This window comes from Apium graveolens, chromosome 5, assembly GCF_009905375.1.
Source record: "Apium graveolens cultivar Ventura chromosome 5, ASM990537v1, whole genome shotgun sequence".
Lineage (NCBI taxonomy): Eukaryota > Viridiplantae > Streptophyta > Magnoliopsida > Apiales > Apiaceae > Apium > Apium graveolens.
In genome coordinates, this window is record NC_133651.1 from 193,012,488 (window position 1) to 193,084,576 (window position 72,089).

The following is a 72,089-nucleotide window of genomic DNA, read 5'->3' on the forward strand; positions in this document are numbered from 1 at the left end:
TTGGAGCCACATCAAGCTGAATTTGAGAAGGTGCAGTGACTATGTCTTTAACACCAGTTTGCACAGTGTGTGAACCCTGTGCACCCCCAAGGGTTTTTGATTTCTTCTTTCTGGCATAAGTTTGGGGTGAGCTAGTGTCCCTTACCCTTTTGGCCCGTGCTCTGGGCTGAGAGCTTTGTTCAATAGCCACATCCTTTTGGGAGGATGCAGCTAGAAATGAGCTTTTGTCATTTTTAAGCATTGTAGTTTGTTGGGAAACTGCAGTGTGGCTAGGCTGGGCAACACTCACCTCTCCAACCTTATCATTAGGATTTCTTTGATGTTTACCCTGTCCCTCACCTACCTTACCCACCTTCACACTCCCCTACTTAGATTTAGTGGATTTTGTAACTGGCATCTTTTGAGAGATACCAGAGGGGGCTTTCTTTGACTTGGATTTAGAAGTGTTGGATTTGGCAGCTTGGGTAGGCAACTGTTTGGTCATTCATACAGTTGCCATAGTTACACTAGATTGCAAAGAAATTTGTGAGGTTGGAATAGTAGAGACAGATGAACTTACCTCACTTACCTGAGGTGCTTCCATTACAGTTAAATAGAAGAGTGACACCTACTTGTGATGGTTTGCCCTGTTTAAATCTGCAATAATTCTTCTCTCTTGAACCCAACAATCTAATTTGTTGTTTGGGTTCTCAAGCACAATTTCCTCAGAGATGTGGTTAGCTAGCATCATGAAAAATCTAGCATAGTAAACATTTTTACCCCTCTTGTTTAACTCCCCTAATTTAAACCCCAACTCAAACAAAACCAGATCACTAAAATTAAAGAACTTATCTGTAACTAGCATGTAAAGCATGTTAAGCATATAAATATTGACAGAATCAAAATTACTCATTTTACCATAAAAGACCTTGGTAACTACATCACACATGAAACTCCATTCTTTCCTAAGACCCAACCTCCTAATATCACTTAACATAGAACTAGAGAGTGTGTAGTTCATGGAATTAAGCATATTAACAATATCAGTATTTATGTGTGGTGAGGTCACAGTATTATCAGGAATTTTGAAACATGCTTTAATAACATCACTATTATTACAGAATTCCTTACCTTTAATGGTGATTGTGATGGTCTTATCAGTAGAGTTGTATGTAGCAGTCATCCACATTTCTTCAACAACCTCACAGAAGATGGTGGGTGATTCTAGCATTGCATAGCTGAGTTTGCAGTTCTTCACAAAATCCATCATTTTGTGGTAGTCACTTGAATGTTGAATCCCCTTGTTTATTAGAGCTGTGAAGTTGTTCTTTTCATAAATGTATCCAGTTTGTGACATGATCTTGACTACTGGTGTCATTGTTAGAGAGTGGAAATTGCAGAGATAGAGATGATAATTGCTTTTGAGAAAGAGAGAATTTAGAGCAGATAATTTGAGAATGATAAAAAAAAGCAATGGAAATGAAATAAGCTTTTATACTATCTCAAAAATAACTGTCAAAAATAATAAAGTAAAATAAAGTAACCAATGAAAATTGCCCAAAATAGCATTTTAAAAATAAACTGTAAAAATTCCATCAATTATCCGTCGTGTTATGCTTACAAACTGTAAGTATACTCGATGGATAATGTTCAGGAAATTAACGGCTAAGATTAAGACAATTCGACGGATGAGGATAAACAGTTATCCGTCGAGTTATAAAATATTCCAGAAAAATAATTAATTTTTATTTACAAACAGTGTTCCGACGGATGATCAAACTCGATGGATAAAGATCATCCGTCGAGATGTAAATTTTGACTTAGCCAAAATTCCATCTAAGACTTAAAAATTAATTAAATTTTTGGATGCATTACAACTTGCAAATTATCTGAAAAGATTTAAGAATAATTGAGCATACCTAACTCACTTACCAACCTTGAAAAGGTGGATTCATCCAGTGGCTTGGTAAAAATATCTGCAAGCTGCTTCTCACTTGGAACAAAATGTAGTTCCACAGTACCATTCATTACATGTTCCCTTATGAAATGGTACTTGATGTCTATGTGCTTTGTCCTTGAATGTTGTGCTGGATTTTCAGTGATGACAATTGCACTTGTGTTATCACAGAAAATAGGAATCCTCTCAACTTGCAGACCATAGTCTAGCAATTGATTTTTCATCCACAAAATTTGTGCACAGCAATTGCCAGCAGCAATATATTCAGCTTCAGCTGTAGAAGTAGAAACTAAATTTTGCTTTTTACTAAACCAGGACATAAGCTTGTTTCCTAGAAATTGACAGGTTCCTGTTGTACTTTTTCAATCAATTCTACAACCTGCATAATCTGCATTTGAATAACCAGTTAGATTTCCAGAATCTCTAGGTGATAGGGATAAATAAATCCTGATTGTATAATTAAATATTGCATTAATTATACAAGGTATGGGCTGCTGGGCCCAATAAGAAGATGTATGACATTCAGACCAGAAAGGTTAACATGCTGATCAGGCCTGATGGACCAGATCAGGCCTGATGAAATAAAGAAGGCCCAAAAACCCTGATTATTAATTAATTTCGTAATTAATTAATAAGGGAAAAATCAGCTATTGAGAAGAGTCCGGATATGGATATAAATCCTTACAGATTAGCCTCAAGGGGACCTAAAAGGATAAGGAATCAGTTTCCTACTATCTAGGACTCCAAAGTCCATTCTAATTATGAGACTTTCCCACCAAGTCTCCTATACCAAGTCCAATTCAAGGACCCCCAAAATCTATATAAGGGACCTCACCCCACACATCAGAACTACGTTTTTTGGCTTGATTCTCTAATTCACAGAGATACGTAGGCATCTCGTAAAGGCAGAATTAAGCTACGAAACACGAGAGCAGCCATTAAAGGCCTTGAGCTCCTGAATCTTAGTAATAAATACATCAAATAATAACCTTAGTTTTTTATCCATAACATTTGGCGCCGTCTGTGGGAAAGCACAACAACAACCATGGCGAGAACACAGAGAACAATTAGAGCTCTAGAGGAAGGAACACCATCAGAGACAACCCTGGTGATTTCATCAACCGTGGAGATTCCTCCCCATTCAACTTATGCATCTACTCAGGGGGAAGCCCAGATAGGGGCAACTCAACCTCAGCCACAAGCGACAACTCCCTCGACTATTCAAGGTACGAATCCTCAAGTTCAACAAGTACATATACCTGTGAATTCTCGACCCGTCGGGTATGAATATTCAACTATTGTTACTACTAACCCCTCTTATGGGATGCCCCTTCACCCTGAGGTTGGAGGAAGTGGATATGCTGGGCGAAGTGAAGCACGAGGGCAGTCGCCCCCCTATATACGAGGTTTGGCTCCTATCCCCGAGGATCGGGAATTTTCTGGTCCTTACACTGAGAGAGACTCCGAATCTTCGGATGATGAAGTGGCCCCGAGAAGGAGGCATCCTGGCAAAGAACCAATGGCCGATGGAAGGCAACGCCCTCAAAGCACCCCAGGGGTGAATCCCCAAGAAGTGCAGGAAAGGATCAGGGCTCATGAGGCTAAGATCCAAAGGCTGAGGCGTGATTTAGAGGCTCACCAGGCCACCAGATCCCAGATACCTCCTAGGGGGAGAAATCATCCTCCTGTTATAGACCTGGATGGTCCGGTACGAAGAAGGGCTGTCGTCCCAAGAACTGATCCAAGCAATCTCCTTCCCCTTGGAGATCCTGATGATCCAACTCCACCCTTCACAGAAGAGATAATGAATTCCCATATCTCAAGGAAATTCAAGATGCCCACTATCAAAGCCTATGATGGCATGGGAGACCCCGCTAATCATGTTAGGACATTCTCTAATGCACTGTTGTTGCAACCCGTGAATGATGCTATAAAGTGTCGGGCCTTCCCTCAAACCCTGTCGGGTATGGCTCAAAGATGGTACAGTCGCTTGCCCCCAAACTCTATTGGATCATTCAAAGAATTAAGTCAGGCTTTTATTAAGCAATTCATCAGTGGAAGAGTCCATGAGAAAAGTTCAGCATCTCTTATGAGTCTTGTGCAGGGAGCTAAGGAATCCTTGAGAGATTACCTGAATCGTTTCACAAAGGAGGCTTTAAAAGTCCCAGACCTTGATGATAAGGTAGCCATGATAGCACTGCAACAAGGAACTAGGGATGAGTTTTTCAAGATGTCCTTGGCCAAACGTCCCCCTGAAAGCATGTTGCAGCTCCAAGAGAGGGCAGGGAAGTATATCAAGGTTGAAGAAAGTATGAGGAAGACCGTAGTAAGTAATGAGCCCACTGGAGGCAAGAAGCGGAAAACTGATTTAGAATATATTGCAAAGGAAAAATATCCTAGAACCGAATAAAACCCTGATTCAACCCCCAAGAACGGAGGACCTGGGCAAAAGTTCACTGAATACGCTAAGCTGAATGCTCCTAGAAGTCAGATTTTGATGGAGATTGAGAAAGATAGAGATATTCGCTGGCCTAAGCCCTTGAAGGCTGATCCCGCCAAGCTAGATAAGAGCAAGTATTGCAGGTTTCACAAGGATGTTGTCCATGACACCGATGAGTGTAGGCAGTTGAAAGACGAAATTGAGTTTTGATTCGAAAAGGAAGATTGAATAAGTATACTGGAGATGGAGGGGACATAAATAATAATAAAAGGAAGAACTTTGAAGATCGTAGGAGGGACCAAGACGATCAGGGGCGGAATCCCCAACCTAGAGGGCCAATTATAAATGCAATTTTTAGAGGACCGCGACGCCCTCGAGGACCTGTGATAAACACGATCTTTGGAGGTCCAACTGCTGCTGGATTGTCCAAAAATTCCAGAAAGGCATATACTAGGGAAGTTATGCATATTGTTGGAGAAGCCCCGAAGAGGTCCAGGACAGAAGTAACATTGGCTTTTGATGATTCCGACCTAGAGGGTGTGAAGTTCCCTCATGACGACCCGCTGGTTATAACACCGATAATAGGAAATAGCCCGGTTAAGAGGGTCCTTGTGGATAATGGTGCTTCTGTGGATATCTTGCTCCACGACACCTTTCTAAGGATGGGGTATAACGACACCCAGTTGACACCAACCGATATGCCGATATATGGATTTGCTGGAGTAGAATGTCCTGTGGAAGGGATAATCAAATTGCCAACCACCATAGGTACAGAACCAAGGCAAGCAACGCAGATGCTGGATTTCGTGGTGGTAAAGGCTAGTTCAACTTATAATGCTATCATGGGGAGAACAGGGATACATGCCTTCAAGGCAGTCCCCTCTTCCTACCATTCAGTCATGAAGTTTCTCACCCGAAACGGGATTGGAGAAGAGAGAGGAGATCAAAAAATGGCTAGAAGCTGTTATGTGGCCTCTTTGAGAGCAGATGGAATCGGGGGGCAGGTTCTTCCTATTGAAGATATGGATGTCCGAGAAAATGACGAGAATAGAGGAAGGCCAGCAGAAGACTTGGTTTCCGTTCCTTTGGACCCCGAAAATCCTGAGAGGATGACTTTCATTGGAGCCACATTAGAGGAGCCCCTTAGAGGGCAGTTGGTGAAATTTTTGCAAGAAAATAGTGATGTGTGTGCATGGTCAGCAGCTGATATGCCAGGCATAGACCCGGAATTGATTACTCACAGGTTAAACGTGGATCCAAGCCGGAAGACAGTAAAACAAAAGAAAAAAAAATTTGCCCCAGAAAGACAAGAGGCTATAAAACAGGAAGTAGAAAAACTCTTAGAGGCTGGTTTCATTGAGGAGATTCAATTTCCGGAGTTGTTAGCAAACCCTGTAATGGTGAAGAAGGCTAATGGAAAGTGGAGGATGTGTATAGACTTCACTGATCTGAATGATACATGCCCCAAAGACTGTTTTCCGCTGCCAAGAATTGATACTTTGATTGATGCCACTGCTGGACATGAGATGCTGAGTTTCATGGATGGATTTAGCGGATACAACCAGATCAAAATGTATAAGGATGACATTCCAAAGGTATCATTTATCACTGACTTTGGTGTTTATTGTTATCTTGTTATGGCGTTTGGTCTCAAGAATGCAGGAGCCACCTATCAAAGGTTGGTAAATAAAATTTTTAAGGATCTTATTGGTAAGACTATGGAAGTCTATGTTGATGACATGTTAGTCAAAAGTCTATTAAAGACTGATCATATAACCCATTTGAGGGAAGCCTTTGAGGTCCTGAGGTACCACAAGATGATGTTGAATCCTACGAAGTGTGCTTTCGGAGTAGGATCTGGAAAATTCTTGGGATTGATGGTCTCAAAGAGAGGAATTGAGGCTAACCCCGATAAAATAAAGGCAATCCTGGACATGGAACCACCAAAAACTGTCAAGGATGTTCAGAAGCTCACAGGAAGGGTCGCTGCGCTAGGACGATTCATCTCCAAGTCAGGAGACAAGTGCTTGTCATTTTTCAAGTCACTGAAGAACATCAAAGACTTTGTATGGAGTGAGGAAAACCAGAAGGCATTCAAAGAGTTAAAGAAGTATATGGCTCAGGCCCCGTTGTTGGCCAAACCATCTTTGAATGAAGTTTTATTCTTGTACTTGGCTGTTTTAGAGAGCGCCTTGAGGGCGGTGTTGGTTAAGGAGGAGCTAAAAGTTCAGAAACCCGTATATTATGTCAGCAAAATTCTGCATGGTGCTGAATTGAATTATTCAACTATTGAGAAATTTGCTCTAGCCATGGTAATGGCTTCGAGAAAGCTGCGTCCTTACTTTCAGGCTCATCAGATTGAGGTGCTAACGAATCAGCCCCTGAGAAATATCATTCACAGTCCCAAGGCAAGTGGGAGATTGATTAAGTGGGCAATAGAGTTGGGAGAATTCGATCTCAAGTATAAGCCGCGGACGGCAATAAAAGCCCAGGCACTAGCTGACTTCGTGGTGGAGTGTACCATACCCAACCAAGAAGTCGGGGGGCAGGAGGATACTGTGCCACAAGATAAGGGAATCGATAATGGGAACAAAGAGAAGGAAGATAAGGAGAAAGAATATTGGGTTCTCTATTTTGATGGAGCATCAAAAACAAATTCCAGTGGAGCAGGGTTGGTTTTGCAAAGCCCTGATGGGTTCCTAATTGAGTATGCTATGAAGCTAGACTTCCCAACCACAAACAATGAGGCAGAATATGAAGCTCTGATAGCTGGTCTTGGCCTAGCTGGGACACTTAGAGTATAAAACTTAAAGGTCCGTGGAGACTCGAAGCTGATCATATCCCAGGTAAAGGGAGAATTTGAGGCAAGGGATGATACGATGGCCAAGTATGTTCGCCTAGTAAGGGCTGTGATGACTCAATTTAACGAATGCCATGTTGAGCACATTCCAAGGGAGGAAAATGCTAAGGCAGATGCGCTATCAAAGTTTGCTTCATCTGAGATAGAAGAAAGTTCAGGAAGTGTGTACTTCCGTGTTTTGAAGACACGAAGCATAGATGTTAAGCTTGTGGCTCCCATAGGCCTGAGGACGTCATGGATTGATCCCATCAAGGCTCACATTCAAACCGGTTGGCTGCCAAGCGATGCAAGTGAAGCACGGAAGTTAACTGTTCGCGCACTAAGGTACTCTTTGATAGATGGGATTCTTTACAAAAGATCTTCTGTGGTTCCTTACTTGAGGTGTCTCAGGCCCGATGAGGCACGCTTGGCTCTTGAAGAAGTGCATGAAGGTATTTGTGGACAACACTTGGGGGCAGGGCCTTGGCTCATAAGATAACCCGTTTAGGCTTTTATTGGCCAGAAATGATGGCTGATGCCAAAGAATATGTGAAGAAGTGTGATCGCTATCAGAAGCATGCACCAGTTGTTAGACAACCCCCCAAGATGCTGACCTCTATCAACTCGCCTATTCCCTTTGCTATGTGGGGGATGGATATTCTAGGGCCTTTCCCTATGGCCACGGCACAAAGGAAGTTTCTGATTGTAGCCATTGATTATTTTACCAAGTGGATTGAAGCCAAGCCCTTGGCCAAAATCACAACTAAGCAGGTTGCACAATTCCTGTGGGAAAACATTATGTGCCGATATGGAATTCCCCGTATCCTCGTCACTGACAATGGAACACAATTCAATAACGAGGAATTCAAGAAGTATTGTGAAGAAAATGAAATTGAGTTACGGTTCACCTCTGTGGCTCACCCACAAGCCAATGGGCAAGCGGAGGTAGCGAATCGAATAATCCTGGATGGACTAAGGAAGAGGGTCGAGAAATTAAGGAATAACTGGGTGGATGAGATACTTCCAATATTATGGGCCTATAGGACTACCTGTAGAGTCACGACTGGAGCAACTCCCTTCATGTTGGCATATGGGGCAGAAGCAGTTGTTCCCGTGGAGGTATCATATTCTTCTCCAAGGATTCAAGCTTTCAATGCTGGGGAAAATGAGGAAGGACAAAGGTTGGCTTTGGACTTAATTGATGAAGTGTGAGATGAGGCACATGCAAAGATCGTAGAGTATCAGAAAAAAGCTTCGTTTTATTACAACTTAAGGGTTAAAGAAAGATTCTTCAAGCAAGGAGATTTGGTATTAAGGAAAGTGGAAGCTTCTGGTGTAGGACAGAAAGGGAAGCTTGCCCCGAATTGGGAAGGGCCGTACAAAGTCAAGAGCGTTCAAGGTAGAGGAATCTACAAGCTGGAGACAATGGATGGTTTTGAAGTCCCAAGAACTTGGTATGCTCAAAACCTGAAGGTTTACTACGTGTAGGGCAATTGAATACGATTCTCACTTGTCTGGATGACAAGTAGGTTGAAAAGCACCTTGAAGCTTTACTTGCATAGGATTTTATATTCCAGTAGAAAATACATTGTCAGGTTATTATTATTGTTAAGGGTCGAACCCATATTATGTAAGGTTTTGAAAAACCAGACTTCAAATTGAAGAATTTGAAATTATTTCAATCTAAGGATGTTTAAAGTTTAAATGCATATTAAGTATTGTAAAGAAGAAAAAACAAGTAAGGAAAGCAGCATATCAAATAACCCCGAAGGGTAACAAGTTCTGACATAAACAAAGTTTACATATTTTCTAAAAAAAAATATATACAAACTTAGGCCTTGGAAGGCTGAGATTCTTCGGAACCACTATCCGAGGTCTCCTCGGACGTCTCAGTCGTCCCTTCAGAAGTCCCTGCGGAGGATCCATCAGAACTGCCTTTAGATGCTTTGGAGGATGCAGGAGACACTGGATTCTGAGGCGCAGCCCTTGGAGGCTCTTCGCCCTGATCTTCTTCGCAGCAGGCGCAGGATCTTCTTCGGATGAAGCCTCCTCCTCCCCAGAACTGAACTTCAATTCTTTCCTCTTGTGGCCTGGGCTCCCTGAAGGGCCGTCTTTGATCATATCAGCTAGCTTGTTAGTAACACCCCCAAGCTCCAGAACTCGCACAGGGCAAGGGAAGGAGGACTGCTCTAGGACTTCTGGAAATTCATCTTGGATGGCCTCCACAGCAGCATCCCAGCCCTCCTTATAGCTAACTGGGTCTAGGAGGGCATCGTGCTCCACCATCAAGTCCTTGAACTCCTGGGTGTCCATCCAGCCATCAAAGGCTTTATCCTTCTGCGCCTTCAGAATAACATTTTCGGCCCGGGCTGTTTCCAGGTCAGAAGTGGAAGAGGCCAGTTGAGCTTCAAGGGCCTCTATTCTCTGGTTGGCCTCCTCCAACTTCTTGTTAGCATCTTCCAGGCCAACCTTCCAAGCCTTAGCTTGGTGAATTGCCCCTTGGAAATGGGCGTTAGCCTGCAAGAGAAGCAGCAAAAGTATGAGAAAAGAAACATGAAAAGGCAAGTATGAAGGGCATAGGTAAAGGACGTACCGTCGCCAAAGCCTGGGCTCCGAAAAGCTCATTCCCCTCTAAGTCCTGTTGAAGGACAAAATCTTGATAGTCCATCGGGGAGATGGAATGCTTAGACCATTCCTTGGACAGCGCCGTGTTGCCCACGATTGAATCCTTGCCCCGGATCCCCCAAGCAGGTTGAAAATAGGCCCCTGGCCTCTGCTTGGTGCGCAAAACTTGGCTGGGGCCTTCCTCGCTTGGCTCCGTTGCTTGGAGGAGGAACTCAGGGAAGCGGTCACCAAGGCGAGGGTCTTTAAAGACCTTTCCAGCCCTCTTCATCCTGGTTGTCTCCAGGTCCTTAGGCTTGGTAGCCTCCTCAATCTTCTCAGCCACTGCAACAAATGAAGTAAGTTGAAAAATCAATAGAATAGAAAATGAAGGAAGTAAAAAGGAGGTAAGGAAGGGAACTTACTTTTCTTATGGATGGGCGAGAGGCCGCGTTCTACCAGGACCGTCTCCCGGATAAGGTCCCAAGAATGGGAAGTCCCATTGTCTTGCGTAAGGAGGTTGAAAGCTCTAGCCTCCTCCTCAGTCAAAGTTATATCATTTGGGCTCCCATCCACGACCAGCCCAAAGGACGACCGAAACAGGGTGCCCCAATCTCCGCCTTCCCAAACAATGAACAAAAAATCTTTCTTCCACCCCAAGTTGTTGTCGGGGATGGACTTCCCATTCACAATATGGGGAATAGTGGGGCGCTGGTTTAGAGAAACCCAACCCGGACTTTTATCAGGGCTGTTTTTGAACTGGAAAATTTTCCTGAAAACGGCAACGGAAGTAGGGACCTTGTGCTTAGCACATTATGACAGGTAGCACATAATAAGCCTCCAAGAATTGGGGGGAGTTGGCAAGGGCAGAAGCCCATATCAGCCAGTAACAAAGGAATGAAGGGATGAAAAGGGAGTCTGATACCTGCCCTTCGAGTATCCCTATAGACACATAGCGCGTCCTTTTTCCACTGGCAGGCCCTGTCGGCCGGACCTGCAAGAACCGGCTTAAAAGGTTCCTTGATTTTGAAGCAGCTGCTCAACTTTTTCAGCTCCTTGGGATCTCTTAAGGCACTAATATGATCGTGCGCGTCCAGATGCGCATCAGACAGGTACTCGTCCCCTCGAGTATTGATCATGTCGATTAAAGAAGTGTACCTCGATCAGATAGGGAACTCATTGGACTTTCTAGCCACGTTCATCTTGGCCAAGCGAGTCATTTTCTTGTCAGCCATCTGCAAAAAAGGACACATACAGGATATCTTAAAAGGGCACACAATAGAAAAATAGACGCGAAAAGTAAAGGGAGGGATTTTACCTGAAGAAACGCTCCTAAAAAAGGCTTTGAGCTCCGACTTGCTGTTATTGCTCTGAGAATCTTAGTAGGAGGAGAAAGAAGAAAATTTAGAAATGAGAAGGTGAGGAGTATTAGCCTCTCCTCAGTCCTTTATATAAGAGGAAAAGGAAGTTGAAGAGACGAAAGCCCATTAAGGACAAAGGCCCATAGGAAAAAGCCCAGAAAAAGGAATATTCCAGAATATTCCTAGGAATTCTAGAGGATTCTAAACAGGGAATATTAAGCCCAATAAAAGAGGCTTAGTAAGATTTGGAAAAGCCCAATAAAAGAGGCCCAGTAAGATTTGGAAAAGCCCAATAAAAGAGGCCCAGTAAGATTTGGAAAAGCCCAATAAAAGAGGCCCAGTAAGATTTGGAAAAGCCCAATAAAAGAGGCCCAATAAGATTTGGAAAAGCCCAATAAAAGAGGCCCAGTAAGATTTGGAAAAACCCAATAAAAGAGGCCCAGTAAGATTTGGAAAAACCCAATAAAAGAGGCCCAGTAAGATTTGGAAAAGCCCAATAAAAGAGGCCCAGTAAGATTTGGAAAAACTCAATGAGGCCCAATAAAGAAGGCCCGGCCCAAATCCAATTAGGATTTGGAAAATACAATACCTTAAATTAAAGCCAAATGAAGAAGGCTAGTAGAAGACCAGGATTCAGGTCGAAATCCAGGTCGTGAATCCTGCCCGAAAACTTTCGAGCAGGCACCCGAAAATAACGGGTAAAAAAGACCAGGATTCAGGTCCAAATCCAGGTCTTAAATCCTGCCCGAAATTTTTTGACTAGACACACGAAAACAACGGAAATAATAGGACTGAATTGAGGTCGAAACTTCGACCAGGAATGAGGTTGAATAAACCAAGCATCTTTCAAGAATGTGGATTAAAAACCCAGGTCGAAGTTCAACTAGGATCCTGGTCGAATTCCAGGTCATGGATCCTAGTCGAAATCCTTCGACCAGGAAGCAAGAGAATCAAAGAATTTTCGAACAGGATTCAGGTAGAAATTTCGACTAGAATCCTGGTCGAAATCCTAGTCGATAGACTCGAGTCCAGGAATAAAAAAGGGGGTATGTATTCGACCTAGATCAAGGTCGAAAGTTCGACTAGGATCCTGGTCGAATTCCAGGTCGTGGATCCTAGTCGAACACCTTCGACTAGGATTGCAAGGCTGCCCCTTACTTCGACTAGGATCCTGTTCGAAATTTTGACTAGGATCCTGGTCGAAAAAGGGCTGGAAATCTGAAAAATCCCAGAAAATTAGGGAAAAATTCAGAAAATAAGGATAAATCCCAGAAATTAAGGGAAAAATCCAGAAAAATAAGGATAAAACCTAGAAATTAAGGGAAAAATCCAGAAAGTTAGAGAAAAATCCCGGAATAAAGGGAAAAGTTCCTGGAAATTAAGATAATTCCTGAACAAAAGGAACTATCGTTGTAAACGTGTAGGTCGCTCCACACTTTACGCAAAAACGAAACCCTGCAAGGGAATGAACAGACTTAACTTTTGCGAAACCTAATCAATATTTCCCAAAAGTTGGGGGGCAAATGATAGGGATAAATAAATCCTGATTGTATAATTAAATATTGCATTAATTATACAAGGTATGGGCTGCTGGGCCCAATAAGAAGATGTACGACACTCAGACCAGAAAGGTTAACATGCTGATCATGCCTGATGGACCAGATCAGGCCTGATGAAATAAAGAAGGCCCAAAAACCCTGATTATTAATTAATTTCGTAATTAATTAATAAGGGAAAAATCAGCTATTGAGAAGAGTCCCGATAAGGATATAAATCCTTACAAATTAGCCTCAAGGGGACCTAAAAGGATAAGGAATCAGTTTCCTACTATCTAGGACTCCAAAGTCCATTCTAATTATGAGACTTGCCCACCAAGTCTCCTATACCAAGTCCAATTCAAGGACTCCCAACATCTATATAAGGGACCTCACCCTACACATCAGAACTACGTTTTTTGGCTTGATTCTCTAATTCACAGAGATGCGTGGGCATCTCGTAAAGGCAGAATTAAGCTACGAAACACGAGAGCAGCCATTAAAGGCCTTGAGCTCCCGAATCTTAGTAATAAATACAGCAAATAATAACCTTAGTTTTTTATCCATAACACTAGGGTACCAAATGCCAAGTTTTGGTGTTCCCTTGAGATATCTGAAAATTCTCTTAATAGCTACTAAGTGAGATTCTCTAGGATCAGCCTGAAATCTAGCACACAAATATGTAGCAAACATTATATCTGGCCTACTAGCTATTAAGTACATAATTGAGCCAACCATGCCCCTATAACTTGAAATATCCACAGACTTTTCAGTAGTGTTTAATTCAAGCTTAGTTGCAGTGGCCATGGGATTTTTGCAGATGTGCAATCCATTAGATCAAACTTCTTTAAAAGATCAAAAATGTATTTAATTTGACTAATGAATATTCCATCACTAACTTGCTTAACTTGCAAACCAAGAAAGTAAGTTAGTTCTCCCATCATACTCATTTCATACTTACTCTGCATCAATTTGGCAAATTTTTTGCAAAGTTTTTCATCTGTAGAGCCAAAAATAATGTCATATGTTATGACCGGCATTTTGTGTAATATTATTTGCGAACTTTGTATAATATTTGAATCAATTATAAATATACCTATTTGATTATACACTTGTGTGAATGGAGTAGCTGCATTATAAATTGCTTTACTCAGAATATGAATTTTTCAAAGCGATAGTTTTATTAATTGCTCCTATTTTTTATTTATAAAGAATATTCTTTACCATGGAAAATTATCTTTTAAAATTATTTCATTTACAAATTTCAAAAGTGATCTCATAAAATTTCTAAAAATCCAAGTTATTTTATTGTCTAAATTTTATAATTTTTGAACTTTTATTTTATTTTATAAAAATAGATCTTTGAAAATTAGTTGTTAAGTAATTAGAAAATTACATGAATATCCTTGCATACAAATACCCTCCCATTCAACTAAAGGGATAAAAAGACAATTCCATCCCCACTCACTCTCATTCTACTAGCCAATTTACCACTTTGTCCTTGCATGCAAATTTACCTAACTTTAGCTAGAAGGCTACTTTTGTAATTTACTAGATCCACTCACTTTTAGTCAAAACAAAGGCATAAAAACAAACACAAGTATCATAGCACTTCATTTTTTTCACTCCACCATTCCACCCACTCTTTCTTCCTCCCCTCCCTCTCGGCCATCCCATAGCCGAGGCCCCCCATCCCCTTCTTTTCTTCTTTCTTTCACTCAAACATTCATCTTATATTCAAGTAATCTTACTCCCTACATGTTGTTCTTATATATTTCAAAAAGTTAGAGTGAAAAGTTTATGTTTTGATCTTGCATGTTATAGTTTAACTAGAACTCAAAATACAATCTTGATCCTCATGGATTTAAGGTTGTATTGTTGAGGGAACTACAAGGAATGGTGAAATGCCAAGTCAAGAGAGTGAAGCTCTTATTTTTAATGTCCATTTCCCTTCCATTTCATTCGGCCATAACCATAAGGGAGTCGAATGAATGGTTCTTAGTGATGTCTTGTTGCGTTGTTCAATTCTTGTATGTTTTTGTGATAATGGCATGAATTTTGTAGTGAAAAATTGATAAAACCCTTTGCATGCTAAGTGATCATTTAGTTATAGCTTATTCTAGTCTTGCATGTTGATTTTATGATAAAATTATTGTGGAAATTATATGGTTTTGACTTGTAAGATTCGAAGGCATGCATGCATGTAAACAACTCACGATTTTCGGAAGTTTTTGATCATTTGGAATGATAATTGTTAGTAGGCTTTAATTTCAGTTGAGTTAAGATAATGATCTTGATTTGTGATACTTGATATGTGATGTTAATTTGTATATATTTATAAAGAAGATATAACTTGTTGTTTTCAAAAACTTGATGACTTGTAATTAGTGTAGTATGTTAACTTTTGTTTTGCTATGTTGCGCCTTAGGTAAGGATGATCTCCACTAAGTCAATATTGAGTGTAGGAGAGTTAGTTTAGTATATCACCTTGGTTGAGGTTTGGTTTGGGTTTTTGGTTGTTGTTGGTTGGGTTTGTCAAGTAAGAATCTTGGTGAAAGGAGAGTATTAGTTTATGCAGAAAATTAGTTTAGTACCCTGAGGTTTAGAGTGAGATTTGACCTTGTCATTATTGTGCACTTTGAGGCCCAAGTCACCAGAAACTAGCACTAGGAGTATACAATAGGTTTTAAGTGTTTGTTGGAGGTTTGTAAGATGTTTGGTTAGGTGCACAAGTGGAAACACCAAATCTGTCCAGTAGGGGACAATTGCAACTTAGAAATGGGAAGTTTTGACCATGTCATAGGTAGGCCCTCATTAGGCCCTGTTGGGCCTTAGTTAGAGGGAGTGTCAGAGGAGTTTTTACAGCCAAAGTTTATAGGATTTGAGTTAGAATCATGTGTCATAGGTTAGTTCAAATCAGGACCCTTTTCTACCCAGAAAAACAGGGGAAGCGTAGACTTTAAGCTTAGGCCTAGGGAGACCAAGCTAGGCCCTTGAGACACATCAGGTTTGGGAGTTGGCTTATGATTAGGAGAGTCTAGTGCAAAAGTTTTGGAGTTAAACTTGAAGTGTAAGAGTGTCAAATGCACCCAAGAAATCTTAGATATCATTCTGAAATTTACCATAATGAGCACATTCACTTACCACATAGTTTTAGAGCACTTAGGAGTGAAGTTTTGGCTGACCACCATAGTTGCAAGATAGCATAAAGTCAGTAGAGTGAAAGGCCCAAGTTAGGGTCAATAGGAATTGGATGGTTTAGTAAAGGCACATGAAGTTAGGAGGCCAAAATTTGGAGATTTTATCTAGTTTAGCGACCAAGTGACTTAAGTAAGTGGGGCGAGATCATCCAAGCCTAGTGTTGCACTATGGCGTGTGTGATATTATTCTATACCTCAATATGATATGTGATCATATGTGGCTATGTGTACTATTATTATTATAAGGTGATTGCAAATTATGTGTATATAGGCCTTAGTGCCATTGTGTTTGAATTTTTGTTTACAAATAGGCTGAGTTGGTAAGAATATATTATAACGAGGTTATTATTATTTGTGTAGGATCTTGTTACGAGGGTAAACTTGCCATTAAGGTCGAGTAAAGCTTCCAGTTTCTCCTACCTGCCAGTCAAGTCTAGCCTTTCTCAAGGCAAGTGATTCAACCTGCCTTTTTCGTTTACACTGCAAGTGTGTGATAACTAGTTCATATATATGATCCGAGTATTTTAATTCACCTTGATATACATGAACCAAGTGGTTTCGAATCTATATCCGTAGTATATGAAAATGACATGAACCATCAAGTATTTATTTCAAGTAGTTTAACTCTACTTGAAGATTGCTATGCAAGTAAATCAAAAGTCCTATCATGCTAGTGTACCCAAGTAATTGTGATGTTGAACCATGTGCAAGTTATACTCAGTAACCTTATCTTAATACCTAAAAGTTAGTCATTCCTTAACTATTATCCGTGATTGTTTGATAACCCTATCTTTACCCTAAAGCATGACACTCTGTTATACCTTGAGTTAATGCTCACCTTCTCTTTATTTTAATACTTATACCTCATTTGGAACCATTAATGCTTACTTTCTCTATATTTTTAAATACCTATGTCTTACCTGGAAACATTACCTAGAACCTCGTTTGACCTTGTTCCTTCATACTATCTGATAACCTTGCTAAATCTCACTGTCAAAATCCTTGTATATAGAAACCTTGCAATTCCCTTGATGAAGTATAGTCTAGTTGATCATGGTCTTAAGGTCGAGTAAAGCTTCCAGTTGCTCCTACCTGCCAGTCAAGTCCAGCCTTTCTCAAGGCAAGTGATTCAACCTGCCTTTTTCCTTTACACTACAAGTGTGTGATAACTAGTTCATATATATGATGCGAGTATTTTAATTCACCTTGATATACATGAACAAATTGGTTTCGAATCTATATCCGTAGTATATAAAAATGACATGAACCCTCAAGTATTTATTTCAAGTAGTTTAACTCTACTTGAAGATTGTTATGCAAGTAAATCAGAAGTCCTATGATGCTAGTATACCCAAGTAATTGGGATGTTGAACCATGTGCAAGTTATACTTGGTAACCTTATCTTAATACCTAAAATTCAGTCATTCCTTAACGATTATTGTTAGATATATTTGATAATGTCATGGCTAATATGTTTTATGTTTAGATTTCAGATCTTATTTGAACAGAACAAATCAGTACTTAACTGATCAGTACTTATACTGGAAGTCAGAACTTAAGGTACTGGAAGTCAGAACTTAAGGGATATCAGTACTTATGTTATCAGGAGATAGATATCAGAACTTAAGTGCTGAAGGACGATCAGATAAGGACAGTAGCTGATTAAAGTTAAGAAGATCAAGATAAACATAAGAAGAGATATGCATGAAGAAGGAATTCCGTGAAGAATGGAATACTTGGAATAGAAGATATCTGATTGATATATTTTAGGAAGCAGAATTATATTCCATATCAATTAGCGAATATCTTGTAACTGTGTAGTATATAAACACAGAAATAGAGTTTACACTAGAGGTGTTATCATTATCGAGAATATTATTTATTATAACTCTAGAAGCTCTCGTGATATTTTGTTCATCACTGAGAGATAACAGTTCCAGATTGTAACAGAGTTTATTGTTTAAATAAAGTTTGTTTTCTGTTACATAAGTTCTTGAAGTTTGATTTGATTGTAATAAACACTGTATTCACCCCCTCTACAGTGAAAGTGTGACCTAACAAGTGGTATCAGAGCTATCTGTTAACACACATACAGTTAAAGATCCAAACACAATCATGTCTGACACAGAAACTCCAACTAAGCCTACCAAAACTGAGGAATCATCAAAGATATCAACTCAGAGTCAATATGAGACTATCAGAGTTCCCATATTGAGACCATCTGAATATCCCATATGGAAGGTAAGGATGACCATGTTTCTGGAAGCAACAGATCCAGAATACCTTGATAGAATCAGGGAAGGGCCTCACAAACCTACCAAGCTCGCTGTTGTAGTTGCAGGTGAAGCAGCAATTACCGTACCAAAGGAAAAGACTGATTACACTGCTGAAGATATAGCATCTATTGCTAAGGATGCCAAGGTACGTCACTTATTGCATAGTGCCATTGATAATGTAATGTCAAACAGGGTAATCAACTGCAAGACTGCTAAGGAGATATGGGATGCACTGGAGACAAGGTGTCAAGGAACTGAAACAGTTAAGAAGAACAGGAAGACAATACTCACTCAAGAGTATGAACACTTTGACTCTAGGACTAATGAGTCATTGACTGATGTATATGATAGATTTGTCAAACTCTTGAATGACTTGTCATTAGTAAATAAGGAGTATGATCTTGAAGATACAAACCTCAAATTCCTGTTAGCTCTTCCTGAATGTTGGGATTTGAAGGCAACAACAATAAGAGACAACTACAATCTTGATGAAACAACTCTTGATGAAATCTATGGAATGCTCAAGACCCATGAACTTGAGATGGAACAAAGAAGCAAGAGAAAAGGAGGAAAGTCAAGGACAGTTGCTCTCAAGGTTGAAGAGGAATCCCCCAAACCACCTTCCTCAAAGAAAGATAAGGGTAAAGCTCTTATCATAAAATCTGATACTGAGTCATCAAGTTCTGAGAGTGATGATGACTCAGATTCTGAAAGCTTGCCTGAAACTGATGCTGATGAGGAGATGATGAAGCTGTGTGCTCTTATGGTGAAAGGAATCACAAAGATTGCATACAGGAAGTTCAGGAAGGGAAAGATGTTTTCCAGGAAAGGCATAAGTTCTGATAAGAAGAATTTCAGAAGATCTGAAGGAAAAGGAGGAAAGTCTGACAGAGGAGATTACGCTAATGTTAAATGTTATAATTGTGGTGAGAAAGGCCACATATCTCCTGATTGCAAGAAGACCAAGAATGACAAAGGCAAAGCTCTTGTCACAAAGCAGAAAAGCTGGACAGACACCTCAGACTCTGAAAGTGAGGAGAACTATGCATTGATGGCAAATGCTGATAAATCAAGTTCTGAGAGCAGTTCTGAAGCTGCTGAAACAAAGGTACCTCAGACTACTTATGCTTTTCATACTGATGATATTGATGAGTTGAGAAGATATCTTAAAACCATGTTTGTTAGTTATAGAGATCAAACTTTAACATGTGAAAGATTAACTTCTGAAAATCTTGCTTTTAAGAAAAGAAATGATTTCTTAGAAAAAGAGTTAGTCATGTTTAATCAAACTCAGCAGGATAGAGATAATGCTTTTTATATTAGGGATGAAGTGCTAAAAATGAATGAATCTCTAAAAACTGAGTTAGAAAAGGAGAGAGAGATTATCAGAACTTGGACTAACTCTGGCAAAACAACTCAAAATTTGCTAAGCAGTGGAAACTGGAAATAGGGTTTAGGCTATGGAGTAAATGAAAAAGGAACTGTAGAAATTAAGCCTGTTGATAAGCAAAAGCCGAAGTTAAAACCTGTTAAGTTTGTAACTGAAAAATCCGAAAATGAGAAATCAGAAGTTAAAAAGGAATTAGCTTCTGACAAACTAAAACAGGAAAAGACAGCTGAAGTTAACATAGGCTTAATGACGAAGAAGCAGCTTAAGCATAAGCTGAAAGATGTTAAGGATGCAAACAAGGTAAAATCACCTAGGAAAAACAGGAATGGAAAGGAAGGTGTGAATAAAAGCAATAACTATAAATCTGTTCCTGATGCTCCTAGGAAAGCATGTCATAACTGTGGAAGTTCTAACCATCTGGCTTCTTTTTGCAGGAAGAATAAGAATATTAACTCCTTATCTACAAAGTCAGGAGTTAAGAGTCAGTCTGTTAGATACAAACCACAAAATCCTTGTTTTCATTGTGGTAGTTTATGGCATTCCATTTATACTTGTAAGGAATATCATAGTTTGTACTATGATTATTATCAAATAAAACCTTCTTTAAAGAAAGTTTCTGTTGTTCCTTCTAGTATAAGGTCTGATAAGAAAACTGTTAACATAAAATCTGATGTTAAATCCGCTGCAAATGTTAACAAACCTAAAAAGGCCAAAGGATCCAAGCAAGTCTGGGTCCTTAAAACTAATAATTAGTGGTCTTTTTGATTGCAGGGCAACAGGAAAAATATTCTAGTTCTGGACAGTGGATGTTCAGGACATATGACTGGAAATAAGGCCCTGCTATCAGACTTTGTGGAGAAAGCTGGCCCAAGTGTTTCTTATGGAGATGGCAACATTGGAAAAACTTTGGGATATGGCAATATCAATCTTGGGAATGTCATTATTAAAGATGTAGCTCTGGTCTCAGGACTTAAACACAACTTACTGAGTATAAGTCAAATCTGTGATAGAGGTTATCATGTTGATTTCTTTGCAGAACATTGTGAAATAGTTAGTAAATCTAAAGGAAAAATTGTTCTGAAGGGATTCAGGCGTGGTAACATTTATGAAGCTAAGCTTTCAACAAGTTCTGATGGTTCTGCAATCTGTTTAGTGAGTAGAGCCTCAACTGAAGAAAGCTGGAATTGGCACAAGAAACTCTCTCATTTAAACTTCAACAAGATAAATGAACTGATCAAGAAAGATCTTGTGAGAGGACTGCCAAAATCAGTGTTTGTTCCTGATGGTCTTTGTGACTCATGTCAGAAGGCTAAACAAAGAAAATCTTCGTTCAAGAGCAAGACTGAATCATCAATTCTTGAGCCTTACTATCTACTTCATGTTGATCTATTTGGTCCAGTGAATGTCATGTCTATTGCAAAGAAGAAATATGCGTTGGTCATAGTAGATGAGTTCACCAGATACACATGGGTGTATTTCTTGCACACAAAAAGTGAAACTGCATCTATCCTGATTGATCATGTCAAACATCTGGATAAATTGATCAAAGATTCTGTGAAAATTTTGAGGAGTGATAATGGCACTGAATTCAAGAATTTGATAATGGAAGAGTTCTGCAAAAATCATGGAATAAAGCAGGAATTTTCTGCTCCTGGAACTCCACAGCAAAATGGAGTTGTTGAAAGGAAGAATAGAACTCTAATTGAAGCTGCACGAACAATGCTTGAAGAAGCAAAGCTTCCAACCTATTTCTGGGCTGAAGCTGTGCAGACTGCTTATTTTACTCAAAATGCAACACTCATTAACAAGCATGGAAAAACACCATATGAGATGGTGAAGAACAAGAAGCCAAATCTCAAATACTTTCATGTATTTGGATGTAAGTGTTTTGTTCTCAAGACTCATCCTGAACAGCTATCCAAGTTTGATCTAAAAGCTGATGAGGGAATCTTTGTAGGATATCCACTTTCTACAAAAGCCTTCAGAGTCTATAATTTGAGAACAAAAGTGGTCATGGAATCTATCAATGTCTCTTTTGATGACAAGAAGATCACTGGACTTGAAGATTGCATTGATCATAATAAGCTGAGATTTGAAAATGAAGATTCATATTCTGATACCTCAAGTCCTGACAGTCTAAGTCCTGATACTGTAAATTCTGATGGATTAAACTCTGATGTTATTGAAACTGTGGTGACTACGTCAAAGGAAGATGCACCATTGCAGGGGGAGCATACTCAAGATTTTATCACATCTCAAGAAGCATCAGAACATACATCTGGCTCGTCAAATTCTGATTCGTCAAGTTCTGATAAGCCAAGTACTGACAGTGCTGAAAATCTAAATACTGAAGGATCCAACACAGAGAGCATAGTTTCAGGGGGAGCATCAGAAAATGAAATCGAAGACAGCATGAATTATGGGGGAGCATCCAGTTCTAGAGAAAATCTTCCATCTGCAAGGAAGTGGACAAAATCACATACACCTGATTTAATAATTGGAAATCCTGAGGCAGGTGTCAGAACTAGAACAGGTACTTCGAATGAATGTCTTTACAATTCTTTTCTCTCTCAGTCTGAGCCAAAGAAAGTGGAAGAAGCTCTTCAAGATGCTGATTGGGTGCAAGCAATGCAGGAAGAGTTGAATGAATTTGAAAGAAACAAAGTCTGGACCTTAGTGCCAAGACCCAAGAATAGATCGGTTGTTGGTACAAAGTGGGTATTCAGAAACAAAACTGACAGTGATGGCATAATTGTAAGGAACAAGGCAAGGCTGGTTACAAAAGGATATTCTCAACAGGAGGGAATTGACTATGATGAAACATTTGCTCCAGTTGCTAGGTTAGAAGCCATAAGGATATTCATGGCTTATGCTGCTCACAAAAAGTTTACTGTCTTTCAAATGGATGTGAAAAGTGCTTTTCTCAATGGAGAATTGGAAGAGGAAGTATATGTTGAACAACCTCCAGGCTTTGTAGATTCCAAACATCCAGATTATGTCTACAGGCTTGATAAAGCACTTTATGGACTTAAGCAAGCTCCTAGAGCATGGTATGAGACTTTAGCTCAGTTTCTTCTGGAAAGTGGATTCAACAGAGGAACTATTGACAAAACATTGTTCTATCTCAACCATGGCAAGGACTTACTTTTGATCCAGATTTATGCTGATGATATCATTTTTGGGTTTCCAAATGCCAAACTTTGCAAAAAGTTTGCCAATCTAATGCAGTCAAGATATCAGATGAGTATGATGGGAGAACTTAGTTATTTTCTGGGCCTTCAAGTCAAGCAGAGTGAAGAAGGAACTTTTATTTGTCAATCTAAGTACACCAGAAACTTGCTGAAAAAATTTAGAATGCAAGACTGTTCAAGTGCATCCACTCCCATGGCCACTGCAACAAAACTGGATAAGGATACTGGTAATTCAGTAGATATTACTGATTACAGAGGTATGATTGGCTCACTTCTCTATCTAACTGCTAGTAGACCAGATATCATGTTTGCTACCTGTCTTTGTGCAAGATTTCAAGCAGATCCAAGAGAACCTCACTTAACAGCTGTAAAAAGAATCTTTAAGTATCTTAAAGGAACAGCTGATCTAGGATTATGGTATCCTAGAGAATCAGATTTTAAATTAATAGGTTACTCAGATGCAGATTTTGCAGGTTGCAAAATTGACAGGAAAAGCACAAGTGGAAGCTGCCAATTTCTTGGAGGCAGATTGGTTTCTTGGTATAGCAAGAAACAAAAGTCAATTTCCACATCAACTGCAGAAGCAGAGTATATTGCTGCAGGAAGCTGCTGTGCACAGATTCTCTGGATGAAGAATCAGTTACTGGATTATGGGTTAACATATTTCAAAATCCCTATTTACTGTGATAATCAAAGTGCTATTGCTATGACAGGTAATCCAGTTCAACACTCTATGACAAAGCACATCAGCATCAGGTACCATTTCATCAGGGAACATGTGGATGAAGGTACAGTGGAATTGCATTTTGTTCCCACAGATCAACAAGTAGCAGATATCTTCACAAAACCACTGTGTGAAGCTACCTTTTCAAAATTGGTAAATGAACTTGGAATGATTTCAGGTTCTTTCTCTAAATCTGCTTAAACTTGTTCTATGTTATCAGACTTTATGATCAGTATTTACAGAATTAATCTCTTTGTATATTCTGTGCATTAATTGATAAATGTCTTCAAGTACTGACTGTTGTCTGATATATGTGTCTAAACTCTGATAAGTGATATGTCTGTTTCAGTAACTCTTCTATCCTATGAGGATAACTGTGCTAGATACTGACCTACTAGTCTTCAATAAACAAATGATCCCATGAAAGAAGTAGTTATTTCTGTGGAAATCTTATGACACAAGCAAATTCTGATAACTGAGCTTAGTTAAGTTTACTTTGTATATCTTATTACTAAGTCACAAATTAGAATAATGCTACTCATCTGTTTAAGTTCTGATTCTAGTAAAACTGCTGAATGTACTAAGTGCTGATAAACCTCACTTATCAAAAGAAGAAGAACAAAAATCAAAGAATAATATCAGGTACTCCTTTGAGATCTAGAGTAAAAATGTGAAAGGGACGACCCAAGTGCATTGCTGGTATTAAGTAAATATGCATTAGAAAAGCAAAATATTTTCTTGGTGACTTTTCACATTCTATGATTACTGGAGAAATACTCTGATAATAGCATAAATTCTAATAAACAGTCGTGACTCACTTACACTGAGAAGCCTCTGTAAAATAGAATTTCAAAAGATGCATAAAATTAGCACAAAAACAGTAGAGGTGAACTCATGCATGAACTCATTTATCAGTAGGTTTCAGGATAATGACAGATCTTTAGCAAAATTTTAATTATGACTTACTTCTAAGATGTACTGAAGTAGATCAGACTTTACTCTTTGTCTGTTATTTAGCTTAATGCACACACACATCACTCCATATGAATGATGAAATTTCTGTGGTGGTCTATGTTATTTTAGATAAACAGTCATTGTGTCACTTCTGCACAAATTCTGAGGACAAGTTCTAGTTACACGTTCTGATGATTAATTTCTGACGTTCATAACTAAGAACTTGTATGAGTATTTACTAAGATAGATATTCCTTGTTCGAGTTAAGACATTATGTTCTGATGACTGTTAAGTTCTGATATAGGTCTAAGTTCTGATTTTTCAGTCTAACCCTTTACTTGACTTATCTGTAAATAAAATTTGGTAACAGTCTCAGATTAATTTCGAAATGTTGAAGTGGAAGATTAATAGTCTATGGTTAAAACATAATGGCACTCGTTCTTCAACAGTTCACTCTTGTTCCATGTGCACATTCCTTTTCCAATGACTGTTATTCTTTTTCAAAGTCTAGGGAGACGAGGTAGATTTAATTCTACCTGTCTGCATTCAATATCTTCGCGTCTCCTGGCATTCTCTTGCCTATATCATCAGCCACTTCACTTTAGCCCTTTCATCAATTTTTCTCACAATCTTAACTTCATATTCTTTTTCAAAACCATCATGGTTCGATACAACATGTTTTTGAATTACCAAAATTTTCATATGGAGCTAAGCTGCGCCGACTGGCAGCAGGAGTGGCATGTAACTGCCATTCCTGAAGAGATATGGGGCTCTGTCCCACAGGCGGTGCTGAACCAACTTCTGTTCTTCGAGATGGACTACCAGCTTCATCTTGATCGATTGGAGGCGGAACGGCGGGAAGCTATCCGTCAGCAAGAGCGAATCATTCGACTCGCCATCTTGTTTGTCGAAGATAGGAAGAGGAAGATGACTTAATCTCGTCTTCTTCCTGTTCTTCTTCATCCTCAGCTTTGTCAGGCTTCTTAGCTAGGACTAAAGCTGTTGACGTTAGGATTAGAAGCTTAGGGAAAATCTTGTATTGATGTAATTTCTATTTCATTTATGTATTGACTTGATATATTAATGAAAACTGTTTTTACTTCAAGATTTTGTCTCTGAGTTATTTTATCTTGTGTTGTTAAATCCTGCTTGATATTCTGATGACCATTTAAATTTTGTCTTAAGTTCTGATTTAAGTTCTGATTCTTTGTCAGCACTTATTCATCGAAATTATCTCGGTCATTTTTAACATGATTCATTTTCAGAATATTAATGTTGCAGTGCAAAATAACCAATCAGTGATAACGGGTTAAAATTTGAATTGTTTCCCTTGATAAATGGAACAGTTTTTCCTTGAAACTCGGCAAATGGGTAAGTATTGATTACTGTTTTCTCGAGCCCAGTAACTATCCGTTATTACTGCATGTCTGACAGGTGTCCAACGGTAATATTTCTTTTGTATAAGTACAGCAGAGAGAAGATTTCTTTAATCTTTTTAATTTCTTCATCTTCTATCTCTCTTCTTACTTTTACTCTCCTTCACTTTACTATTTCCGTTGTTTTCATACAGATATTATCTCAAACACCTAACAGGCATACTTGAATTTCAATATTTTTCACATGGCACCAAAGGATTTAATCATTGATGGAGCAAAGTTTGTTCCAAACAACTATGCTGCAATTCTTGATCATGCTGACGCTCCATCTGAATTGCATTTTGTGCAAGATCTTCTTGCACATAGTGAGGTTGGGTACGCCTTAACTCAGCCTGAATTATTTTCAAGTCAACAAGTTCTGCGGTTCTGGAGGACTGAAATTTTTGATGATGGTGGTAAACGAGGAACTCCCAGTATTATCTTCCAAGTGGGTGATTCTTCCTATGTAGTCACTCCTGGTACAGTACGAAGAGCATTACATCTTCCAGAAGATTGTACCTTCTCTATACCAGAGGAATCAGAACTTCGGGGGTTAATGACTGATTTGGGATATGAACAGAGTCTGACGAAACTTGGACAGTTGAAACGGGCTCATATCAGAAGAGAATGGAGTTTCTTCTTCGATTGCATCACCAAGGCTTTTGGGAACAAATGTTCTAATTATGATGCTATCCCAATTCTGAGTCAGCACATCGGGTATGCTATTATCCATCAAACTCATTTTGATTTTGCAACTGGAATAATTGGTTTTATTGGGGATAGGATGACAGAGGATCGAGATGTTGTTTATTTTGCTAGATTCTGTCAACTTATTTATACGTATTGTACTGCTGAACCCCAGTTAGTCAGCACTCAAACCCCACCTTTTAAGGTTGCAAAAAGGTACTTTAACGACCTGATAAATGCTGACACAAAGAAATCAATGGTGAGACAATTACAGATTCCTCAGTCTGTGAAACAGATTCTGGTAAATGCTGATCCAGCTACTTACAAATCTGTTTACTCAAATGTTCAACCAACTCACCATAACCAAAATCCATCAACCTCAGTCCCTACCTCTCATTCTACTCAACCTACCCTCAGAACTTATCTCAAATCATATCTCTCCACTTCACAGACTGCTCAACCTTCTTCTTCAGCACCTACTGTGAAGCCTACATCCTCTAAGCCAAAGAGAACAAAGACTGTTTCTCAAACATCTCAGAAGAAGAGGAGGATTACTTTGAGAGATGAAATAGATTCTGAAGATCAGGTTCCTTCTTCAGAACCTATGATTTATGAAGCTGAGAAGGCAACTTCTCAGAAGGATTCTGCAATTGGGGGTTCTAGGCTTCTCAAGAGGCTTAGACGTATGACTGTTCCTGCAACTCCCAAGGAATCCAAATCAACAAGGAAGTACAAGAAACAGAGGGCACAGAGGCCAGTTTCAGATGATGAGGAGGAAGCAGCTAAGGAAGGGGATCAGGAATCTCTGATCTCACAAGACAAGGAATTTGCTCCAGTCACTTCTTCTCCATCAACTCCATTTAAGAAACCTGTATCTGACAAGGCTAATTTACCTTCTTTATCTCTTGTTGATCCAGGCACAAGTGCTGAAATTGATATTCAGAACTTGGTTGTGCCTGAAATACTTTTCTTAGAAGCTCCAACAGCAAATAATCCTTCCACAACACCTGTTACTGATGCTGTTCAAACTCCTGAGTTATCACTAACACCTTCTCTGCATCAAGATGATGATCAGATTTTAGGTGAGCATCAGGATATGGCTGTTGATCAGAACTTAGTATCAGATCAGCAATTAGAGGATGTTGAAGCCTCCATTGCTACTCATACAGTTGTCTTATCAGAAGATACTGATTCTTTAAGTTCTGATGCTGCAAATGTTGGAGATACTGGTGAAGCTGCTACAACTGTAGATGCTGATGCAGCAGGTCCTTCAGGACATACTCCTCCACTGACTCTTCCTAAGTCTGAACTGCTAAAGGAGTTTGTTATCAGGGATGCACCAGTACCTTGGAGTGAAACTCCTGCAGGACAGGAGTGGACTAAGGAATGGAACTCAGTTTCATGTGTTCCAAATGCTTTACATCTTGCTGAGCACTTGACTAAAGCTGATGAAATGTTAAATTCTGATGATTTTAAAACCCAGCTTAGAGTCACTGCATTGAGTACTAAACATCTACAAGGTCTTCATTCCAACACTCATGCAGAGCTACACAAGATTCAGGAGAACTTTATTAAACAGGAACAAGTTTGGAAACTTGATAAGAAAAAGTTCTTCCAACCTACCATTGACAGGGTTGCTTATATTGAGAAAACTCAAGAGAAGCAACAAGCTCAGATTGATCAAATTCTGACAAATCAAGCTTCTCAGCAATCGCAACTTACTGAAATCCAGACCTCAGTGGAACTACTTATCTCTCTTTTATTACCTGCTGATGCCAAAAAGGGGGAGAAGGTAATTAAGTCCAAATGCAAAACCAACAAGTCACTGCAAGGACAGGATGATGGAAAAGATGACCAAGGAAACTCTGGAATGGGTGGTGGTCATAGTCAAGGTAGAAGATTTACATCAAGACAAGCTAGTCACAGAACAAGTTCTGATACTGGGAAAAGAATAAGTTCTGCTGCTGGTAAAAGGATAAGTTCTGATGAACTTCTAGATCTTGATGAGGAAATGTCAAGACAGTTATTTCTTCAAGAAAATCCAGGGATGGACTTGGAAAGTTTAAAGGAAGAAGAAGCCAGACTTAAATCAGAGAAAGTCACATCTAAATCTGAAGCTTCTGGTAAAAAGTTACTTCCAAAACCTAAAGGCATTGTGATCAAAGAGAGGATACATACTGAAGAAACTTTGGCTAGATCACAACCACAGATAGATCCAAGATCCAAGGGTAAAGAAAAGGTTGGTGAACCTATCAAGCCTTATGTACCTCCTGAGGAAGAAGAAATTACTGATGGAAAACATAATCTTGCTCTGACTTCAAGAAAAATTCTTAAAACAACCTCTGACATGGCTCAAGTTGTTCAGAGTCAAGAAATTGTAAGTTCTGATATTCAGAAGAAGCAAGTAACCTCTGACAGTGCTCAAGTTAACTTGATATCAGAAGATAAATCTAAAACACTCCTACCAGGATTCACTAAAGCAAAACAGACTCAATCTTTGAAGACTACTTTAAGTGGTTTTGAAGCAAGAGTAGTTACTGGAAAGGAAGCTAGAGATAAAACTGGATTGGGAAGTGCTGATGAAAGAAGAGTACACAACACTACTGATGATCCAACTTCCTTGAGTGAACCAGGTATTGGAGCAACTCCTGAGAGATTGAATCAACTAGAATCTGTACAGATGGTTTACCATACCTACTTGAAAGAATACATCATGTTGTATTTCATGACAGATGGTAGGGTTTATCATATAAGACAAAATGCCATTCCATTGAAGTATTTTGAAGAATTGGAGCATGTATTATTCTTACTTCAAGTGGATGACAGAATAACAGAGACTGCTGCAAACTACTTAAAGGAACAGATTCAGAGACAAAAAAGACTTTATTCTGTTAAGTCTGACAGCAGATATGTTCCAAAGTACAGAAATCACAATGGTGATATTGTTGATATGAAGCCTAATACTGCACAGATCAGAACATATCTTGGTATTAAGGGGCTTGAATTCAATCTAGAGTCTAACAAAGCTTATGTCATAAGACTAGATCGGGAGTTGAGAAAAGCAAAGATTAATGATCTCAGAGCTGCAATATTTCAAACTGGTGAAGATACTGCAGAGCTTAAAGATGTCAAACGGAGAATGATTGATGAACTCAGATATGCTGAGAAATGTTTGTTGAAGAATTATCTCAGAACAACTTCTGACATCAGAGAGATCGGAAAATGATGAAGCCAAGTCGAAGATCTACAACTGCTTAAATTCTGATATTTATACAGGTTGAAGTTGTTATCAGAAGTTGAATTGGTAAAAACTTTAAGGACTGTAAGTTGTAGTTATCTTGTCTATTTCTCATGCATTTGTACTTAATGTTTTTGACATCATCAAATATCTGTTAAACTTGTATATTTTGTTAATTTACAAGTTGGGGGAGATTGTTAGATATATTTGATAATGTCATGGCTAATATGTTTTATGTTTAGATTTCAGATCTTATTTGAACAGAACAAATCAGTACTTAACTGATCAGTACTTATACTGGAAGTCAGAACTTAAGGTACTGGAAGTCAGAACTTAAGGGATATCAGTACTTATGTTATCAGGAGATAGATATCAGAACTTAAGTGCTGAAGGACGATCAGATAAGGACAGTAGCTGATTAAAGTTAAGAAGATCAAGATAAACATAAGAAGAGATATGCATGAAGAAGGAATTCCGTGAAGAATGGAATACTTGGAATAGAAGATATCTGATTGATATATTTTAGGAAGCAGAATTATATTCCATATCAATTAGCGAATATCTTGTAACTGTGTAGTATATAAACACAGAAATAGAGTTTACACTAGAGGTGTTATCATTATCGAGAATATTATTTATTATAACTCTAGAAGCTCTCGTGATATTTTGTTCATCACTGAGAGATAACAGTTCCAGATTGTAACAGAGTTTATTGTTTAAATAAAGTTTGTTTTCTGTTACATAAGTTCTTGAAGTTTGATTTGATTGTAATAAACACTGTATTCACCCCCTCTACAGTGAAAGTGTGACCTAACAATTATCCTTGATTGTTTGATAACCCTATCTTTACCCTAAAACACGACACTCTATTATACCTTGAGTTAATGCTCACCTTCTCTATATTTTAATACCTATACCTCATTTGGAACCATTAATGCTTACATTCTCTATATTTTTAAATACCGATGTCTTACCTGGAAACATTACCTAGAACCTCGTCTGACCTTGTTCCTTCATACTATCCGATAACCTTGCTAAATCTCACTATCAAAATCCTTGTATATAGAAACCTTGTAATTCCCTTGATAAAGTATAGTCTAGTTGATCATGGCCTTGAAATTTAGTGGACCTTTTCCCTGTGCTTCAAAGTTGATCTAGAACCCTTGATAAAGATGCTCACTGTTTAAGAAATTAAAAGTCACCTGGCCACTTTTTAATAAAATAAAAAGTTAAAATTTGGATTTCCAGTCCCAAAGGGGAACAAATATTTTCTTTAAATAGTGGATCTGGACTGAGACGCAAGTCCTTTCTGCTCTTAATATGTAGGCTTAAAAGTTGCCTAGGGATCCCATTAATGTTCTAGAACCCAGCGAGGTTCGGGATTACTTCGCGGCTGATCAGCGGCTGTAATCCGTAGTGTCATAAAATGGTTTTTGATAAAGAAATGGTTTGAATGGTTTTGTTACAAATAAAAGATGCCATCACTCAAAAGTTTATCTATTTCTATTATTAGCTCTACCTTCACATTGTTATTCTTATATCTCGATTTATGTTTTGTATTGTATAGCACTTGTTGAGCATTTGGCTCACTACTTGCTTTCACCCTGATATTTCAGCTAGCAGATATGGTTAGATTCAAGCAGACAGCGCGTAAGACTTGTGATGCCGATGCATATGTTCGAGCTCAGGTAGATTAGTGATCGTTTTGTGTGAGGACTTGATATTAGAAATCAGGTTGAAATAGTTCATAGTGTTGGGTTATTCCAAACCCTAAAATGTAAGATCTTGGATTCAGTTGTATTTACTTTCTTTTTTTATCTATTGTAATAATTTGTATAATATATTGTTAAGTCGGGGTATGACATCATCTACATAAATTTGAACAAGTATACTAGAGCCATTAACATTTCTAAAGAATAAAGTTTTATCTACAGTACCTCTTGTGAAGTGATTTTCCAAAAAGAACTTTGATAAAGTATCATACCAGGCTCTAGGTGCTTGCTTCAGTCCATAAAGTGCTTTCAAAAGATAGTAGACATATTCTGGAAAATTTGGATCTTCAAAACCAGGAGGCTGACTGACATAGACTTCCTCCTCTAAGTCTCCATTCAGAAAGGCACTTTTGACATACATTTAATTGACCTTAAAATTGGCATGGGATGCATAGGCTAAGAAGATTCTGATGGCTTTAAGTCTTCCAACAAGAGCAAATGTTTCATCAAAATCTATTCCTTCTTGTTGACAATAGCCCTTAGCAACCAGTCTAGCCTTGTTCCTGACTACTATGCCATTTTCATCCATCTTGTTTCTGAATACCCATTTGGGGTCAATTGGATTCTTTCCTTTAGGCTTGGGCACCAGCTTCCATACTTTATTCCTCTCAAATTGTTTTAGCTCCTTCTGCATAGCTAAAATCCAATCAGGATCCAACAAAGCTTCTTCTACCTTCTTTGGTTCTTCCTTAGTAAGAAAGTTGTTGTATAGACATTCTTCTTAAGTTGCTCTCCTTGTTTGAACTCTAGAAGATACATCACCAATGATGAGCTCAAAGGGGTGATCTTTTGTCCATTTCTTTTGTTGAGGTAGATTAGCTCTAGATGAAGAGGCCTCATTGTTGTCTTGATGTGTGATTGAGTTTTGATTATTAGAAACTCCCCCTGAGTTAATGGATCTTTCATTTGAGAAAGGGGAACTTTCTGTGAGTGATCTATCCTGACTTCCAGCTTTTTTTATGACCCGACGAATGGTGAGTTTTGAGTACCGACAGATGAAGCTGGTTGTCTCAAGATGGATAAGGTGGATTGTCTCCCGACGGATGAAGCATTATGCAACTCGACAGATGTTGAATTGTGTGCTTCATTGGTAGTGGATTTTTCTGCATTATCCCTTGACACTGTTTCTTGATCACTTTCATCATCACTGTCATCACTAACCATCTCCACATTGTAAAATTTGAGGCTCTCATGGTAATCTCTATCTTGTAGTCCTTCAATCTTTTTATCATCAAACACAACATGTATTGATTCCACAATAATATTGGTTCTTAGATTGTAGACTCTATATGCTTTACCAACAGCATATCCAACAAAAATTCCTTAATCTGCTTTAGCATCAAACTTCCCATTCTGATCAGTTTGATTTCTCAAGATATAACATTTGCAGCCAAAGACATGAAGAAAATTTAGAGTTGGCTTCTTATTCTTGAACAATTGATAGGGAGTCATGTATTTTGCTTAATTAACTAGAGAAATATTCTGAGTGTAGCATGCAGTATTTACAGCTTCAGCCCAGAAATATGTTGGTAACTTAGACTCTTCAAGCATTGTCCTTGCAGCTTCAATAAGTGATCTGTTTTTCCTTTCTACTACTCCATTTTGTTGTGGAGTTCTTGCTGCTGAAAGCTCATGCAAAATCCCATTTTCTTCACAAAATGCTCTCATGACAGAATTCTTGAACTCAGTTCCATTGTCACTCCTCATTCTTCTAACTTTAAAATCAGGATGATTATTGACTTGCCTTATGTGATTAATGATGATTTCACTAGCCTCATCTTTAAACTTTAGGAAATATGTCCAAGAGAACTTTGAGAAATCATCTGCAATTACTAGGAAAAATCTTTTCCTTGAGATGGACAACACATTGATTGGTCCAAACAAATCTATGTGTAACAGTTGCAAAGGTTCTTCAATTATTGAATCAAGCTTCTTCCTGAATGATGCTTTGATCTGCTTTCCTTTTTGGCAAGCATCACACAATCCATCCTTAGAAAACTCCACTTGAGGAATGCCTCTTACCAGTTCTTTCTTTACTAGTTCATTCATGGTCTTGAATTTTAGATGGGATAGCTTCTTGTGCCATAGCCAACTTTCATCCTGACTTGCTTTGCTGAGAAGACAAGTAAAAGATTCTGCATTTGATGAGTTAAAGTCAGCTAGGTACACATTTCCTTTTCTCACACCAGTGAGAACCACTTTGTTGCTCCTCTTGTTAGTCACAACATAGGCTTCTGAGTTGAAGGTTACTGAGTTGCCTTTGTCAGAAAGCTGGCTGATACTCAACAAATTGTGCTTGAGACCATCCACTAAGGCAACCTCTTCAATGATGACATTGTCTTTTGTAATCAATCCATATCCCACAGTATAACCCTTGCTGTCATCTCCAAAAGTAATACTTGGGCCAGCTCTCTCCTTGAACTCTATGAGCAGGGTAGAATCACCAGTCGTGTGTCTTGAACAACCACTATCCAAGTACCATAGATTCTTTATATTTCCCTGCAAATATCAAAATCAAATCAAGTTGATTTTGGTACCCAAGTTTCCTTGGGTCCTGCCTTGTTAGCTTTCTTTTTCTGCTTCTTAGGCTTTATCTCATTTTACTTAGGGATTTCAGATTCATCCTTAGTCATTTAAGTTGGGCCTTTGAAACCATTCACTGCAACAGAATTATCATGCATATTTTGATTAACAGGGAATGGCATGCTATTAGTAAACATGTTATTCCAGTAAGGCATGCTAAATGGCATTTATGGCATACTAAATGCAGCATAATAAGGATTAGGTGCAAATGGCATATTAGCAAACTGTGCATTCATATTCTTTGTAGACATAGCATTCATAGGCATAGAAGGCATGGCATTCATGTTGGGAAAATGAGGTGGCACAGATATGGAAGTAGGCATGGCAGTTTTGCAATTAACAGACAAATGATTTACACTACCACACTTGACACAGACTTTTTAGGAGCATATTTATCAGGTGTGTAGTTGTTGTGCTTGTTAATTCCTACTTTACCATTTCTATTGTTTTTCTTTTTATCCTCTGTTTTAACCTCAATCTTTTCAAGTCTGTCACTCAATTGCTTGACAGTCATATGACCAACATTAGCCTTTCTCTCCTTCTTCACTTGACTGGATTCTCCTGGAACAAAGTTCTTGGAAACTGATCCATATTTCTCATTTAGCTTAACATGTTTGGCTTTACAGACAGGCTTGCTCACAGTCGACGGATGAGGATTTATATCACTTGACGGATAACTCTTTTTGTTATCCGACGGATGGCCCTCATCATCCATCGAGTCTGCATCTGTTACCAATCCTTCCACCAAATTGGATTCCAGCTTCTCCTTGTTCTTCCTTCAGGCTGCAACATAAAAGGACTCAATACCTTGAACTTTGGTGATTTGAGCATGAACATCTCTAGATGTTTTCCATGCCTTAATCACCTCCTGTTCTCGTTCAAGCGGCTTCTTCAAGATCTCTTCTTTCTTCAAGGACTCAGTTAATTCATTCTTAGCAATTTTACACACAATTCTTAATTTTTCAAATTCAATGAACTGAGACTCTAGCACATTATTCCTCTCATATAAAAACAAATTGTTTTCTTTGATGTTAGCATTTTCCTTAGTAAGAGACTTAAGTGTAACACACAAATGGTATAATTCTGTAGACATGTCATTTATTGCATCATTACACTCAGCTTTAGATAAATGTGCAAGGCTAGTGGTGATTACCTGATTGCTTGAAGAACTTATCTCTATTTCATCAGACTTGACCATTAGGGCTAGATTGACATAGCTGAAATCCTCATCCTCGTCCAGACCATCTGCTGCCCAGTCATTCTCTTGTCTAATAAAAGCCATTTCCTTTTGCTTGAGCAACTCAAAGTATTTCTATTTATAATCCACAGGCTCAAACTTCTTTTTGTTGGAATTTGACTTTCTACATTCACTGGCAAAGTGCCCTGCTAAGCCACATTTGAAACATTTGAATTTTGATTTATCCACTATATTTCTATTTGGCTTAGCTCCTCCAAAGTTCTTCTTGAACTTGAGCTTGGAAAATCTTCTTGAGAGAAATGCGAGATGTTTATCAATATCTTCCATGTCATCTTGGCTCAAAAAATCTTCATTTTCTGCTACCAGCCCCTTGCCCTTATTTTCACAGACCTTTGAAGTTGATTCAACAGCTTCCATCTTCATCTCCTTCTCTTTCTCTAACTCAACAACTAGTGCAATGGATCCTCCTTTCTTCTTTCCCCTCTCCATCCTCTCATCTTGCTCTATTTCAAGCTCATAAGTTTTCAGGATGCCATACAGTCTCTCTAAAGTAAACTCCTTGTAATCTTGAGAGTTTCTTAATGAGACTTTCATAGGTTTCCATTCCTTTGGAAGAGATCTAAGGAATTTAAGATTGGAGTCTTTTGTCTGATAGACCCTTCCATGCAACTTCAGAGCATTTAGTAGTTTTTGAAACCTACTAAAGATGTCAGTGAGAGACTCACTATCTTCACTATGAAAGTGCTCATATTGCTGAATTAGCAGCTGCATCTTATTTTCCCTTACTTGCTCAGTGCCATCACAGATAATCTGTATAGTATCCCAAACTTTCTTGGCAGTTTTGCAATTTATGATGTTGTCAAACATATCACCATCAACTCCATTGAACAGAATATTCATGGCCTTCTTATCTTTCCTGACTTTTTCAATATCAGGATCAGGCCATTCATGCCTTGGCTTGGGGACAGATGGCTCATTTCCAGTTGCAGCTCTCATTGGAATATGAGGGCCTCTTTCTATGCAATCTACATAGGCCTCATCTTGAGAAAGTAAATGAAGATGCATCTTTACCTTCCAATGATGGTAATTATCTTTATCCAGAAAAGGAATCTTGACTCCAACATCCTTTTTATTCATCTTGCTATTTTGTTATGATCTTTAAACTCTTTGTTTATCAAGAGCTTGCTCTGATACCAATTGTTAGTCCCTAACAATGCAACAAGAATTACAGAAGGGGGGTTAAATGGAATTCTTTAAACTTTTTCATAAAGATCTAAACTGTTCTATCTTAATAATATATAGCTGTGTGAATTGATTTGCAAACTGCGGAATAGTAACTTGGAATGAATTAATACACAAGTAATTAAAAACACAAGTCTTTAAAAAACTTTCTGGTGGATTTGAAAGTATCCACCAGAGATATATATTATATCAAGAGAACTCTGTGTAGCAATTAGCTCACAGCTGCTTACAAATTCGAACAACTAAGATTGCAGAGAAATACTAAGAAAACAGCTTACAAATGTTTCTCTCTTGGTTGCTTAGATAATTGTTCTATTTGCTACTTCTTGGTTTATATATCACCAAGATTACAAAGTAATAAGACAAGATAATAAAACAAAACCTATCAAGTCTAATACTATGTTACTTCATTACTCTATTCCAGCATCTTTGAATATCTTCATAATAGCATGGAAATGGCAATGCTTCTTTATTCTCTAAAACCCAATTGAATAGGCTTCCACATTCTATTTACATACACTCGACGCATGTGACTGTGTTGTCACTGTCAACAGATGTTTGAATTCTTTATCAGCCGGGTTCATGATCATCCATCAGGTTGCCTAGTTGATCATCCGTCGAGTGGCATTGTTATTTATCCGTCGGGTAGCAATCTGGCACTTGACTTCATTTCATTTACACAGAATTACAAGACATCATCTATGTACAATTAATCAACCTATTCTGCATATCTAATTAAAGTCAACATGACTTGAGTACTACTACAGAATCTAAACAATATGTATGCAGAAATGTGCTACAGACTTATTATTAAACAAGCTACTCACTCGATGGATAATAAATCATCATCCATCGGGACTATATTGAGTCATCCATCGGGACTATAATCCTTATCCATCGAGTGCTACATTTTTTACTAAGTAAAATCTACTAAGGTGTTTTGTTAATGAAATCATCAAGTTCACAACATAACCACAACGAATACTACTAACTTTCTGAGAACTCATGTTTTCAGATCTGAGAAAAATTCGCAATATACCGTCTCAAAATACTATAAACCGGTAAGTCAACGATACCAAACCAGTCAAGTCAAAACCAACAAATCCAAATCAGATCTACACACCGAAAGCACTCCCAGACTCCGTAGAACCAAAATCAATAACAAAACTTACTAATCTAACGGATCATATTTGTATATCAATCAACAATCTCAGATACCAATTATTAGATCCAAAAGGTACATACAAAGGGAGGGTGAATGTATGTTCTTTGTTTTCTAAAATTAATTATAGTGGAATATCAAATTTAAAATGAATTAAACACACGAAGACATTCTTAGTAAATATTCTTTTTATTCAAAAGTATAAATACCCGGAGGTTTGCTTACAACTTCAATTCAAAGATCCGAAGCAACAATTATAAAAAGAACCAATACATTGTTTTATCAATTTAGGGTTCTTTCTATCACTCTAAAAATATATAGCTCCTTTACCAAATGATAATCAATACACACAAAGAGGCTATAAATAATGAGTGTAACAATTTGTAAGACTTTAATGAGGTGTGAATGAAATTGGATAGCACTTTTCTCCTTAATTTCAATAAATAAAATCAACCAACTCTCCAAGAAATAAATTCTACAGAGTTTCGCTAGAATGTTTGCTGAGAAGTTAAGTTTCCAATAATTTGATTATATAGATGGTAGATTGTGGAAGAGATAGGAAGAAGATATGTGGCAAATTCAAATCCATATATTTGAATTTACAGCTTGCAAGAAATGTAACCTGCGACCCATAATTTTGGTACAACTCAACAACCTGCGCTTTCCTATTTTTTAATTTAAAATGCGACTTGATAACTCCTGATGGCAGGGCTGCTCCTTCGACGCCGTCCTGGATCCTTCGCCGTTGTAGAGGTGTAGCTGTGGTTGGGTTCCTACAAAATAACACCGGAAGGGGGGTTGGAGTCCCGCGGCGCCTCCGGCGTGAGAGTAAGAACTAGCTTTTTGGGAAGATGAAGATGAATATGAATGTAAGGTGGCTATGTGTGTATATGAGTGTGAAAGAATGATTAACCCCAAAACCTCACCTTCTTGGGCTATTTATAGCCCAAGGGTAGGGTTTTGGGGTTGGTACCTTTAAATCGTAGCCATTGGTTCTGGGATCGGAGGACACCTGGCTGGAGTGGATGTTTTAGACGTGTCAGTGCGGGACTGGCAGAGGAATGTTCTGAGGATCCTCTGACACGTGCCCTGATTATTCCCATGATTGATGTATGACAGTTGTCCCCATCATGTGCTTGGGCCAACATCTCACGTGCTGGGATTTACCAAGGTTAAGCTTGCGGGACTGAGCTATTTGGGACTGGTAGTGTGCGGGACTACTCTTTCCAGGAGCTGCATAGAGTTAGGAGCCTAAGAGCAGACCTCCTAGGAGCTATATGGAATTAGTAGCCTAGAAGTAGTCCTTCTAGGAGCTGTATAGAGTTAAAAGCCCAGGAGTAGTCCTCCCAGGAGCTACATGTACTATCATGTGCCCCCACTCCCTTATGCAGATTTTCTGGATGTGGGAGTGAATTTGGGTTTGTTTGTAGAACATGAGGTTTTGATTGTTTGTTAGAAGAATATGTGCTTTTCTTGCCCCCAGTCCGGATTGCGCTGAGTTCGGCAGATCAGGCCTAAGGTGGTTGTCTTTGGACGTAGGTGAGATTTTCTTGGCCCCCAGTCCGGATTGCGATGAGTTTGGCAGATCAGGTCTAAGGTGGTTGGCTTTGGATGGAGTTAAGCTATTCTTGCCCCCCAATCCGGATTGCGCTGAGTTCGAGAAATCAGGACTAAGGTGATTGTCTTTGTTAGGAGTTGAGCTTTTCTTGCCCCCAGTCCAGATTGCACTGAGTTTGGAAAATCAGGACTAAGGTGATTGTCTTTGGTAGGAGTTGAGCTTTTCTTGCCCCCCAGTCCGGATTGCGCTGGGTTCGGCAAATCAGGACTAAGGTGATTGTCTTTGTTAGGAGTTGAGCTTTTCTTGCCCCAAGTCCGGATTGCGCTGAGTTCAGCAAATCAGGACTAAGGTGATTGTCTTTGGTAGGAGTTGAGCTTTTCTTGCCCCCTAGTCCGGATTGCGCTTGGTTCGGCAAATCAGGACTAAGGTGGTTGGCTTTCGAAGGAGTTGAGCTTTTCTTGCCCCCCAGTCCGGATTGCGCTGAGTTAGGCAAATCAGAACTAAGGTTGTTGGCTTTGGAAGGAGTTGAGCTTTTCTTGCCCCCCAGTCCGAATTGCGCTGAGTTCGGCAAATCAGGACTAAGATGTTTGTCTTTGGTAGGAGTTGAGCTTTTCTTGCCCCCAGTCCGGATTGCGTTGGGTTCGGCAAATCAGAATTAAGTGGTTGGCTTTGGAAGGAATTGAGCTTTTCTTGCTCCCTAGTCCGGATTGCGCGGAGTTAGGCAAATCAGGACTAAAGTGGTTGGCTTTGGAAGGAGTTGAGCTTTTCTTGCCCCCCAGTCCGGATTGCGCTGAGTTCGGCAAATCAGGACTAACGTGTTTGTCTTTTGTAGGAGTTGAGCTTTTCTTGCCCCCCAGTCCGGATTGCACTGGGTTCGGCAAATCAGGACTAAGGTGGTTGTCTTTGGTAGGAGTTGAGCTTTTCTTGCCCCCCAGTCCGGATTGCGCTGAGTTCGGGAAATCAGGACTAATGTGGTTGTCCTTAGCAGGAGTTGAGCTTTGCTTGCCCCTAGTCTGGATTGTGATGTGTGAAGGAATTCGGACTTGGGAGTTGAAACAGTTTTGGTGGTTTTCCCTCCAATTATTTGAATTATTACAGCTGTTGGAGATGTGGAGAGACGTGCCGTAATTATGATTGGAATTAAACACCGCGAGAGATGAGTGGTTGGGATTGTGCCACGTGGCATGGCGTTTGAGTTTTTTACCACGCCTATAAAAGGCAGTCCCCCCCTCTCTTTCTCTTTTTTATCTTTTTATCTCTTCTCTCGCTTGTGTTCTGCTTTTGTGTTTTCTCTGAGCCGTTTTTTTTGTTGCTCTTGCCGTCACCGCCGTATATCATAGGGGATTTCTTGGAGGTCTGTTGTTGCTTCTAGGTCTTCCCCAATCACTCCATAATTTATATCTTCATAAGTTTCTTTTTTCTTCTCTGCTTTATTGTTTGAGTTTTCTGCTCTAGTGGTTTATTTCTTTGTGTTTGTGTTATTGTGTTCATTTTTGGTTGAATGTTCTTGTGTATATCTGTATGTATATGTTTTTTGGCATATTTTGGTGTTTTGATTTTGGTGAAATGTGTTTCTGGGTTTAGGGTTTTTGTTTGGATCCGGACTTGATTAACTAGTCCGGACTAGAGATTTTGATTTTGATTACGGCCTCTGGGTTCGGGGGTATTCTCCATTTGTTTGCTTGACCACTATCTGGGAGTCACTGTAGATTTTTAAGTCCTGGACTCCAAGAGTCCTGGAGAGCTTTAGTCCTGCGATTAATGCCTCATATTCTGCTTGATTGTTTGTTGCGGGGAAGCCGAAAGATATTGCTATCTGAATCTTGAATCCTTCTGGACTTTTGAGTATGAGTCTGGCTCTCGATCTCTCGCTTGTTGAAGAACCATCTACCTTTAAGGTCTAGGCTCCCGGACTTATATCCTTTTTTGGCTCCTGATCCATGACCATTGGTTCCGGTTCTTCTTCTGGGAAGTTGCATTCGATTATGAAATCCGCAAGTGCTTGAGCTTTGATGGCAGTCCTGGGAATGAAGCTTAAATTGAACTGGCTCAACTCCACAGCCCAATTGACAAGTCTTCCTGAGACATATGGCTTGTGAATTATTTTCCTTAGTGGTTGATTTGTCACTACTCTGATTTCCCTCCCTTGGAAGTAGTGCCTGAGTTTTCTTGAAGTTGTGACTAAGGCAAAGGCAAACTTCTCCAATCTTGGATATCTTGTTTCGGCATCTTTTAGAACTTAGCTTACATAGTAGACTGGTTACTGTGTTCCATTCTCCTCCCTGATTAGGGCAACTCCAACAGCTTGTGCTCCTGCTAACAAGTATAAGTAGAGAGGTTCTCCTGGTTGAGCTTTAGTTAGGATTGGTGGCTGAGAGAGGTAGTACTTGATTTCTTCGAATGCCTTTTGGCACTCCGGATTCCAGTTCACTTCTTTCTTGTTGGCTGCTCCTTTGAGTAAATCAAAGAATGGTAGGCACCTCTCTGCTAGTTTTGAGACAAATCTCCTGAGTGCTGCTAGGGATCCTGCTAGCTTCTGCACATCTTTTTGAGTCCTGGGAGCTTTCATCTCCTGGATAGCTTTTATTTTCTCCGGATTGGCTTCTATGCCTCTATTGCTGATCATGAATCCTAGAAACTTTCCTGCTCCTACTCCGAAGGTGCATTTCTCCGGATTCAGTTTGAGTTGGTTCTTCCTTAGGTTGTCAAAACACTCCTTCAGGTCTTCCACATGTCCTGTTATGGTTGTTGATTTGGAAATAATGTCATCGACATAGCACTCCAAGTTCCTCCCAATCTGGGATTTGAATATCTTGTTCATGGCTCTTTGGTAAGTGGACCTGCGCTGGTAGGTCCGAAGGGTAGCATCACATAAGCATAGACTGCTCTGTGAGTTATTAATGTTGTCTTGGGGATGTCCTTTGGGTTCATCTTTATGTGATTGTATCCGGAGAAGGCGTCCATGAAACTTAGCATGATGTGTCCGGAGGTGGCATCTATCAGTTGATCAATATTTGGGAGAGGATACGGGTCCTTCGGGCATGCATCATTCAGATCAGTGTAGTCTACACACATTCTCCATTTGTTGTTGGACTTCTTCACCATGACCACATTAGCTAGCCACTCCGAATATTTGATTTCTTTGATGATTCCTGCTTTGAGTAGCTTTTCCACTTCTTCGTCAATGGCTTTTTATCTCTCTGGGGCAAAGTTTCTTCTCTTCTATTTGACTGGTTTTCTGTTGGGATTGACATCCAAGCTGTGCATTGCTATGGACTCATGTAGTCCTGGCATGTCTCTTGGACTCCAGGAAAAAACATCTATGTACTCCCGGAGCAAGGACACCAATCTCTCCTTGAAGGACTCCTCGAGTCCTAACCCAACTTTTACTTTTTTGCTAGAATTGCTTTCATCTACCTGGACTTCTTCTGTTTCGACTGCAGCTTCAATTTTTGCTTGCTCTTTTTTTGAAACCATTTGATGAATTCGGGCTTCAGAGTTCTTCTTTAGATAGAAGTTTGCTTGTTCAGATTCTTTGGTTGCTTGCATGGTAGGACTAGCTTGGTCTGGGACTTGATTTGCCTTGTCCACTACCATGACTTAGTTGCTTGCCAGTCCTTCTGGACTTGTTTTGTTTACTTCTTCCCTTGTCTGGGGTCGGTGCTTCTTCATGCTTTGTTGCTTGCGAAGGACCGTAGCCTTCCTTTTGTTATCTTGATGGGTTTCTACCATAACTAACCCCTGGTTGTAGCATGTTTCAGCAACTCCATTATCTCCTTTTATCTCTCCGACTCCTGTCGGGGTTGGGAACTTGATCTTGAGATGGGAGATTGAAGTTATTGCTTGCATCATTGTTAGAGCTGATTTGGAAGTGATCCCGTTGTATGAAGAAGGAGCTTTGATCACATAAAACTTGATGACATGAGTCACTTGGTTAGGAGCATATCCAAAAATGACTGGCAGATATAAAGTTCCTTGTATCGGGACTAAGTTGTGGCTGAAGCCATAGAGTGGGTCCTCCCGGCATTCATTTGAGCGGACGCTCCCTAACTGAATTCTATCCACTGTGTGCTTGAAGAGAATATTTACTGAGGAGCCATTGTCTATGAGCATTCTTCTTACTTTATTATCAAAGATGTCCAGAGTGACAACTAAAGCTGCATTGTGATGAGGGTTGACTCCTTCATAGTCCTTGATGTTGAAGGATATCACCAGGTCTGGGAGTTATTGGATTGAGAGAACTTCTTCTCCGAAGTCTGGGCTCCGGGGTGGGGAGTAGGATCCACCTAGGACCACATTGACTACATTCTTTCCTCTCTTCTGCGCTTCCCCTCTGTTGCTATCCCGGACTAAGTACTTGTTCATGTTCCCCTTCTTCACTTGGTCCTCAATGAAGTACTTGAGTGATAAGCAGTTCTCATTCTTGTGACCACTGGTCTCGTGGTAATCATACTGCCTATTGTAAGGCCTGCTTTCCGGAGGAGTTTGCATTGGTTTCGGGGGATAATAGAAAAGCTTGTCTTTTACCTCTTTCAAGATTTCCTCCCGGGTCGTGTTGAGAAGAGTCCAGTCCGGCTCCTGCTTTGGCTCACAGGGTTGCTTCGCGGGTTCTGAATCACTGCTTGACTCCTTCTTAGGACCAAGTCTCTAGAAGACTGGAGTAGTTTGTCTTTCTTGGCTTTGGTTGCTTTTCTTGAATTTCTTATCCTGGTGGTAACCCCCTTATGGTCGGTCATCAGTATTTTTACTTCTGAACCCGCCATTCCGGGTCATCCTCATTTCCTGGAGCACATCTGTTTCCTTAATAAATCTGGCAGCCATAGAGTAAGCTGTTGCCAGGCTTTGCGGCTCCTTATTGATTAGCTCCACTATATATCTCTTATTGTGCTCTGGATCCAAGTTTCTCCTGAAAATGCTTAAGGCTTCCCTCTCATCCAAACTTGAAACTTTATTGATTGCTTCCTGAAACCGGCGCATGTATGCAGAGAGGGACTCATTGTCATGCTGTCGGATTGTCTCCAGGTGACACATGTGCATTTCGTGCGTTTTATTTGCCCGAAATCTTCTAAGGAAGGAGGCTCGGAATTCTTTCCAAGTATGGATGCTGCGGGAGGGGATCCTGCTGAACCATCTCTGGGCCCCTCCCTTAAAAGTTGAAGCGAAGAACCTTGATTTCGTCAAGTCATTGTAATAATATATCTGCGCTATCTGCTCAAAGTAGTTCAGGTGCTCCTCTGGGTCTCCCCGACCATCAAAGGAGTCAAAGGTGTAATGTTTCAAGCCCCGCTACCGGGGGATAGCTTCCAAGGAATGGCTGAAAGGAGTGAGTGTTTCACCAATCTCTACTTCTGAATCCCTGTCCATTTTTCTTTGCAATTCATAAATCATGTCTTTCAGGTCCTTCTGCTTCTCTTCTTCTTCATCATCAGAAATCAGCTCCGGAGTAGGATCTTTCCGGGTTCTTTTGCTCCTAGACTTGGCCAATAGCTTTTCTTCTTCTAGCTACATTCTCTTTTGGATCTTTAGCTCAAGCTTTGCTTCTTCTTCTTTCCTGATTTACTCCCGGACCTCTTCCAACTTTCTCTGCTTAGCAGCTTCTGCTTCTTTCTTGGTTTGATCTTTTTTTCTTTTCTTTCCTTTGGTTCCAATTTGATCAAACACAGATCTCTTTGATTGCTGGGAGTCCCCGGACTCTTCCGGTTCCTCCTCGAGTTCGGCTTCTTCTTGGAGCCGGGCCTGCTCCTGTTTGTATAGTCTGATTGCTTCTGCTAGTTCATCACTTGTAAGGTTGGCCATGTGCTCTTCGGCTACTGGAACATTGGTGTACTTGTACTGATTGAGCTCTATGAGGGTCCTGACATCCCTGGTGTTTACAATTCTCTCCACTACAGGAGTGTGTAGTGGCTGCTCCTGGAATGTTTCTCTCTCGGCTCCTGGGTCAATGGCCTGGGAGTGGTCCGGCTCAATTCTCTCCACTAAAATAACAAGCACACACAAACGTGGCTGAAATAAACAACATTCATTCTTATGAAAGAGGTTGGTTGCTTGGGTTCTTACGAGTTGAATAAATGGACTATTTCAAGAGTTTGTGATGAAGGTGAATCCAGGGGCACCGAGACCCAAGGATGGAGCGACCCCTCCTTCTAGCGGCAAATGATAACTCCTGGTGGCGGGGCTGCTCCTTCGACGCCGTCCCGGATCCTTCGCCGCTGTAGAGGTGTAGCTATGGTTGGGTTCCTACAAAACAACACCGGAAGGGGGGTTGAAGTTCCGCGGTGCCTCCGGCGTGAGAGTAAGAACTAGCTTTTTGGGAAGATGAAGATGAATATGAATGTAAGGTGGTTGTGTGTGTATATGAGTGTAGAAGAATAATTAACCCCAAAACCTCACCTTCTTGGGCTATTTATAGCCCAAGGATAGGGTTTTGGGGTTGGTACCTTTAAATCGTAGCCATTGGTTCTGGGAGCGGAGGACACCTGACTGGAGTGGATGCTTTACACGTGTCAGTGCGGGACTTGCTGAGGAATGTTCTGAGGATCCTCTGACACGTGCCCTGATTATTCCCATGATTAATGTGTGACAGTTGTCCCCATCATGTGCTTGGGCCAACGTCTCACGTGCTGGGATTTACCAAGGTTAAGCTTGCGGGACTGAGCTGGTTATGACTGGTAGTGTGCGGGACTACTCTTTCCAGGAGCTGCGTGGAGTTAGGAGCAGTTAGGAGCCTAGGAGCAGTACTCCCAGGAGCTATATGGAATTAGGAGCCTAGGAGTAGTCCTTCTAGGAGCTGTATAGAGTTAAAAACCCAGGAGTAGTCCTCCGAAGAGTTACATGTACTATTACGAATGGGTTTTGTTTTTAAGTTGCGACCATCTGAATTAAAAACTCAACCTACGCTTCACTAATTTGTTCCATTGTACTACAACCTGCAATGCATTTTTTGTTCCAAAGATTCGCGGGGATCATTTTTTATCTGATAACCCTAAAGAGGGAAGGCACACAGATATATAATAAACAATTATATTCATGATTAAATCCAAAAATCAACATATTTCATTTAAATGTCTACAACCTCATAACAATACTCATATTGTGATCTGTTCCATAAACATTCTACTAATATCATAATTTAGCAATCATAAATTCAGAATAATACCTTATAAGTATCCTAGATCACCTATGGCTGTCAACCTGTCTTGGCTCTCCTTCCCTTCTCGCTTCCTTGCTTCGGGATATAGCCTGACCTTGGGATCGCCCGGGATATCCTCTAAAACACTTAATAAAATATTATATCTGTCTTAACAATTACTAAACATAGACATAGTATAATATTTACTTCGATCTCACAATATTTTCTTGTATAGAGATTGTAGAGTAAAGGGTTTAGCTACTCATAGAAAATTTATAAACAGCCATTTTTATTAATGAAAACTTTCGATATCTCTTAATGATTTACAAGATGGCTTTTATAGAGTTTTTCAATCTCTGTTGATTCTACTAATTTCTATTTCTAAGATTCCCTTTTAATTTCCTCCGTTCTTTTTCTTTCCTCTTTTTCAAAAGCTGAATCCACTTTCTGTAATTTGTCCGCCATTCCACCTTCTTTTTGACTTTAGAGATAAAATTTCTGGTAAATGTCCTTGTCTTTTCTGCTGCTGTCTTTTTCTTCTAGTAACCTTTCTTCTTTGTTGCTGTTGTCTTTTTCTTTTTCCTGAAAATTATTGATTTTTACAGTCACCAATATAATTTGGGCCGTAGTGTCATTTGTAATATGCTTTCAGTCACCAATTCTCATTGGGCCGAAATATCATTTGTAATATGCTTTCAGTCACCAATTCTCATTGGGCCGAAATATCATTTGTAATATGCTTTCAGTTACCAATTCTCATTGGGCCGAAATATCATTTGTAATATCCATAGGTCACCAATTCTCATTGGGCCTATCAATTCATCGTTATTATTACATTGTTAGGTCACCAAATTCTATTGGGCCTAACTTTCATCAAATAGTATTACATTGTATTTATGGTTAGGTCACCCTTTCAGGGCCTAACAAATATCTATGCAAAGGGATCAGAACATCCTTCTTCTTTTGTTGCTATATTCTTTAGAGTTGCCACTGGTCTCCGTCTTTGGCCTAATAATAAATTCTGATAAATTTCCTTTGTCTTCAGAGCATGATTGTGCTTTAAATCTGATAATCTTGCATGCATTTCGTTCAAAGCTGTAGTATCCCTGCTAATTATATCATTATTATAATAAATAGTTAGTATTTCTTCTGCTAATCCACCTTTACTTGTGCCAATGACACATGCATTTCCTCCTCGTATCATATCTTCAAGTTTAGACTTCAATGTTGCTATGCCGATTGCTCTCTTGTTACACAACCAGTCGCCAAATTGCTCTATTGTACATGCCATGTCCGTCTTTAGGCTAGTATTTTCACCTTCTATAGTAGTATTCCTGCCATACTTAAATATTTGACAGAGTAATATGGGTTTTCCTGTTAAGTCAGTACAGGCATCAAAAACCTGTATACCATAAATTCCTCCTGGTCCGTATGAATTCATGTAAGATTGAAGGCTTTGTGTTATAGTTGATGGTAGTTGTGCTATACTTGATAAGGTTTCATCTACCATTATTTTGTCAATAAATCCTAAGAGTAATAGGTTTTTTACTACAGTTGAATCTGCGTTTTCCCTACAGATATACCTTGGGTATTTTCCAAATTTCCCATTTCTCAGGATTGTAGTATTGGTTTTATAATCATAGTACTTTTGTATCTTTTCAAAGGACTCGGTATATTCTTTGGTAAAGGTTACACGATCTTTTAGGGTAATGGCGTTGATAGTATTATCTGGTATGGTTATTGTTTTGATAGTAGGAGTATTGGCTAATCTTGATACAAAGGTTTCTGGGGTTTTTTGAAGGTTGTTTAATATTCTGAGTTTTCCTTCTAAAGTAGTAGTAAGTTGGCTGATTTCTTCGTTAATAAAGTTTATCTGGTCATTCTTTTCCTTTATCTTCTGAATTACTTCTCCCACCTGTATCATAATACTGCTAATACTTTCCATTTTCCCTGCTAAGATAGTCTGCAAGAATATTTTTAGTAACTGATATATTTTTAATAATAAAATCATAACAACTAAAAAATGCTTGCCAATTTCTTCTTTTATTTAATTCTGGTAAAGGGTCAATTTTATTGAATATAAATGATCTTACTTGAGTATTATCTGTTCTTACAACAAATTTTGCAGGTAGTAAATGATAATGAAATCTTTTAATTCCTAATTTTACAGCTAATAGTTCCTTTTCATTAATATGATAATTCTTTTCATTGGGTTTCCACGTTCCAGCTGCATATCCACATATTAAAGGGTTTTCTTTATCAATATCATCTTTTTCAAAAGCTACTAATACTGCTCCCCATCCTATATCACTAGCATCTGTAAATAGTTCTAACTGATCACTATCTTTGGGTAATCGTAGTTTAGGTAAATTTTCTACCTTTGTTTTTAATGCTCTTATTGCATTTGTATGATCTTCCTTCCACTCAAAAGTTTTATTTTTTTTTATTAAATCTTGTAGTGGTTTTCTTAATTTTGGTAAATCTTTTATATAATCTGAAGCGTAATTTACTATTCCTAAGAATTGTTGTACTTCTTTTTTATTTTCTAAAATTTCTTTAAAATTCTTTATTTTTGTTGATATATGTTCTTGTAATTGAATTCCTTCAGAGTCTATAATATATCCTAAATATTCTATTTTGTGTTTAAATATTTCTAATTTCTTTTCTGATAATAATATTCCATGTTTTCTAATAGTCTGAATAAATATATCTAGATGTTTTGAATGATCTGTTAAATTATCACTAAATATTAATATATCATCTATATATACTAGAATAAAATCATTCATTTCTCTAAATATTTTATCCATTCTTCTTTGGAATATTTGTGGAGCTGTTCTTAATCCAAATGGTAGTACTATCCATTCATAATGTCCTTGTGGAACGCTAAATGCTGTTAAACATCTAGATTCCTTAGTTAATTTTATTTGCCAGTATCCACTTTTACAATCAAATTTACTAAACCATTTTTTATTACTCGTTTGGTTGATTAAATTTCTTTTATATGGTAAAAAATATCCATCAAATATAGTCTTTTTATTTAGTTCTCGATAATCTATTACCATTCTAGCTTTTCCTCTTTTTACTTCATTATGATTTCTTACTAAAAACGCTGGGCTACTATGCAGACTTTTACTTTCCTGTATTAGTCCTAAGTTTAATAATTCTTTTATTTGAACTCCTAACTCCTTTTGATCTGTTGGGCTATATCTTATTGGTCTGTTTCTAATTATATCATTAGGGTTTATTAGTTTTATTTCAGCATATATTTTTTCTTTTTCCCATAACTTCATTGGATGTTCTCCAAAATTTATTTCTAAGGCCTTTAAATATTTTTGTTTTAATAGTTCTAAATTCATTTTTCTTTCTGTTTTAATATTACTTATTTCTATTGATTTTACAGGTATTATTCTTTTTAATACTATCCATTTTTCGCAAGGTGTTAGCAAACTTATCCTATCTTGTTTTATTATTTGAGTTTTAAAAGAATCTAAAAAGTTATTTCCTAGTAACATTTGTTGTTTCATATTATTTTCTTGGTATATTATAGGTAACCTAAACCTTATTTTTCCTAATATAAATCTTACATTTTCTGCTATTATGTCTATTTCTTTTTTATGGTTATTGAATCCTGTTACTATTATTCTATTTTTTGTACGTTTCCATTTGTGTTGAGTAAATACTTCTTCTTTAGCTAAACAAATATCTGCTCCGCTATCTATAAATATCTTTTGTTTTATATATTTCGTAGGTTTATATTCTACCTGTGCTTCAATATATATAGCTACCATTTTATTCTATTCAGTAGTTAAACTTTCATTATTACTATCATTTTTATTTATGTAATTTATTTCTTCTGGTTCTGTTTCACTTATATAGAATACTTCTTCATCATACCAGTTATTGTTATCTTCTTTTATGTATTCTAGTTTCATTATTAATTCGGTGGTATCTATGTATTTTACTCCTTTTTGCTGTAATTTAGGACACTTATTTGCATAATGGCCCTTTTCATTACAATTCCAACATTTACAATCTGCTATTTTTGTTTTATTTCTTTTTCTAAACTTTCTCTTATATCTAAATCTCTTTCTATTTTCAGGAGTATTTCTATATTTTTTAAATTTTCTTCTTTTAAATCTTCGATTAAATGGTTTATAAGGTCTATAGGTTTTATTTTGTTTTCTATAATATTCATTTTGATTATTATAATCTAGTTTCCTATATTTCCTATACATCTTTTTAGTTTTATAATCTTGATTATCACATCCAAATATTAATTTTTTCTCCGTAAAATTACAGATTTCTCTTAATCCTTGTTTTTTATCCTTTTTAATTTTCTGTTGAATTCTATATTCTTCACATTTTCGAGTTAAATATGCTCTTAATAATCTAATTCTTTCTCCAAATGTATTTTCTTTAGGTTCTAGATTATTATATTCTTTAGTTATTTCGGTATTATAAGGTGAAGGTAGATGATCATAATACAGTTGTTGATATACTAAGCTTTCATTAGGTAAAAACTTAGCTTCATAAAAGAATTTAGTAAAACTTATAGTATATTCTGGTAATTTACTAATCCTACAACATTTCATATTATTTAGATACATTGTTATTTCTAATTTTCTTTCTACTGTTATATTTTCTTGAGCTACAAACCATCTTTCTCCTAGAAATTCTCTTTTTAATAATATATCAAATGCGTTTAACGTATCTTTCCAGCTTCTAGCATACGTTCTTACTTGTCCCTTTAATTCATAAATAATATTTTCTAACCAAAATGCTGCTTTTCCTATAATTGTTTTTGATATTAGTTCAAAAACATAATCCAGATCTTCTATATTTTTTGAATTCATTAAGGCTATATACATCCCTAAATTCCAGTCTTTTATTCTTCTACTTATTTCTTGATCGTCGTAGACATTATCTAAATCTAGAAAATATCCATTTATATTTATTCCTTGGTGTATTGATCCTATGAAATCTTGTACTTCATTTTGTTGTCCTATAGGTATATTTCCTGGCATTTTAATATTATTTTTAATTATTATATGATCTTCTATTTCTTCTTCTGGGTATGCATCGTTATCTGATTCGGTTTCATAATTTGTTTGTTTATGTGAAGTTTTTCTTTCTTCAATATCACTTTCATCGCTTTTCTCTTCATTTGTTATTATTGCATTTACGGTTTTTCCGAGGGCTTCTAATATTTCTTTATTTTCTTTTATTACTATTTCCTTTTCCTCATTATCTGATTCCTCTAAGTAATTTAATCCTTCTTCTCCTAGATTACTATCTGATTTACTTGTATTACTGCTCTCATCTTGTTCTTTGTTCGTTTCTGAATTACTATCGTCAGACTTAATAATTTCCTTTTCTTTTAATTCTATTTTTAATTGATTAATCTCATTTTTTAAATTATCTATTTCTTTTAATACATTTATTACTTCTAACTATGTTTCTTTTAATTCTTTCTTTTGGGTTTTATATTTTTTTTTATAAAATTTATATTTATTTAACCATTCTATATTAGTTTTAGTTTTTAATTTAGCATTTTCTTTTCTTAATTCTTTTAGTTCATCTTCTTTTATTTCTTGTTTTATAGGTTCATATTTTTGTCTTTCTTTTTCCAGTAACTCTTTTCCATGTTTTTTAAGAAATGTTATAGCACTATGTTCTGTTATAGACATTTTCCTAGAATTTTCCTGTTTTATGAAGCTCTGCTAAACCATTTATTGTTCTTTTAACCCCTATAGTTATTTTCGGTTTTGATTTGCTTATATCCATTAATATAGGTTCTTTAGTTCTTCCTATTACTGTTATAGGTACTAGTTCTGGTTCTTCTGTTTCGTCTTTAATTATTTTCTTTTCTTTATTTTGTTCTAAACTATTTTGTATAATAGTTAACTTATCTAATATTTGTTTAAAAATTGGGATTTCTGATATATTCCATAACGCTGTTATTTCTTCCTTAATTATCTTTCTACTAATTTCTTGATTTTCTTCCATCTTTTTTAATATAGCGTTTAAACTTTCCTTTATAAATATTTCGTTCCAAATATCTTTTATTTGGTTTTCAGTATTATTCATATTTATAGACTCGTTTTCTCCATTCTCCTTTAATTATCCATATTTTTCTTTTCTTACCTTTTATTTTCTCTAATTCTTTTACTTCTTCCTCTAGTTTTTCTTTTTCTTTTAAGTATTGTAGTTCTTTTTCTTGAGACATAATTAATGTTTCTTTTATTATCCTATTAATAGTTTCTATTTCATCTTTCTTTTCATTTATTTCCTTTTCAGGGTTCATATTCTGTCTATAAATCTTAATTTATTCTGATCATTTATTTCTATTCCTTCATTGGTTATATTATATTTTATTTCATTTAAGAAATCCATTCCTAATAATAGTTGATAACTAACGTCATTTTCTATTACTCCTAGGCTTATATTATATTCTAAGTCTAAAATTTTTAATCTTAATTTTATACCTTTTGTTATTATTGTTTCTCTCGAACTATTTGGTTCAGTTATTATTTGAGGTTCTATTTCTTCACATTTGTTTGAGTCAACTTCAGTTATATGTATTTGACTTTTTGTTGCTCCGGTATTTATTTCTGTTATGACTTCTTTGGCAAATATTCCATTAAATATTATTGTTTTTATTCGTAATTTATCTGATTCGTAACACGGTAATTTTATTAAATCTAATTTTCTACTGGTCATACTCATTGATCTAACTAATTTTATAGGGTTGTGTTCTCTTCTAAAACTTAATCTAGATCCTTCTAATATTGGTTTAATTCTTTATGTTGGAATTATTTGTCTATTACTAAAGTCTATTGTAAATTCTTCTGGGATTGTTATTTGAGATTCTTCTTTATGTTCAATTTTTTCTAATATATCATTATATAATTTTGGTACTATTATTCCTAATTCCGTTTGTTTCTTTACATGATGGTTTCCAGTCATAACATATACTATTTTAGTTTCTATACTAATTACTTTACTTCCCTTTTGCATTTTTATTCCATCTAATTTATAATATAATGTTAAAGATCTTTCTTTATTTTCATCTCTTAATGATATGCTAAAATCAGGTTGTATTATAAATTTTAATTTCTGATATATTAAGTTTCCTTTTACCACTGCTATTAATGAATCTTGTATATTTCCTATTATTCTATCGTCTAGTACATATATTTGTATAGGAGTATCAATATTTTTCTGAAAATATGCTTTTATTGTAAATTCTATTGCTCCAAAATAAATATTTTTTAGTTTATTTGCTTCTTTTTGTTTTAATTTAGATAGTTCTCTTTTTATCAAACCATCTGTTATTAAATTTATTTTTGCTTTTCCATTTATTGTATCTATGTCTATTATATTTTCATGTTTTTGAACTATATATCTAACTTCTTTATTTCTTTCAAAATATGATGTTTTGAATATCTTTTTTATTGTTAGTTCTTCTGTTTCACTTTGGATTTGATTATATATATCTGGTTTAAAATTTAGAGTTTGTGATGTTCCTTCTTCGTATTCATCCATTTGATAATATACATCTTGTGTTTCACTTGATTTCTCTAATGACATTTTTCAAACTGTATTATTATCCAGTTATATTACTTGATAAAATTATTCTTTTAAGTCCTTGAATTCTTAGTTTATTATTTCTAAATGTTATTATCATATTTCTAAGTTGTTGATAACATCTTATTATTTCATCCCTATTTTCTCTTGTCCATTCAATTTTATTTTTTCTTTCTTGCAATTTATCTAGTTCTATTTCTAGTTTTTCTTGATTTTTTATTAATTCTTTTATTTTTCTATTATTTCTAGTTATTGCATTTGGATCTATCCAATTCATTTTTTAAATTTTTTGCCTTAAATCATTTATTAATTTATATTGTTCAGTTAATACTTCTTTTAATTCTTTTATTTGAATTTCTAAATTAGTTTCTTTAATAAATTTTTCTCGTTTTATTAAAAGTTTTTCTTCTTCTAGTCTTCTAATTTTTTCATCTTTCTCTTCCAACATTGTTCGTAACCTAACTATAATATCTAATTTTTCATTTATTATTTGCATACTTATTTTACAACTTTCAATATGTTGATTTATATCTTTATTAAAAGTAAAGTTTTTATCTGCTATTAGTTTAATACTTTTTAACTTATAATCTTCCATAAATATAATATTTATTTTATTTATATAAATATATTAATTGTCTATATAGATTTTCCTTACACATTTGTTTCGTTTCTTTATTTTCTACTATAAAATAAATTAATAGATTTGCTATTATTTTAGATTTATAACTTTTATTCTTATTTTTTAGTAATTTTGCTGGAGGTCTCATTTAATTTAATATTTCATTTTTACTATTACTATTCATTTTTTACTATTCATCGGTTACTATTCATTCCGAAATTTTGCTACAGTAATTTACTGTTCATTTTTCCGGCCTATTTTCTAGCTCTGATACCAGATTCGCGGGGATCGTTTTTTATCTGATAACCCTAAAGAGGGAAGACACACAGATATATAATAAACAATTATATTCATGATTAAATCCAAAAATCAACATATTTAGATTTGCTATTACCCTACGACTTCCTTTTAATTCCTTTTCTTTGAAATTGAGTTTTACAAAAGAATAAGAAAAGGGAGTGTACTTCCTTTGCATTCAATTCGAATAAAACAGAATAAAGACTGCTTGTGTTTTCCGTTTGAATAAAGCAGCAGTCGCCAGGAAGAACAAAAAGGAGTGGTGCATGTGCTGCACGCCCCTTGTGCGCACTCTCAGAAGAACCCGAGCTAGCCTGCCAATTTCTTGTTTATTTAATAAGAAATTCACTGCTTTCTTTGAGTACTTAGATGCATGCGGGTCCCACGGTCATTTGTAAACAAACAAATAATTTGAAGCATCTTTCGCTCAGCTCCTGTGACCCATTTATTTTCTTTGATTAATAAATCAAACACAAATGCATGCATGCAGTACAGTCCTGGTTTGCTGTGAGAAATAAAATAAATATTGATTTTGAATCAAATAACTAAATGAATTGTGTTCCATTTATTTATTTAACAAAATATCAAATATTAATTTATTTTATCCAATATTAACTATTGATATTAGATTAAATAAATAAATGACTTGAATTTCATTTATTTATTTAATAAAAAATCAATTATTAATTTATTTATTTTAAAATCAAATGTGACATTAAATTAAATAATGAAATGAATTTATTCATTTAATAAAAAAATCAGTCTTTGATTATAAAATAGATCATGTAAATCCTTGAGCTGTACTCCTCTGTATATGCATGCCTTCTAATCTCCGGGTCTCTGCACTTCACAATATTTTCAATCCTCTCGAGTGCAAAAACCACTTAACAGTTTTTCTAAAAATAATACTCTGTTTCCTTTCACGGATCACTGACGTCTAGTACACGGGTCTGGTTCACAGACGACTAGTTCCGCTCTCAGGCCTTCGTATTATACCCGTACAAATCACTGTTAAGTCTTCTACCAAATATAACCAACTACACTAGGAACCCTTGAGGTCTTCACACTGGTTCTGATAACTGCTTCGAATGACTCCAACCTTATTCCTCCGATGCCTGAACATATTAATGAACTTCATACGGATCACTGTTGACGTCTTCTTCACTGCAGCTAACAAAACCTTTTGTGCATATACCCAATTAAACAATCTAAACTGATCCTAGTAGAACATAGATTATTTTAAAGTCCTTGTTCTATGTTGAGTTATCCAAACCAGTATTGTTGAGTTAAACGTACGCTTCAATCTTGCTCAACACTCTGTCAATCTTAGCAATAACCTGTGGCATACCCAACTGCAGATCTATCTCATGGTTTCTCATACCCTCTACAGGTGTCATCTGGAAAACCTTTGGGGCTGGGGCATATACCAGTAATGGAACTGATGCTACTGCAGGATCGAACTCCGGCTCAACCTCTGGTAGAAACTGATATTGAGGTGGTAATGACATTGGTAGCAAAGGCTCAAAGAACTCCATAGGATCAAACAGTTCCACCGGGTCTAGTAACTGCTCTAGGGTGGCAAAACCTGCTCTGGTGGTAATGGCTCGGGTGTTATCTGCATCAGAGGCTCTACAGATACTGGGGGTACTACTGGTGCGGATGGTCCCGTATTTGACATCTCTCGACGTCTCCTCTTAGATGATGACTCCATCTAATAATATAACCAAAACACAAGAAAAGAAAAGGTCAACTTAGCATTCCTACAACTGAAAAATCTCTAACCTTAACAGTTAACAAAACCCTAACAATCCTATTCATTTCTTATATGATCTTTCTATATTATCTTAATCCTAATGTTCTTGTTTCATGGACCAAAATCTACAGCTCCGATGCCAAACTATAACGCCCTCCAAATTCGGGCTTTAGATCTGGGGGTTACTGCCAATCACTACTATAATATAAACCTGTTTAATAATTAAACAAACATATATCCAACCCATTTATATTCTATCCAAGATCTTTAAGGTTTAAGTATGAAAACAAGAACAAAACACTATCTTTGTTACAAACCCAAATTCAAAGTCTCACAAATTTCTTTTTATACAAACCAACTATCTAAACATATTTTAAACTAAAATAATTTTATTCAAATACACACTACATCTATCTACACTACACCTGCTCAGGAAGCTCAAAACTCTCTTCTTTTATCGGGATTAGCACCCTTGGTGCCAGGGGATCCCGCTTCTTGACTCGCTTCTTTACCACTCTGGTATGAATGTGTTTCATTCTCTGCCTTAATTGAAAAATAAAGTGAATAACAAAAAAATGGGTGAGACATAATTGCTCAGCAAGTCTACAATATATATATATATATATAGTATTAAAAAAAGTTAAAGGAAACGGTAATCTGATTATATGTGTAACTCTGTATCTCTGTAAAGGATAATAAAGGCTGTTATCAGCGATTATCAATAAACTAGACTTGACACAAGATCAACATTCACATCTATATCGCGCTGATCAGTCAGCATACAGTACAGATCTATACCTACCTATATAGATCTGTTCGGGTACCTAGGCTGTATAGCCCAAAATAGGGATCCGGTCAATTTCCGGCCCATAAGATCCAGTTTATACATAGACCTTATCATCACCATCCAGTCCATAGATAAGCATCCAAAATAATCGGTATGCTTTGATGTATCCCAACATCAATTATATCAGGATATATATCATCTGTAATCCATTAGAATATAATAGAATATTCAACGTATCAAGAGAAATCGGGAATCCAAGTAAAAATATAATCAAAGGAATAGTAATTGTGTATCAGTGTTTGTGAATTAGAATTATCAATGTTTATTCTGGGCCCTCCAAACCCGGGTCAGAAGTTTGGGGTCCACACACACACCTTATTTATAACCTGTTTATAACAATAATAAAGATAATAATAATAATATGCAGTGACCCTACTTATCAACTACCATGGACCGTAACAGGTTAAAGTATGCACACAAGCCAAACACACACTTATATTATAAACTGTCTAAATCCCAACTATTCAAACTCAGAACTGAGTATTAAACATTATTACAAACTTTTACAAACTTAAATTATCTCAAAAGATGTCTACTAGCTTAACTCGATCAACCTGAACCCATAGCTCTCGCGCTGGACTGGGGATCCTTACTACCAATTGGTTCCTTCTTAACTGGAAAAGAACATAAACAATATCGCACAAATGAGCTAACTAGCTCAGCAAGTCACAATGATAAAACTAAGAATAATGATCATCAAGTGAAAAGGGTTATGATATCAAGTGAACAATGAATTGTGATTTAGAAATAGATATTATATTTTCATTTTAAAAACCAAGGTTAGGTTGTTGATCAGTCACGCACTAACCCCAAGCAAAGCACACATCACTGCTCTAACTACTGGATCCAAGGCACACATTGGCCTAACTTGACCATTAATATGGTCTGACCACGAATCTGGTCCATAATTTTATAAAAACAATCCAATTCTAACATAATAACAAAATAAACAATGTAAAGAAATAAAGAGAATCATAAACAACATTGAATGTTCGATAAGGAAATGGTTTCAATCTTTATAAGGGATCAGTATGGCAATTTCAAAGCTTGGCTGTTAGGTAATGAAAGAATTGGATAACAAAGGAATCAATGTTTCAGGGTTACCAGGAATTGGTCTTTCAAAGCATAAGGTACAATGGTTTGAGTATGTAAGTAATTCGATTCAGTATTTGGTATTTAGTTTGTATGTATTTGTGGAGTAGTATCGTATATTTGTGGTTCATATTTGGGTGTACAACAATCAATGGTTTAAAAAGAATAAGGTTTATGGCTCAAGATCAATAACTGGAATCAGGGTTTTGGGTTCAGTGCTTCAAAGCACTTGCAATATAAAACAGGAATATCAATCAACTACAATATATCTCGAGAAAGTTCAGAACGCTTGCCTGGTACTAGCTTGCTATACTGCACTAACTTCCAATCACAACCATCTACTCCTCGACTATCTATTTTCCTTTCCTACGCCTTGCCTCTTCTGCTCACATATCATAAGCATCTATCAATACTCAACTTATACGATTCTATTCGATACACACTTCTATCTACCCTTCGTTTCACCCAAATCCGATTAACGGATTAAAAGTCAAATAACAGGTCACATATAACACATAACACGTCAAATAATCAATGACATATCATTTATAAAGGAGTCTCGGGTCATAAACAGGCTTTCGGGTATTTAAAATGATTTTTAAAATATTTTTCGGAATTAAAACGGGTCATTGGCTCAATTTTAAAGTAATAAACAGGGTATGGTTGGCCAATTCTGGTTTCAAAACAATTTTTTAATAATTATCGAGCCTTGAAACCAATTTAAAATAATATTTTAAAGCTTGAAACTATTATTTCGAAATTTTTAAATCATTTTTAAATAATTAAATCTAATTAAATAATTAATTAAAATCAATTAATGACTAATTAAATCAATTAATCAATTAATTTTCAAATTAATTGACCAATTAATCAATTAAATTATAATTGAAATTAATTAACTAATTAATTCAGATTTATTTTTGAATTAAAAATAATTTTTGGAATTAAAATAATGATTTTTGAAATTAAAATAATCATTTTCAGAATTTTTGGAAATTAAAAACAATTTTTAAAATGATTTTTGTAAAAGAAATCCTATTTTTGAAAATTAATAAAACATAAATACTATTTTTACCAGTTTTGTAAACAGAAATCTTGTTTTTAAAAACTTTTTAAAACATAGGGACTACTTTGCAATAACACAGAAATGTCAGGGACCTTTCTGCATTTTTGCGATCCCCTTCACCACGTCGCCTACGCAGCCATTGCCGGCGACTCGAAGCTTTCTGGCGAGTCTAATAACAGTCTAGAACACGACCAAACAAACGGGGAAACATAGATTACAACCTTAGGAACTTATTCATGTAATTTATTCCATCAAACAAGCTGTAAATCGATCGTAATAACCCGAGGAAAACTCGCCGCTGGAGTTTATATAAAATCCGACGAAACTTCAAATGACAACTCCGCTCGATCCAGGATTCGTCTGATAATGTGCTATATATGAATAGATTGCAAATTTCAAGGGGAACAAAACCTACCCCTTTAGAACATCTAATAATCCCTAAATAAGAAACCCCCAAATTCAATCAAGAACATTCAAACGAATATAAACCCTAATTATACAATTCGAGAATTAAATCCTAATTTGAACATGTTATTGAACTCCAAATCAATCATATGACATACCAAAATGATCAGGAAGAAAAGATCTACAACATGCAAGCATCAAATCATCCAAATAATAGGTCGAACAAAAATTCATACTTTTAATTCTTAATAATTCGAATATAAATCAGTTTATAGGAAATTACCCTTTGATTCTGGGTTGAAATTGATGGCAGAATCAGATAGGAAATTTTTCAAGCTTCGATTCGAGTATATGCACGCCTTAATCCGATATCAGTAACGCCTCCGAATTTATGTTTGATTACGAAGAACAGTTTATAATTATAGTATTTTCTTTGTAAAAACTCTGTAAATACTGTTTGCAAATGATTTCTGGTACGCGGTAAAGGCTATTTTATAATTACGGAAAATTAGTATCCCCTTGGATCATTCCAGATACAAAATGGTACGTTTATTTATAAAAACTGATCCAAACGGTACCGGTTTTCGGGATAATTATCCAAATCAATACAATTTGTACTACGGTCTTGGTCTCAGCGCCTGGTTACACGTATTACGAGGTGATAATTGTGATAGTTTAATAAAAAGATCCCGTTTATCAAAAATACGAGTTTTATTGAAAAAGTCGAAACATGGAAAATGCTCGGAATATTGCAATTAGGTTAGGAAGGAGTTCTCGGAAGAGTTTCGGGTTATAAAAACGTAAAAACGGATGACGTCGGTTGGTTCCCGATTGTATAAAATAGTTTTTAAATACTCAGAAAAAGATTTTATAAAATCTATATATTTCCTATAAAATCATAAATCAACATAAAAATAATTAGAAAGATATGACAATTATCTATATTTTATTTTGGACATATAAAAATTAAAATACTCAACTAATATTATTTTTAAACATCCAAACACATATAACACTTAACAAATAATTCACAGAATAGATACTGAACATACATAATAATTATCTATTAGCAAAAATAATTGCACGATATATCCCAAATATTACATTTATCGAGTTAAGAATTTGAGTAAAGTAAAGCAATTCACTATTCAGGATTTAGAATAAGGGAAAAACTTTCCTGATATGCGATCTACTTCAGATATATCACAGTTCCCTAACACTGGCTTGATCCGCCTTGTTAGATTCATATCTATCAAATAAAGATACTCATTTAGTCGACTCATACCTTAATCATATCTCAATCTGATTCCACGTAACTCTTATCGTCTACCCGTACGATAATAACTGACTCGTATAATAATTATCTAACAATTAAGACTCAATTGACCTCATAATTCACATAGCACATAAGTCAGATAGTCACTTTAGGCTTTAAAACATTTTTAGAATTGAAATCAGGTCAATATTCGCATTATCGAACAATATCTGACTCGTTTCCTAATTTTTAGAATTTATTAGACTCGTTTTTACAACTAATAGGGTCTATAAATAAATAAATATCGAAAGCTGACTCGTTTCCGGAAGAAATTAAGATTCAAAACTATTTTTATTGAAAGCAACTCATTTTTCTGAGTCTAAGGACTTTGGTTTCGATTAAATCGGACAAACGTTTCAATTAATAATCAATAAATAAGAATTTATCAATTTATTATTCAAAATAAACTGATTACTTTTCAAAATAATTAATCAATTTAAATAAATAATAAATAATAATTAAATAATTAAAAAATTAAGTAATTTTTAAATTTTGGAAAATATTTTAGATTTTTTTATAAAATAAATCAATTTATTAATTAAATTAAATTAATCAATTTATTTAAATAAATAAAAATGATTTTTAAAATTTACAAAAATAAAATAAAAATAATAATTCAATAACAGGTTTTGAAAACAGGAATTGGGTTTTTCAGATCAAAACCGTATTGGAAACCGGGTTCTGAAGAACACAATCGGGTCGCCAAGAACAGCATTGATTTTTGCGAGGTTTCAATCCTAATCAACATCCTAAACACATATCAATCGTTAATCGACCATAATAACCCCTGCACCTCATTTTCCAATCAAAATCAAGTCAACTCCGGCCAAACTTCGATTTGGCTCAACTGTACATGAAATCACGAGGTTAATATGCCAAAATAAAGATAATATCATGTATAATCTAACCCCTAACTTCCTACTAACCTCAGATTCCCCAAAATCAAAAACGAATTTATCAAAAATTGGGTATAAACCCTAGAGATCGAATCATGCTATACAGGAATCGTTTGATGAAATTAAATACATAAATCAATTATAAATCATCATACAAAGCTATACCAACCATCAAATCAAACTAATAACCCTAGAATCAAAAAGTCCTAATTCGAACATAAACCCTAAAAATCGAAATTGAAAATATATGAATTAAAACATGAAATTGATGCAAGAAACTGATAGAACAGATCAAGAGCATCAATTTGAGTACTTACACGATCAGATTTGGTGCTCAGAATCGATCAAAATCACGGTTTGAGTGTTCAACCCGAATCCGGAAACCCGGCCCGATTTGTAGAGAATTTTCTATTTCTTTGATTTTTCAGTAATTTAGTTATAATTATTTCATAAAAATTAGGCTATTTATAGTAGTAAAAATAATATCCTGAATTAAAATTAAGGCCCTAATTATAACTCTTAATAAAATTAATTGGCCATTAATTAATAATTTTCTAGTAATAATTTTTAAATTTTTAATATGAAATATATACAAAATATATGCCAAAAATTCCCAAAAATTGTGAATAATTCAAAAATGCAAAAAAAATGAAATATTTGAAAGTTCCATGATTTTATAAAAATAAAAATATGATTTTTGTGGGGTTTTTAAAACCCGAAGGGGCCCAGAAAAGTCATTTTTCGCGAAACGAGAGAATTTCTAAATTAAGTGGATGTTCAGAATAGCGATATGGTATAAGCCATACTAGGCAAAATAAGGTCAATTATTTTATATGAAATATCAGCTATTAAAACAAAGTTTGGGCCGTATAACTTTTGATACAAAAGCATTTAACACAAAATAAAATACCCGATAAATACCCGAAAACATTCTGGCTATACGGAACACATATAGCACATAACATCTAAGGTTTAATGACTAAACACATTTAATGACATAATAAAATACATAATTCACCCTTATTATGATATAATACAGTCGTAATTTCCCAATTGTTAAATTCACATTGAGTTTAAGTTGAGATTATTGGACATAGTCTTGACTACTAAGATAGGATTGCGTAAGATTTAATGTTGCCTTGTTTAATTTTTAATTATTGCGCGTGATAATATTATTACATTTTTCAGAATGTTGAGTCGCCTGTTTGTCGAAGGTTAATCGAAATACCTGATCTCGTAATTTATAATATGAACTTGATTTTGAGCACTCCACAAAGTTGTTGAGGTAAAGCATTTGGTTTGGCATTCGAAGTCAATAAAACCAGTAAGCGTGTAAAGGTACTTATTGAGTTGTTGAGGAGATTCAACCTATTAAGCTAAACGTTGAGCTTATCCCCAGAGTCAGTACAAGGGTATTGGAATGATGCAAATACATTCAGAGTTGAGAAGAAAGATCTGGTGGGTGGAGAAATAAGCTACTTAAGAGACGATTAAGGCTACACTGTCGACTATTCAAGACGTTGATTTTTTCACATAGTTTATCTTCATAGTTAGGTTTTACCAAGCTTAGATACATTGAAATATAAAGAGACTATGTGCTTCGGTGAGGTAGAAGATCTGATGTCATATTGATAGTTATTTTGTTTATTTGGTTATGTGAGAAATTGTGGGATATATCAGAGATTGTATGAATGATCACTATATGCGGGCTTAACGTAAAGTACTGCTATTAGTAATGAATTTTCTATTCATACATATACCTAACTTCTTATATTAAAAATATTCCTTGTTTATATCAGATGATACAAATATGTATATTTCTTCATAATGGTTTCTTCCCTAAATTTTGTTTCCACACATACCCCCGGTTTCTACTCCCTACGTAGCACTACTCTTCTGACTATTCTTTGTAAAACTGTGATATAGAAAGACAATTACATAGTAACGGTGTTACATTACTAGATGAATAAATTTTAAAACAAACTTTAGCATGTTACTAGATCAATTTCTTGCTTATCACAAGAACCATTCTTCCTAAAAGATAGATCTACCCCATAAATAAAGAAGTTAACCACAAAAAATATAATGGACCCTTCTATCATATAATTCTTACCCTATTCAACTATGAGAATACCGTTAACTGGGCACAAGAGCCTCAAGAGCATGCAAGGGATAATTTATAAGAATGTATGATTAAATAAGAATGGAGAAAGACCTGAGATGGACGATGCAAGTTATGAAAGGAAAATCTGATGGGTTTCGGAAAGAACAGGGATATTAGTTGAAAGAGATCACCAAGAGCTATTCTGGAAGAAAGTATTTTTCCTAGTACATGCAAATTAAATGGAATTGAAGTTTTGAAATCAAGACCAAGGAGATGAGCATGGCTAAATAAGAGGAAAACTTTGTTGAGACAGTAATATATGTTTCCGAGTATGTGTACACTAGATAAAAGAGAACAAAGAGATTTCAATAAGGAATGAATTTTTGAAGTGTAGAAGTAACTATGTTGGAGTTATATCTTATGCTGCAAATGTCTAGTAAGAGGTTGTGTGTAAAGTGGAGAAAGAAATCTCTCAAGAGAAAAAAGAAGGAAAGAGACCCAGGAAATGAGCCTACTTTAAGGACCCCTCCATAACTGTAACTGAAGATAAGGGCCCTAAATATAACTATGAAGGATGTAATTCAAAATACAAAAATGATAGGAGATACGCTCTTTGTGAATTCAAAAGAAGTTAATATTTTGATTGTAATTGGAGTTATTAAGTCATTCATTCCGAAAGAGTTTGATAATAAGTTGTAATGTGAGATTCAACCCTTAGAGAAAGTATTGGTTATAGAAGTCACTAATCAAGATAGAGTTTCTATTAGTCAAGTTTTTCTTTACAGGGATAAAAGGTCGTCATCTCTTCGCGAACCTGATACCTTTTAAGTTCGAAGGATACAATATAATCTTTAAAATAAATTGGTTAGCAGATTGGGATGCACAAATTGAATGCATAAAAAAAAGAGTTAAGTTAAGATCTACGGACGAGAATAAAGTTGTGTTTCACGGACAAAAGGAAGCCAAAAAAGTTTTTGATGAACATTCAAATTTAGTGGATGTTAAGACAAGGTTTATAAGCATATTTAGTGCATATGGTATGTTTAGATATATTTGTGATGTCATGTCTAATAATGATTTGTGTTTATTTTTAGATCTTGATTAACAGAACAAATCAGGACTTAACTGGAAATCAGTACTTATACTGAAGTCAGAACTTAAGATATCAGAACTTAAGTTATCAGAACTTAAGATATCAGAAGATATTCATCAGGAGATAATATCAGGACCTAAGAAGACTTTCAGATAAGGAAGGCGGCTGATTGAAGGGAAAAGAAGATTAAGACTAACACAAGAAGAGATATGCATGGAGAAGAATTGTATGAGGAATAGAAGACTTGGAGGAAAAGATAACTAATTGATATATGTTAGGATACAGAATTATATTCGATATCAATTAGAGATAATCTTGTAACTGTGTGGTATATAAACACAGCATAGGGTTTACACTAGAAGTGTTATAATTATCGAGAATATTATTCATTGTAACCCTAACAGATCTCGTGATATTTGTTCATCACTGAGAGAGAACGGTTCCATTACAATACTGTTTTATTAATAAGATTATTCTGTGTTTCATACTTGTGTTCTTAATTCGATTTGATTGTAGTATACATTGTATTCAACCCCCTTCTACAGTGTGTGTGTGACCTAACAAGTGGTATCAGAGCCTATCTGTTAACACATATATAGTAAAGATCCAAAAAAAATCATGTCTGAAGAAGAACAAACTCCAACCAAGCCCACCAAAACTGAAGAAACTCCAAATACTCAAATCCACAGTCGATATGAGACTATTAGGGTTCCCATGCTGAAACCTTCTGAGTTTCCCATATGGAAAGTAAGGATGACTATGTTTCTAGAAGCTATAGATCCAGAATACCTTGGTAGAATTAATGAAGGACCACATAAGCCAACCAAGCTCTCTGTTATTGTTACATATCAGCCAGCAAAGACTGTACCAAAGGAGAAAAGTAAGTATACAGCTGAAGATATCTCATCTATTTCCAAGGATGCAAAGGTAAGGCATTTGCTGCATAGTGAAATTGATAATGTCATGTCAAATAGGGTAATTAACTGCAAGACTGCAAAGGAGATTTGGGATGTCTTAGAGACAATATGTCAGGAAACTGATGCAATTAAGAAGAACATGAGGACTATACTCACTCAAGAGTATGTGCACTTTGACTCAAAACCTGACGAGTCATTAACTAGTTTATATGACAGATTTGTCAAACTCTTGAATGATCTGTCACTAGTGGATAAGGAATATGATCTTGAAGATTCTAATCTTAAATTCCTTTTAGCTCTTCCTAAAATTTGGTATTTGAAGGCAACTACTATAAGAGACAACTATACTCTTGATGAAACTACTTTTGATGAAATTTATGGTATGCTCAAAACTCATGAACTTGAGATGGATCAAAGAAGCAAGAGACATGGGAGAAAGTCAAGGACAGTTGCTCTTAAGGCTGAGGAGGAATTCCCCAAAGTGGCTGTCTCAAAGAAAGGCAAAGGAAAGGCTCTCATCATAAAGTCTGATTTAGATTCATCAAGTTCTGATGATGATGATGAGGATTCGGAAACTGAAAGTCTATCTGAGATGGATGCTGATCAAGAGATGATGAAATTGTGTGCTCTTATGGTGAAGGGTATCACAAAGATAGCCTATAGGAAATTCAGAAAGGGAAAGAAGTTTTCCAGGAAAAGTGAAAGTTCTGATAAGAAGGGATTCAAAAAATCTGAAGGCAAAGCAGGAAAGTCTGACAGGGGAGATTACTCAAATGTTAAATGCTACAATTGTGGTGAGAAAGGCCACATATCTCCTGATTTCAAGAAAGGAAAAGGTGACAAAGGCAAGGCACTTGTCACAAAGAAGAAAAACTGGACAGACACTTCAGATTCTGAAGATGAGGTGAACTATGCCTTGATGGCAAATGCTGATAGCAGTTCTGATGCTGCTGAGTTAAAGGGCAACAGGAAAAACATCCTAGTTCTGGACAGTGGATGTTCAGGACATATGACTAGAAATAAAGCCCTGCTATCAGACTTTGTGAAAAAAGCTGGCCCAGGAGTTTCTTATGGAGATGGAAACATGGAAAAAACTCTGGGATATGGCAATATCAATCTTGGGAATGTCATCATTGAAAAAGTAGCTCTAGTCTGAGGACTTAAACACAATCTGCTGAGTGTTAGTCAAATCTGTGGCAGAGGTTATCATGTGAATTTCTTTGAAGAACACTATGAAGTTGTAAGAAAATCTACAGGCAAAGTTGTTTTGAAGGGATGCAGGCATGGTAACATTTATGAAGCCAAGCTTTCAACAAGTTCTGATGGTTTTGCAATCTGTCTGTTAAGCAGAGCATCAATTGAAGAAAGCTGGGATTGGCACAAGAAACTCTCTCATTTAAATTTTAACAGTATAAATGAACTATTCAAGAAAGATCTTGTGAGAGGACTGCCAAAATCAGTATTTGCTCCTGATGGCCTTTGTGATTATGTGAAAAGGCAAAACAAAGAAAATCTTCATTCAAGAGCAAGACTAAATCTTCAATTCTTGAGCCTTATCACCTAATACATGTTGATCTATTTGGTCCAGTGAATGTCATATCTATTGCAAAGAAGAAATATGCTATGGTCATAGTAGATGAGTTTACCAGATACACATGGGTGTATTTCTTGCACACAAAAAGTGAAACTTCATCTATCTTGATTGATCATGTCAAACAACTGGATAAATTGGTCAAAGACTCTGTGAAAATCATAAGAAGTGATAATGACACTAAGTTCAAGAATTTGATTATAGAAGAGTTCTGTAAAGACCATGGAATAAAGCAGGAATTCTCTGCTCCTGGAACTCCACAGCAAAATGGAGTTGTTGAAAGAAAGAATAGAACTCTTATTGAAGCTGCTCGAACTATGCTTGATGAAGCAAAGCTACCAACCTACTTTTGGGCTGAAGCTGTGCAGACTGCTTATTTTACTCAGAATGCAACACTTATCAACAAGCATGGAAAGAAACCATATGAGATGGTGAAGAAAAAGAAGCCAAATCTGAAGTACTTTCATGTATTTGGATGCAAGTGTTTTGTTCTTAACACTCATACTGAAGAGCTATCCAAATTTGATCTAAAAGCTGATGAAGGAATTTTTGTTGGATATCCACTTTCCACAAAAGCCTTCAGAGTCTACAATCTAAGAACAAGGTTTATCATGGAATCTATTAATGTCCCTTTTGATGATAAGAAGATTACTGGACTTGAAGATTTTAATGATCATGATCAGCTTAGATTTGAGAATGAATCTTTAAATTTTTATTCTGTAAATTCTGATAGTCTAAATCCTGATACTACAAACTCTAATGGGTTAAATTATGATGGGTTAAACGATGTTATTGAAACTGTGGTGACTACGCCAAAGGAAAATACACCTGTGCAAGGGGGCATATTGAAGATCCATCAACATCTCAAGAAGCATCAAAACCTAGAACAGGCTCTTCAAGTTCTGATTCATCAAGTTCTGATGGGCCAAGTTCTAATAATTCTGGAAACTCAAATTCTGAAGAATCCAACTCAGAGAGCATAATTTCAGGGGGAGCATCAGAAAATGTTGATGGAGATAGCATGGATCATGGGGAAACATCCAGTTCTAGATATCACCTTCCATCTGCAAGGAAGTGGACTAAAGCACATACACCTGACTTGATTATTGGAGATCCTGAAGCAGGTATAGAACTAGAACAGCAACATCAAATGAATGTCTCTATCATTCTTTTCTTTCTCAGACTGAACCAAACAAAGTAGAAGAAGCTCTTCAAGATGCTGATTGGGTGCAAGCAATGCAGAAATAGTTAAATGAATTTGAAAGAAATAAAGTCTGGACCCTAGTGCCAAGACCAAAGAACATATCAGTTGTTGGTACAAAATGGGTGTTCAGAAATAAAACTGACAGTGATGGCATAATTACAAGAAATAAAGCAAGGCTGGTTGCAAAAGGATACTCTCAACAAGAGGGAATTGATTATGATGAAACATTTGCACCAGTTGCTAGATTGGAAGCAATAAGGATATTTCTGGCTTATGCTGCTCACAAAAAGTTTAAAGTCTTTCAAATGGATGTAAAAAGTGCTTTTCTTAATGGAGAATTGGAAGAAGAAGTATATGTTCAACAACCTCCAGGTTTTGTAGACTCAAAATTTCCTAATCATGTCTACAGACTTGATAAAGCACTTTATGGCCTTAAGCAAGCTCCAAGAGCATGGTATGAGACATTAGCTCAGTTTCTTCTGGAAAGTGGATTTAATAGAGGGACTATTGACAAAAATTTATTCTATCTCAACCATAGAAAGGAATTACTTTTGGTACAGATATATGTTAATGATATCATTTTTAGTTCTACAAATGACAGACTTTGTAAGAAGTTTGCCAAGCTAATGCAGTCAAGATATCAAATGAGTATGATGGGAGAACTTAGTTATTTTCTAGGCCTTCCAGTCAAGCAGAATGAAGAAGGAACTTTTATTTGTCAATCTAAGTACACCAGAAATTTGTTGAAAAAATTTAGAATGCAAGACTGTTCAAGTGCATCCACTCCTATGGCCACTGCAACAAAATTGGATAAGAATACTGGTACATCATTAGATATTACTGATTACAGAGGTATGATTGGCTCACTACTCTATCTAACTGCAAGTAGACCTGATATTATGTATGCTACCTGTCTTTGTGCAAGATTTCAAGCAGATCCAAGAGAACCTCACTTAACAGCTGTGAAAAGAATTTTCAAGTACCTTAAGGGTACAGCTGATCTAGGATTGTGGTATCCTAGGGAATCAGACTTTAAGCTAATAGGTTACTCAGATGCAGATTTTGCAGGGTGCAAAATTGACAGGAAAAGCACAAGTGGAAGCTGCCAATTTCTTGGAGGCAGATTAGTTTCTTGGTTTAGCAAGAAACAAAAGTCAATTTCCACATCAACTGCAGAGGCAGAGTACATTGCTGCAGGAAGCTGTTGTGCACAAATTCTTTGGATGAAGAATCAGTTACTGGAATATGGGTTATAATTTTCTAAAATCCCTATTTATTGTGATAATCAAAGTGCTATTGCTATGACAGGTAATCCAGTTCAGCACTCAATGACAAAGCACATCAGCATTAGGTACCACTTCATACCGGAACATGTGATGGACGGTACAGTGGAATTGCATTTTGTTCCAACAGATCAACAACTAGCAGAATATCTTCACAAAACCACTGTGTGAAGCTACTTTTACAAGATTGGTGAATGAACTTGGAATGGTTTCAGGTTCTTTCTCTAAATCTGTTTAGTTCTGATACATCAGACTTTCTGATCAGTATTTACAGATATTACTCTCTTTATGTAATCTATGCTTAAATTGAAATTTACCTAACTGCTGATTATTTTCTGATGTGAATTTCTAAACTCTGATAGTGATATGAATGTTTCTGTGACTATTCAATTCAATGAGGATAACTTTGTTAGATGCTGACCTAGTAGTCTCTAATATAATAAGATCCAGTAATTGTTTATGTGGAAATCTTTTAACACAAGCAAATTCTGATATTGAGCTTGGTTATGTTTACTTTATGTATCTTATTACTATGTCAAAAACTAGAATAGTGCTTCTTATCTGTTAAGTTCGGATGTTAGTAAATCTTATGGATGTACTAAGTGCTGATAAGCCTCACTTATCAAAAGAAAAAGTAAAGAAAAGAAATAAATATCAGGTACTCCTTTGAGATCTAGAGAAAAATGTATGTGGAAGGGAAGACCCAAGTGCATTGCTGGTATTAAGTAATATGCATTAGAAAAGCAAAATAAAATTTTCTTGGTGACTTTTCACATTCTCTGATTACTGGAGAAATACTCTGATAATAGTATAAATTCTGATAAGCAGTTGTGACTCACTTACACTAAGGAGCTCCTGTGAAACAGAATATCAAAAGATGCTTAAAATAAGCACAAAACAGTTGAGGTGGACTCATGCATGAACTCATTCTATAGTAGACTTCAGACTAATGACAGATTTTGAGCAAAGTTCTTAGTTATGCCTTATTTCTAAGATGTACTGAAGTGAATCAGACTTTACTCTTTGTCTGATATTTAGCTTAAAGCACACACTTACACTCCATATGAATGATGAAAATTACTGTGGTGATCAATGTTATTTTAGATGAACAGTTTAAGTGTCAGTTGCATAAATTCTGAGGACAAATTCTGATAAAAGTTCTGATGACTAAGTTCAGTAGAAACCATATCAGTATTTGTGTGAAGAATTACAGAAATAAACATTCACTTTTTGAGTACAGAAGCCATATTCTGATGACTTTCAAATTCTGATAATAATCAAGTTCTGATGCTTACGTGGCAGTATTTATTTCCTTGATTTATTTTTGGGTCAATACTTGAATGATTATATTTTATCAGAATATTGGTTTAAGTGAGATAAAGACAGTCATAATTACTAGTTTAGTGGGAACAATTTTTTTTTGAAAAACTGCATGTGCATAGTAATCATTACTTATTTTCCGTGTCCATTAACTATTGTCTTAACTACTGCATGGCTGATAGGTGTAAAGACTGTTCAAATTCGACTTAACTGCTGTCAAGTGGCGTGTATAAGTAAAAGAGAGAAAAGATTTTAAATCTTTTATC